The sequence below is a fragment of the Myxocyprinus asiaticus genome, chromosome 16, assembly GCF_019703515.2.
Source record: "Myxocyprinus asiaticus isolate MX2 ecotype Aquarium Trade chromosome 16, UBuf_Myxa_2, whole genome shotgun sequence".
Classification (NCBI taxonomy): Eukaryota; Metazoa; Chordata; class Actinopteri; order Cypriniformes; family Catostomidae; genus Myxocyprinus; species Myxocyprinus asiaticus.
In genome coordinates this window covers 10,717,226-10,789,314 of record NC_059359.1, presented here as the reverse complement: position 1 = coordinate 10,789,314, position 72,089 = coordinate 10,717,226, and the positions used below count along the sequence as shown (strand labels likewise).

At 39.9% G+C, this 72,089-nt stretch overlaps 2 protein-coding genes across 2 annotated transcripts; one reads left to right on the top strand and one right to left on the bottom strand.

Annotated features, from left to right (window-relative positions):
• The first annotated feature begins 29,333 nt into the window (after nt 1–29,333).
• LOC127453725 (GSK-3-binding protein-like) lies at nt 29,334–30,802 on the top strand. Its single transcript, XM_051720352.1, has one exon. It carries the CDS (start codon nt 29,439–29,441, stop codon nt 29,910–29,912), a length of 474 nt encoding a protein of 157 aa, XP_051576312.1. The 5' UTR covers nt 29,334–29,438; the 3' UTR covers nt 29,913–30,802.
• Nucleotides 30,803–50,323: 19,521 nt separating this feature from the next.
• LOC127453723 (potassium voltage-gated channel subfamily V member 1-like) lies at nt 50,324–71,248 on the bottom strand. The gene is made up of 2 exons (XM_051720348.1): nt 70,303–71,248; nt 50,324–51,692 (listed from the first exon to the last, which is right to left on the bottom strand). The coding sequence occupies exons 1-2, from the start codon at nt 71,246–71,248 to the stop codon at nt 51,181–51,183; spliced, it is 1,458 nt and encodes a 485-aa protein (XP_051576308.1). The 3' UTR covers nt 50,324–51,180.
• Between the last annotated feature and the right edge of the window lie 841 nt (nt 71,249–72,089).

Sequence of the window (72,089 nt, the reverse complement as noted above, 5' to 3'; positions counted from 1 at the left end):
TAAGTAATTTATTGATACTTTTGCAGTGTAGTACTTGCGAGGCAGAGTAAAAAGTTGGATTCAAATTAATGCTTGGCTTGCACTTGCATGTGAGTGTGGGTGGTGTCAGTAATGGCAGTGTCCATCAGGAGCATTTAGGCTGTGCCAGTCATCACACATCCCAAAGGAGAGCAGATAATGGATACGAGAAATCTCTTGTGATGTCAACTCAACAATTTAGGCCTGAGACAGTCTGTCGGAACCTGGGACACATCCCCCTGTCATACATCCACAAGAAGCTGATTTCAAACTTATGACAGATGAGTTTATTCTCTCAAGACATCCACTGAAACAGATTTTCCATGACAGTTCCCAGTCATTTGGCCAACAAAAGCCAAAGCAGTAAACACAGCTAAGCATCGTCTCATATTCTGTCATTTTCAAAGAAGCTGATGTGCACCTAAAGTGTTCCCACCATCTGGTCTAAAGAATATTAACTAAAATATGTGGTTCTAAATGTAAAGATCAGTTGCATCAACCCATTTCTGTTTTAAACAATGTGAAGTGTGCCATAAAGGAGTTCAACAATCTGTCTAAATGACCCAAATGCTACCTAATGGATCATCACTGTTTTTTAGATGACTTCGGTAATGAAACCTTTATGCAGAAAGGGATCTTTTGGCTTAATCTATTCAGTTTGATTCAATTGAGTTCAGTTCAGTATAGCTCAATTAATTTATGTTCATATTCTCAGAATGTTCTACACTTTTTTCAAGACTATAAACTATCAGAACTATTTGTCCAATGCTGAGTTCACTTTCAGAAAACTAGCTTTTGAACATTTTAAAACTTTTAAATATTTTAAATCTAACCCTCGTTACCTCGGATCGCATTTGCTGAGCTTCTTCGGAAAATGTCAATTGCATTATGATGCTAAAATACATTTTAGAGGACAATCAAAGTTCAGTTGGTCTTTAAAAGTTGCTGGACAAATATGCGGGACATTATGCAGTTGTGATGGCAATGCTTGTGATTAGATGATTGTTCAAAATAGCCTATTGAATATCAGGAATGTATCATATATGTAAACCCTGATATTACACCGCCTCAATTTTTCTTGTAATAGCTGTGCACATAGCATGGATGGTCCTCACACTGAGACCGAAAGTTTCCCCCACTACTTGGTGCAGGATGCCAGCTTGAACAGGGCTATGGTGATTCACTTTTGGGTCAGAACCGGTGGCAACCTGCGATAGGAACAACATCAGGACAAATATTACAGTCCTATCAGAAGGGCAACTGCTCCCTTCTGAATGCAATTCCTCCTCTTCTGACTGCATTTATTTGTGAAATTAAAATGACAGTAAGCTGGCTAATTTAAATTAATTGTCTCAATACTCTCCCTATTTTACGAAAATATTTTCGGGGGGGGGAAAATTAGGGACATCTGGGAGGCGAAAGGTACACAATTAGTAATATACACACATTTCTGTATGGAAACGGCTTAAGGGCAGATTTATTTAGCAATAAACCAAAACTTATGTGACGAAGTGTTTTTTAAACATGACGTCATCACGCACACCACTTTTATCGAAAAAAAAATTTGAATGGAAACAGGCAGAAGACGGCAAATTTTGCAAAAATGTTTTACCCATTTTCACTTTGTCGATAACAAAACAGTGCAAAAAGTGGATGGAAACTAGGTTATTCACAGTGCATCATGGGATCACACGGTTGCTCCGAGGCATGTTTCGTGGGTTTCCTTGGCTGCAGTTCTCTGATTGGTGAAGCGTTCTCTGTTGGACCATGGGTAATATACCATCGAGGTTGTTCATCATATACCATCGATGAACAACCTCATAGCTCATGGTAGATCTGTCTTTAAAGTTTTATAAGTTATCACTGAAAATCAATTAGTCTATGGGATAAATTAATGGGATTTTTACTTCCGGAACCAGACTGTTGCGCTCTATTTAAAGGATACATATTTCAAAGCTGTGTGTTTTTATTACTGCAGGAAAGTGAGTAGACAGTATATTTAAAAGATAAACGTATCATATTTTTTGTAATTTGTGAAGTGTTATTTACTAAAACGAGAAGCTCTCCCGCATGACATCATATCCTGGACCATCGTGCTGTCCGAAAAAAAATCCCGTGCTCAAAGCCTAGTGTGACCGCACCTTTAAGCAGAATGTTAGGGACTGTATGAAAAAAAGAGCAGCATCAACATTCTTCAAAATTTTCATTATTCAAAATGTTTCACAGAAAAAAACACAGTCATACAAGTTTAGAATGACATGAGGGTGATAATGAGGGAATAATCAATATGTTGTTATCACCATTGAATAAGCCTGAGTCAATCGATGGAAACTTTCACATGCTTGAGTGTATTGTGTGTCTCTGCATGTTTAGATGTTTGTTTGTGTGTGTGTAAAACTGTGCTAATGTGCTGATAGGACATTAAAGAAACGCTTTGATGGCAAGGGTCTGCCCCCGAGGACCCATTATTCTAGAGCAGGCATTTTAATGGGCAAAAAAAGTACTTCACTCATTATGGGAGTGTAAATTATTTCACTATTTTTTTTTCTACCCAAACACATTGCAACTGAAAATGTGAAAACCATCTTTTTTTACTGAAATGAGATAATATACCTATTTTATTTTTTGCAACATTTTATTTATTGCTAGTTTGGAACAATCAACAAAGGTACATCAAGACAAAACAGAATTTTAACATTAAATATGCCTACTGTTTTAATCATTTTGCAAAAGTAATGTTTTAGATGTGATTATGTTTGATTGTAAAAAGATATGGCTCCTGGGAAGGATTCTTACCTTATACACTTTAACACTATTCTTTTCTTGCCTTGCAGGCACTGGTATTTCCTTCAAGAAATGCAAATCCAGTTTTTGTATTTTGATTTACAAATTATAGTACCATAACACAGGACTGGAGTTCTGTGCATGTTGCAGACTCTGCCTTTGCTGAGCTTGCTTTAAAGGAGTTACTAAGGGATCTCCATGTTATTCTTGCATGAGGAGTCTTAAAAGACTGACTGCTCTCTTGCTCTGCACAGCTGCATTATCACTTCCATTGACCCAAATCTGCTTCAGGACCAGCTGGAAACCCTCCTCACCCCTAGCCCACAATCTCTCTCTCTCTCTTCGCTGCAGTACCTTTCTCCCTGCATCAGACCTCTGCAAAGTCAAAAGAACCACTTGGTGTGTGTGTGTATGCATGCGTGCGTGCGTGTGTGTGTGTGTGTGTGTGAGAGAGAGAGAGAGAGAGAGTGTATGTGATTATGTGTTGGCCAAGTAATTAGCGCATACTGGCATGTTTACATTGGTGTGATGTGTAGGATTAAAGAGCAGATTAAAAGAGGCAGGGAGGAATGCTAATGTTAATATGCGTGTAGCAAAGCACCACTTGCTGTGATGCGTTAAGAAGATGATCCAACCATTACTACATCCCAATAAGGCATGGAGACTTTAAGGAATATTTCACCCAATTTAATTCTGTCATAAATGAATCACCCTCATTGTCTCATGAGGGTACCCACACTGCCATTCCAAACACATATGATCATGACATGTCTTTCTGCCACAAAACACAAGAGGAGATGTTTTGTAAAATTGTCATGCTACTCTTTTTCATCTATGAAAAAGATGGGGTTGTTGAGCTCCAAAAATTAAAAAATTAAAAAGCACCTTAAATGTAGTCGATACAACTCGTGCACTAAATTTCAAGTCTTCTCAAACCATACAATAGCTTTGTGTGAACACAAATCTCATTTGTGCCCGTTGCTTCTGCATTTTCGCAACTTTAAGTTTGAATATGAATGAGATTTAAGAATGAAAAAGCATGGATGAAATTTAAGAGCTACGGATAACGACTTAAATTCCAGTGTTCCACAGAAAAGAAAAAAATCATATGTTATTGGAATGACATGAGGGTGAGTAAATGATGACAGAATTTTCATTTTTGATTGCCCAATTTCTTTAACAGTGCCTCTCAAAAACCATAGATTTGCCGTGGTAGGTTTGTTCATCTGTGTGTATTTTTGTTCTCTCTCTATCTTGGGTGAGGTGGATGATATAACCAGTGTAGGTCTGAAATTTGTAATTACTGGTAAAGAGATAAAGGGGGATTGAGAGATAAAAAGATTAAAAGGAGGATGGAGACAGCTGGTTGTAATTGCGACGCCTGACCACAATCAGAGTGGGCCTCTGTCTCCCTCCTGTGGTTAAGAACAGTACTGCCCCTTACAAAAAAGTATCGTGGCGGTATCCGATGGAAACACCATAGTAATTTGATATATATAATGAACCTGAATAAATAACCTATTAATATATTATGCTATTTACAAGGCAGTCCAAGGTACATGTACCAAATAAACATGGTATTTTTTTTTTGTTAGTGACAGCTTACATGTATCTGACACTGTATCTTACTGCAGGTAATAAATAACGGTAAATCTCTAAGATGAAAAAGAAAGAGTAAAGAATGTTAATCTTTTTTTATCTACTTTGTATTTTAAACATTACACCAGAACAGTGAGTAAATGCATCTACCATGTCCTATCAGCAGCTTAAGGTAAAAGTTTAACCGTGTCCATATTTACTCAAACAACCTGTCTTATGAGCCATTAATGTGATTTTTGCACATTAATGTATGTTCCTAACAATATATAAGTGTGTTCCATGTGATGCTTGAGTCATTCATCTGAGCTGAGTTTGACCGTCACCACGCCTGACCTTCGCCTGGTGTAATCAGGAGCCAATGGCAGCAAGCAGTCACTTCGCCTTGGCAAACACTGTGAATCCTGACCTCTGCTGGATGGATAGCCTCCCATTCTGTTATACAAGCATAACTCACTGGGCATGTTTGGGTACAAGCCTGTCAGGAGCCACTGAAAATCAGTGTCGGATACTGCAGTACCGATATCTCTTCTGGAAGGCTGAATAGAGATAGACAGCAGCTTTGTGATTTGTTAATTCGGGTAGAACTCTAGACATTGCCCAGTCTACAAGGTTTATACTGTAATTAAGCTATAAGGTGAGTGGCTATTTTAAACTGTAAAAATAGTCAAGGCTTAGGGCATTGTTAAGCACAATGCACATTTAATTAATTCTTCAGTGAAATACAATGGTAAACAGTGCAAGTTCTCTAAAAAGCATGCATGCCACTGTGAACAAGTATCTCTCAAATTATTCATGAACGCGCAACAGACCTCAAACAGAAGATTTTCATTAAAATGTTACTTACATTTTGGGTTGTTTCTCACCAAAACCTATCATATGTCTTCAGAAGACTTGGAATATGATGCAAGAGTTGCATAGACTATTTTTATGACAGTTTCGTATTTAAATGCTGTATTGATCAATCAGCATCCAGGACCAGAATTATTAATTTAACAATAATTTGTAATGTGCAAATATCTCAGTAAATGGTTTGGATTGTTTTGACCAGGCCTGACCAGAGAATGTAGAATGTAAACTTGGGCATGGGAATAAACTTATAGGTACATGTACAGAAAGATGTAAAAGATGGTGGAGTAAATAAGAAAACTACTTTTGTAACACCAGCAAGGCTTTACCTTCTGGCACTGTAGCGTCAACTGAAGACAACGACATGAAATACACAGAGTGTGGTGGAGTATGTTTGATGAGTTACTTAAGAAACTTTTGCAAGAAACAGAGCAAGAATGAGGATAGTAGTCTAGAACAAATTTCAGTTTCTGATCTATGGAACATTCACTTGGTTATCAGCATCTTTATCTGACAGAACAAACCTAAATAATCTTAAAATAAATAACGTATTACAGATTCTTTTACTTAAACAGGCTGGAGCACATAATTAACAAGGCCTTAGAACTTCTAACACTGATTATCAGCAAAACAGTATATCTGCAAGTATACATATATAATACTCAAGACGTGTTTTCCAAATACGTATATATAAATCATATATTAAAATTGGTTTATGTACCAATATATCAAAACATATTAATTAAAAGTCAACCAATATTGGATTTTTGCTGATACAATAATTATGTGTTGAAAGAAATAACAGCAATAATAGATTAATCTGCCTATTACAAATTTCAGTGCTCAGTTTCTACCATGAGTGATCTATGCAAATGACAATAAAATGACTTAAGACTTATGACTATATTTTTTACAATCGATATATTGAATGTGTTAAAAAAAAAAAAAATTCTTTGTCTTTTCTTCCTGTGACAAAAGTCCAAATTTAATTAAATCCCAGAAGCAGATTATTGTGCAACCAAAATATACCAATAATAACCAGCAAAAAAAAAAAGAACAAAAAAAAAGATTTAGTGCATAATGCAGGACTTTAATCAATAAATAAGCCCAAATACACTGGGGACTCTTATTTTAAAATGTCTGTGCTTCACTGCTTCTAGCTCATTCAAACATATAAGGGAAATAAAATATGCACTTTTACGTTCATCTACAAAGTATTACAATACAAACATTTTAAAGTAAACATTGTCATAATTCATCAACAGTAGATCATCAGCAATCGCTTGTCATAAATGTCTGGTATTAATTGATGGCGAACTACTCTGAAGGTGCTGGAAACACTGAATCTCATGTTCCCTGCATGCTTTTCACTTTCAAGCCTACAGTGTATACAGATGATACATTTATTTAACTAAATTATAGCCTTTTAAAGTTGAATAATCACATTAGGGCCAAATCACGATTCTGGTCTTTACATTCCCAAATTTAAGACCTCTTTAAATAAAAGAGTTTTGTTATACCATTTAGGATATTTAAGATTTTTTTATGACCTTAAATTTTAGACAACAGAATTTAACAGCAGGAACCCTGTATTAGTGTAAAGTTATTCATAAAATATTAAAACTTAAGAGCCATATCAACGCTATGCCAGTAAACATTGGAAGCAATTTTATCGCAATTTTTGCTCTTTTTTTATTTTTTATTAACAAGTGAAGAGTTGAAAATATTTTCTGTGGTAATCAACACTGTGTTACAAATGCCATCATTTGAGATTAACTAGTATTAAGGTTCCTCTAAATTTCCATGACCGTGAGAAACCTTTTAAGTTCTCATTTACGCTTTTCACAATACATGTCAACAAAAGTGGTATAAAAAGTTTGCGGTAAGTCATGGCATCAGCACACGTTATTCCTACTTGCACTGCATGCCACATGTTTGTGATAGCTTCATCTGTCAGCATTGAGGGATTTACATGTGATAAATGTAAGGAATCTGTCAGGCTGACGGAGAAGATTAATGTGTTAGAGACAAGCATCCAAAAACTAGTGGAGGCCAGTGTGAAAAAGAAGCCTGTAGATATTGTTTCAGATGTGGGTTGTACAGCGGATGCTCATCGTGGTGACGAGGTTTATAGTAGATTAGTGTTGCTGAATGGCTGGATGTCTGAGTGGTGTCCGCAGAATAGCATAGGATTTATAGACAATTGGATGAGTTTTTGGGGTAAACTTGATCTGTTAAAGAGAGATGGACTCCATCCCTCCAGGGAAGGTGCCGCTCTCCTCTCTGGCTCATAGTCTTAATAGTGATAGCGTCTGACTAACTGGGGTCCAGGTCAGGAAGCAGACAAACTGGCTAATCCGAACATCTGAGACATCACTCAGGTCACATAAACTACAACACATAGGGACTGTATCAATTAGATATCATATAGAGACTGTGTCTGTTCCCCGAACTACAAAACACATAACCCTCGCTAAGTCATTTAGAAAAAAATTATTCCCCAAGTTATTGTTATAACCATGAGCCTCATCTGAAAGGTTGAGGAGGGGGTGTTGCTAAAATTTACAGTGATGTTTTGGTGTTACTCAGAGGTCAGGAAAGTTCCATTCTTTTGAACTGATAATGCTTGATGTAACATATATACATCATATATATAAATAAAAAATCTCTGTCATGTTTTGTTCTTGCTACAGTATATAGATCATCAGGACCATATTCTGATTTCCTTAGAGAATTTTCTGATTTTCTGTCAGATCTAGTAGTTACTGTGGATAGAGCTTTAATCGTTGGTGACTTCAACATTCACATAGATAAAGAAAATGATACACTGGGATTATCATTTACCGATATTCTCAACTCTGTTGGGGTCAGACAAAATGTGACAGGATCAACTCATCGCCATAATCATACGATAGATTTAATTCTGTCATATGGAATTTATGTTGATAATATAGCAATTCAGCCACAGAGCGATGGCATCTCAGATCATTACCTAGTCTCTTGTATGCTGCGCTTAGCAAAGGTCACTCAATCTACGCTGCATTATTGATCGGGTAGAACTATTCTTTGACCATTAAAGATAGCTTCACTAATAACCTTCCAGATTTGCCTCAAATACTCAGTAAACCAAAAAATTTAAAAGAACTTGATGTAATCGCAGAAAATATAGATACAGTCTTCTCTCACACTCTTGGTAGTGTCGCCCCACTTCGATTAAAGAAAATTAAAGAGAAAAGCCCCATACCGTGGTAAAATGATCACACTCATGCTCTCAAGAGAGCAGCTAAAAAAAATGGAGCACAAGTGGAAGAGTACAAAATTAGAGGTCTTTCTTGGTGCACGGAAAGATAGTGTCTCTAGCTACAGAAAGGCTCTAAAAGCTGCCAGGTCTGCATATTTTAGCAAACTCATAGAAAATAACCACAATAATCCTAGGTGTTTATTCAGTACTGTGTATAAATTAGTAAGGAATAAACCTTTGGCTGAACCAGATATTCCATCACAGCACAGTAGTAATGACTTTATGAATTTCTTTACTGATAAAATTGAAATCATCAGAAACAAAATTGGAATTATGCAACCATCTGCAATAGTACCTCTGAAGACAGTGTCTCATATTATTCCCCATGAGCAACTTCAATCCTTTGCTGTCATAGGACAGGAAGAGCTAAACAAACTTATCAAAACATCAAAATCAACAACATGTATGTTAGATTCAATACTGACCAAGCTATTCTCAGAACCTCTTCTTAATATTATTAATTCCTCATTATCCTTAAGGCATGTCCCAAGAAAATTTAAGATAGCAGTTATTAAACCACTTATCAAAAAAAAACACAGATTGATCCTGGGGAGTTGGCTAATTACAGACCAATCTCAAATCTCCCATTTATGTAGAAAATACTAGACAAGGTATTGTTCTCCCAACTATGTTCATTTTTACCAAAAATGGTATTATGAAGAATTTCAGTCAGGATTTAGGCCCCATCATAGTACAGAGACTACACTTATCAGTTACAAATTACTTGCTCTTATCATCTGATCGTGGCTGCATTTCTCTTCTAGTGCTTTTAGATCTTAGTGCTACCTTTGACACCACAGATCATGAAATTCTCTTGAATAGGCTTGAGAATTATATTGGTATTTGTGGACAGGCATTAGCTTGGTTTAGGTCCTATTTATTCAACCACTACCTGCCTCCTCCTTGCCCATCTTAAGAACCTCGTTACACTGGTGCTGAAACCTGGGAAGGAGGAGGGATGTGCTGTCGTGGAGTCCTCGCTGCTGCCGTCCACCATGTGATGGAGGAGTCGTTACCGTCTGCCAGGAGCCAGAGGAACTGCTGCCGTCTGCCAGGAAGTGGAGGAGCCGTTGCCATCCACCAGGGGACCGAGGACTCGCTGCCGTTTGCCAGGGGAGGAGCTTCTGTTGTCTGCCAGGGGGTGGAATAGTGGCTGAGGACCAGGCGACAGCATATCTGGGGACCGGCGAGCCACTATTTCTATCTCTCTCTCGTTCTGTCTCTCCCACTCTTTCTCTATTTCATCGTCCTCCCCTCATCTCTCTCAGTTTCCCAGGAGGTTGGGAATGCCGGCCAGAGGAAGAACAGCCGAAAGTGCAACACCTCCCTCCAGGAAGGGAGAGGGGGAGTGAGTCAAGCCGGAGGTCTCCCTGGCCTGAATCTGGTGGTAGAGGAGTGTGACGAGGAGGGGGCGTGACTGGGCCATGATGACGCACGCCTGACGCTGAGTTGACTAACCAGCGGGAGCGAGATAAGGGGGCTGGAGACACCAGTTCGAGAGAGAGTGACGCACGAAGCTGTGTGTGTGCGTCTTTGTTTGTTTTGCAGTTTATGTTATGATTTTCAGTTTGTTATTAAAGTTTTACGTTGACTGTTCAGCTGGTTCCCACCTCCTCCTTACCCATCTTAAGAACCTTGTTACAAAGATGCTTAAATATAATTTGACTCTCGATGGATGTACTGTCACGTCGTCTTCTACAGCTAAGAATTTAGGTGTTATATTTGATAGCAATCTGTCCATTGAAAACCACAATGTTTTAATGTTTGTAGAACAGCATTCTTCCATCTCAGAAATACTGCTAATATATGACACATGCTCTTTGTTTCTAATGCCAAAAAACTAATTCAAGTGTTCATGACTCAAGACTAGATTATTGTAATGCATTACTGGGAAGATGTCCTGCAGGTCCATAAATAAACTTGCAAAATGCAGCAGCTAGAGTGCTGACTAGAACCAAGGTATATGACCATATCAGCCCAATCTTAGCATCGCTACATTGGCTAACTTAAATTTTATATTCATTTTAAAATACTTATATCTACTTACAAAGCTTTGAATGGTCTTGCTCCACAGTACTTATGTGACCTTCTATCACACTATATTCCATCACGTTCACTAAGATCGCAAAATTCTGGTCTGTTAATAATACCTAGAATATCAAAATCCACAAAAGGATGTAGATCCTTATCCTATTTGGCTCCTAAACTATGGAATAGTCATCTGAAGATGGTTCGGGACACAGACACTCTCTCTCCGTTTAAGTCTAGACTAAAGACTCATCTTTCAGCCAGGCATATACCTAATTTATCTATTAACTCATAGTTATGCTGCATTTGTTAGGTCTGCCGGAACCGTAAACGCTTCTCATATTCTATAATCCTTTATTAAAGTGAATGGCATCTACGCTAATATTATTCTATCTGTTTCCCTGTCTTAACCTCTTGATACATTTCCTGAGGTTACCAGACCCTGCCAGATCCGGTCCTACCTGATGTCCTTCTCCGGTCCTGCCTGATGTCCGACTCCCACTACTACGTGTTACTCAGTGAGGATGACTAACTGCAGCCTGTGCCAGCCAGATATCACTTCAGTCTACTACGATGGACTTCACAGAGGATAAACTGATGCCAGCACCAACCGTCTGACATGGGATACTTCACTGGACACTGCCTGAAACTTGGACTTAAGATGGACTCCACCGGAAATTAATCTGCCACAAACTTACAGTCAAACTGCAGTGCACCTTACTGACCTCTGCCTGTATCACCTTGGTCAAAGGATGAACTACACCTTTAAAAGGGAATGCACAGATAATAAATTAATTGCAGCCTTCATCAGCCAAATAACAAAATACAGTGCATCTGTTTGCACTTCTGCAGTTAATTAAGAATGTGAATTCTAAGATTTTAGTCATTAATCTTACAGTTAATACAAAAGCTTTTTGTTTAAACATTGGCCCCTTACACTTACTTAGTTTACTCATTTTAAATATTGACTTGTAATACACATAAATAACTAATATTGACATTATATTCATGCAGTATAGCCAGAGGGGAACTGGCCCCCACAGTGAGCCTGGTTTCCCCCAAGGTGATTTTTCTCCATTATTAACCAAAATCTAATGGAGTTTTGTTTTCCTTGCTACAGTCGCCTTAAGCATGCTCATGGGGGGTCTAAATTTAAATATAATTATTATTTATTTTAAGGCGCAATTTACAATCATGTTGTTTATTAAACTGCACTATTATGACTCAAAGACATTACTATATTACAGCTTTTTCTGTTAAAGAATAATTTTCTGTAAAGCTGCTTTGAAATTATGTGTGTTGTGAAAAGCGCTATACAAATAAAAATGAATTGACTTGAATAACATTTAAACCTGGGTTAACATCTTTTTTAGCCCTGGGTCATATTTATCTGGGTTAAGCATGGTTTCACACTAGTAATTTTGAAAGGTGCTTGACAATGACCTGGGTGTAAAAATCCCACAAGACTGTACACAGTAATGGTCTGACATAAAAGATATAGCGCTCTCCAAATACATTAAGACAAGGATGTCAAGATATGTACAAAATACAAAGTTTTGTATTGTTTTTCATGAATGTGTAGGTGACAAAGCAGAAAGCATAAAAAACATCACAATTATGCAGTTTGGTCCTCCCAAGTCAGATAAGAGTCATTTGTTGCTAAATGTCTTAAGAAAATTCCCTGCCAACAAAGACAAAACTCTAGTCGTATTGTCTTGAGGTGTCTGGATGCCAGCCTCTGTTATTAGTAAAGGCTTAAGACTAGAGGCATACAAAAGAATAACGTAATTTTAGTGGAGGTGGGAGGGGAAGGTCTTTGTGGAGTATAATAAGTGTTCTGCCTCCCATTGTGTGAAGCATCTGCGCCACCTAAAAATAGCGTGCTGTTTCACAGGCACGTTTGTGCCAGCGCCGCAGCACCTCCGGGTCATTGGCTATCCGTCTGAGACATACTGGGTAATGGAGAAGCACTAATTACAGCTCACTATGATGTCGTCCATGCGCTTGACTACGGAAAGAAGGACAGATGCAAGAAAAGTAGGATGAGATTAGAATACATACAGTGAATTATCATGAGTTCATGGGATGCTTTTGAAGTCAGACAAATTATTAAAAAGCTTTCTCTGTGTGAAACGAGGTGAGTCAAAAGTTAAAGAAAAATTTTACCCTAAAATTATAATTATATCATTATTTTCTCACCCTCAAGTAGTTCCAAATTTGTTTAGTTTTCTGTCTTCAGTGGAACTTAAAAGGAGAAACTTTGAAGAATGTCCTGGTCACTCATTTCCATTCAGTTGCAAAAAATGGGGACTGGAGATTTCAAGCTTCAGAAAGGACACAAAGCACCATAAAAGTGGTCCATGAAAGTATTATTTCAAGTCTTATAAAGTAATACCATAGGTTGGGTGAGAAACAGGTGTAATTTAAGTTGCTATTCACTCATGAGAGAGGAAGTGATGTCCAATTCAAGAACAAATTGTTCACACCTGATTTGTGAACTGGATCCACCGATTTATTGAAAAGATCCATCTCAAAACAATTATTAATTCACTAAATGAACATTGCTACTTCTCTCATTAACTCTTATTAACACAAAGTTATCATATGACTTCAGGAGACTTGGAATAGAGCGCACAAGTCATATGGACCACTTTTATGATACGTACATAGTGCTTTTGCATCTTTTTTTAAACTCGAAAGCTTCAGTTCCCATTCAGTGTAATTGCATGGAAAAGAGCAACCATTACATTATTCAAAAAGTTTCACATTGCAAAATATGTACTCCATTAAAGGGATAGTTCACCCAAAAATGAAAATGTTCTCATCATTTACTTACCCTCATGCCATCCCAGATGTGTATAACTTTCTTCCTTCTGCTGAACACAGTGATTTTTAGAGTCCATATATTGCAAGTGAATGGTGACCAGAACTTTGAATGTCCAAAAACGCATATAAAGGCATCTTAAAAGTAATCCATACGACTCCAGTGGTTAATTCCAAGTCTTCAAAAGCGATGTGATAGGTGTGGGTGACAGATCAAAATGTAAGTCCTTTTTTATTATAAATTCTCCTCCCTGCCCAGTCTGTGGCTATATGCACAAAGAATGTGAATTGCAAAAAAACACAATAAAAAGAATCTGGAAGTGAAAGTGGAGACTGATAGTAAAAATGACTTAAATGTTTATCTGTTTCTAACCCAAGTGTCTTATGGATTACTTTTATGCTGCCATTATGTGCTTTTTGGACCTTCAAAGTTCTGGCCACATTTCACTTGCATTATATGAACCTACAGAGCTGAAATATTCTCCTAAAAAGTTGTTAAAAAAACTAAAAGTTTGTTTTCAGCAGAAGGAAGAAAGTCATACACATCTAGGATGGCATGAGGGTGAGTAAATGATGAGAGAATTTTCATTTTTGGGTGAACTATCCCTTTAACTGAACAAATCGGTGCCTTTTGCTGATCTGTTAAGATAAGTGATAGTGCTGATTAGGACTGCTTGTTTGTGATGGTGCCAGAAACGAGGCATGTTATTTATGTTTATATGAGGCAGCCCTGAGAATTCACTCTCCAGGGACATCACTGTAAACAACACCAGTCAAATACAAGGCCCTGCAATTTACAGTTTCTGCACTTACAGACAGTCAAGCAAGACTTCAAACAAGCCATACATCACTGCAGAATTAGCATACACCCTTCAAACCTCAAATTCCAAACAAGACAAATGTTCAGACAATGTGGGCACATTCCAGAACTGTCGACTAGTTGAGAAAGCATACATTTAGTCAGGGCCGTGACCTTCTTCACTGCCCTGGGATACTAGGAATATTTGTCAGTAATGCATTTAAAAGCTATGCATCATAATTGGTCCCATAGTCAAACATATCCAATTCCAATACAGATTGCCGAACAGTGCCACTTAAAATGTGGTAACATCGACAAAGATGGCGTTCCACAGGAGAAAATATATTACGTACTGTATATGTACTTTAGTGACCTCATCTCAATGAAATACCAAAGAGCAATGCACACTGGCATCTAACAGCTCAGAGGACATAAATAACTTTGTGCAACATTTTAATAGCTATAGTGAGATACAGATTTAATACTATAGATGCTGTTGAGCGTGTTTGCCTATATTCAAGTATCATTCCATAGAGCCTCCAAATAAAAACACATGGCCAGCCAGCCATGGTCACACAAATTTTTTCTTCCAGTTATGATATATCACAATATTTTTTACAAAGAGTTTCCATTTTAATCCAGCCATTTGCTTTTGTAATAAAATAGGCATATCAGAGACTGTTTTAACAAATAAGAAAATGCAAAAAGACAGGAATGATGATGGTATATGGATAAATATTGCCATCTAGTGGCCACAAAGTTTTTGTTGCATATTTTACTGCAGTATTTAGAGGCCCCAAGCATCATATACTGTAAGCCTGTGCTTCTAAACTCATCCCAGATTTTACATTGGACATCTAGTGGGACCCAAACAAAGAATTAAAAAGTAAACAAAATATGTAATTAAAATACTACATTGAAACTAATAGCATGTAGCACAGACTAAAATGTCTGAAATAAATTTTGTAAATGCATAAACAACAACAGTCGTGTGATTTACCAGTCTAACACATGGAACAAACACTAGGCCAAATACTGCATTAGAATTAGGCCATATATTATATATCCTATTTATGCACAATAATATGCATTTTATTATTTGCATTTACTAGCATTGTATTTGCCCTGCTGTCCATGACCCTATCCAGAAAGACCTGCAACCACCACTTGAGAACTAATCTAAGGCAGGTATTAAATATTTAAAGGACTTTTTGCCTTTATTTATTTATAAATATAATGTATTCATAATTTATCAAATAAATGTAGAACTAAATAAAATATACTGTATTTATTTACAGAATTTGTCTGTTTGCTTTTATTTATGGTGTGAGGAACACACTATAACAGGAAGAATAAGCATTATTATTATTATTATTATTATTATTATTATTATTATTATTACCCCCTGAAGTTTTCTTCAACAAGTATGGGGAGTGTTAAATGAATAAATCGCAATGACTCACATTTTCAGAGAGCCCTCCTTTTGTTTGTTTTAATTTGTTGCTATAAACAGAAATCGTCCGATCACAGGCGTGGAGATGAGAGCAGCTATTTAAAGTGCTACACCCAGTTGTATAATTAAGGTGAATGGAACAGTGCTTTTGTTGAGAGAATGTGTAGTTTTATCAAAGCTCCACAGGGTGGCGCTATTGAAAGCAGCTCACACTCACTGCATAGCGTGTAAACAGAAACTGACTAATTAGGGCATGATGGCAATGTCATACATTTGCTTATTTAATAAGTTCAGAGTCTTATTTCTTATTCTTTCTTATTCACTTTATTTCATTACATTTGTTTTATTATATATATATATATATAAATTTGGAAATATAACTTTTTGTTTGCTTTCAGGTTTACATTATATTTTGAACCTCAGATTTTCAATGTGGACTTTTGAGCACCCTGTAAATTACATAACACTAGTAAATATCTTTAGATGTTGCTCTTTTGCATTACTACCCAAAAAATTTTAAGGCAATACTTGCACACACACAAACACACACATGCTTGCACATGCATTTAAGGAACATGTTTTCTGTATGTGAGATATGTGTATGATCTCATTCATATGCTCCTTTAGTGTGCATGATTTGGATACTCTGCACTACAGAGAGTCAGTGAGAGGTTATTAGAGAATGCCTTCATCTAAAGACTGAACATGTTACTGTCCTGCACTGCTAAGACCTCCTTTATGACATCACAAGCCAGAGGGATTTAGTGTCCCAAAGTTGGTCATAAATAACATAATAACACTATTATGTACAATAAGTGTTAAGTCACTCACAGTGTGTTTCTTTTCCTTTTAAATTCATGTCAAATCAAGTCAAGGTACTTACTGTATGTGATGAATCATTGATTAAGTTCATTAAACTCCTGCATTGACTTGCATTGACTGCATTGATGTGCCATCCCATTTGATGACTTATTCTTGGGATTTCACATAATCTCAGGATTGAGTAGTGACTGTTGGATAGTCAAATTCTTCTGCACTGAAAGCATTTAAGCAATATTCTAGTTAAGCTCAGTCAGCAGCATTTGTGGCATAATGTTGATTACAAAAAAAAAAAAAAATATATATATATATATATATATATATATATATATATATATATATATATATATATATATATATATATATATATTTTGACTTGTCCCTCCTTTTCTTAAAAAAAGAAAGAGCAAACATTGAGATTACAGTGAGGCACTTGCAGTGGAAGTTAATGAGGCCAATTTTTGGAGTGTTTAAACACAGAAATGTGAAGCTTATAATTTTATAACAGTATTTACATTAATTCTTCTGTTAAAACATGTGTATCATCATTTTTGCGGTCGTTTAAGGGTTTACGGCATTTTTTCATCATGGCAACGAAGTTGTAATATGGGATATAACTTTACAGAGTTAAGGTTAGTAAGTGATTTTATCACACAAAATCATATTAACAATCATGTTGTAATGTTTGCCTCTTGTGGCTATTCTTTTAAAACTGTATTTTTACGCTTATGGATTAGCCTCATTAACTTCCATTGTAAACGCCTTGCTGTAACCGTGATTTTTGCTTTATTTTCTCCCCAATTTGGAATGCCCAATTCCCAGTGCGCTCTAAGTCCTCATGGTGGTGTAGTGACTCGCCTCAATCTGGGTGGGAGAGGACGAATCTCAGTTGCCTCCACGTCTGCGACCATCAAACCGCGCATCTTATCACGTGGCTTGTTGAGCGCGTTACTGCGGAGACGTAGCGCATGTGGAGGCCTCACACTATTCTCCGCAGCATCCACACACAACTCACCATGCGCCCCACCGTGAGCGAGAACCACACATTATAGCAACCACAAGGAGGTTAACCCATGTGACTCTACCCACGCTAGCAATCGGGCCAACTGGTTGCTTTTTCTGGCTGGAGTCACTCAGCATGCCTTGGATTCGAACTCACGACTCCAGGGGTGGTAGTCAGCGTCAATACTCGCTGAGCTACCCAGGCCACTCATTTTTTTCTTTTTTAAATAAACAAGGGCTGAGTCAAAATTATTTTTTTCATAATAAACATTATGCCACAAATGCTGTCGATTGAGCTTAACTTGTATTAAACCCGGAATAATCCTTTAACTCTCAAACTTCCAGTGCCCCATTTCATAACTAAGATCTCTACAACAACTATTCCTATACCACAATTGTTTCCAAGAATAGCCCAAATCCCCATTCTACCATATCAATAATTGTGCCATTCCATAGTCCACATCGGGCATTGCTTGGTGTTGTATTTGTTCTGGCATAAACCCAGCTGTGCAAGAAGGTGACTGCTAGGAGATGTGGGGCTCACTGTAGAAACACGCTAGGTTAGGAGAGAGAGCGTGTGTTGTCTGCTGACCGCAGCATTTCCCAAAGCAGCTGCGTTTTCAGCCATCAGTGGCGCATGGCCTTTGGACTGGATATCCAGAGGATGTGAAAATAGCAGAGGGAGGGTAGTGTGCTCTTGTAAACACAGCTATTAAAGCTCGTGTTTTGGCTGCGGCTCAGGAGTTGAGGGCACCCGGTGCAATCAAAACACGTGCTCTTACATTTCACAACACAAACATGGCCTTCTCTCAAGGGGGGAGGGGCATGATTCTAGGAAATCAATACTGAGCTTCACAATTGCAGCCTTCACTATAACTAACATGTGGCTCGCATGCTATTCTCCCTCATTCCTTTTACTGAGCTGATTCAACCTCTCTAGATGTCTAAAAATATCAACTACTGCTTTTTCAAGCGCTTGTTTTGAGCAATATGCAAGATCGTATATCACACCGCTCAACCTATCTAAACATCACCAGGCTGTCATATCTATTTCTAGACTATGATGATGTCAGGGTAAATACAAACACTTGTTATTAACAGGCATCTTCAGGCAATCTCTGTTGTTAAAGGGATAGTTCACCTATAAATGAAAACTCTGTCATCATTTACTTACCCTCATATTGTTCAAAACATGTATGACTTCATTTCTTTCATGGAACACAAAAGGATATGCTATGCACATTGACAGCCATAGTCACCTTTCATTTTCATTGCATCTTTTTCTATACAATGAAAGCACATGGTGACTGAGGCTAGAATTCTGCCTAACATCTCCTTTTGTGTTCCAGAGAAAAAAGAAAGTAATCTGGTTTTGCAACAATATGGGGGTGGGTAAATGACGACAGAATTTTCATTTTTGGGTGAACTAACCCTTTAAAAATTAAGTGAATTTCAAAAATAATGATTATTTTTAAACAGGTTTCCTAAACATTCCCTTTGGCTACAATTTGTTGGACAAAAAGATAGTCATGTGTAAACTCATGCCATTGGTTGAGTCAATAAATGTGTTTACATGCACATCAATATGCTGACAATTTCCAAAAATCAGCTTTTTCGAAAAATGCAAGAAAGCAGTGTTTACATGAGTTTTGAAATGATTTTTGATTTCAACACATAAAAAGGCATGCACACAAGTCTTGGATAATGCTGTATGTTGGATAAGCCAGTAAGAACGCCAGTTAAGGTGTTTACATGCAACGCGAAAATGGGGTAATGGGCAAAAATCGACCTGTAAAAATCTTCTTTTTTTTTTCCTTAAACTGTTTATATTCTTACCCTGATAAAGGAAAGCTGTTTATGTCATTTACATGACCTTACACATTATTGACTTTAAGCATACATAAGACATTAAGCATAATCAGTATAAGGTGCATGTAAACACTCTCAATATTGCTGTATCAGGCTGGTGAGGATGCTCAGACAAACAGATGTTTTGATAATGCAACAGAGCCACAGTGTTCATACTTTTCAGGGAAATCAACTTAGAAATGGCTTTCTTATCTTACAGATAAAATAAAAGAAACTATTTTAACATCGAAAAAAATTAACACACCTCAGCCTTAATCACTGCCCCACTATTTCCACAGTCACGCTTTGGTATTGCAAGTAAGAAACTGATATGATCAAAAACACTTGCCACAGATAAGCGCAAAAAAGGCATGCAACCAATATCACCAACTGACAGACTTCCAGTAACTGCCTCACATACACAGTACAGTACAACACAGTGTTCCTTTCCATAATCTCATGCTCTGATTAGGATGAGCCTCTCTAAAGTTAGACAGAATGAGCTTGACTATGCAAGAGAAAGTCTGTGTGCCTAATCCAATACATCCCAACCTCCCTCCAGATCTGGCCCAGACATTGGCTGTAACATAGAGCTGAGTAATAACAATTGCCTGAAGAGGTTGACACCAGACAGCTACAGTAACACTCTGATGAATGTAAAGGAGGAGCTTTCTGGAAATGATTCACATTGAATGCTTTGTCTGAAGTCAGAATTGCTTTGTGTGTGTTTACACAAACACCAATCAATAAGCCCTACAATTTACACAGGTGCACAACAGTGGCAAATGCCATATGAGAATTGATACCACTACTACTACTCATGCAATGATTCAGCATCCAGAGTAAGGGTACAAAGAATTTAAAGTCATAATAACACCAAAATAGAAATCAATATTGTGAGCAATTTGTCAGTTCACATTATTCCAAAGAAAATAATTTGTCTTTGTAATCTTTCAGCAAAACTTAAAGCTGAAGTATGTAATTTTTTCAGTGTTAAAATATTTTATTCTATCCCAGCTTAATATGCAGAGACAACTATAAGTAAGCCTCTCACAGGTTAATTTTCTCAAAAAATGTAAACAATGTGTCTTTGTGGCACTATAAAAATTAATGTTTGTTTTGAGCGACCCGCTTAGACCAGTCCCAAAAACATTACTCAACAATGGCGTGAGAGCGGGACTTTCTGACTGTTTGAACAATTGCAGAGGAGGGGCGTATTCAGAAAGCTGTTTTGAAAACATTGTTTATTTTTGCAATTCCGTTCGGTGGCATTAGTGTCGCATAAATTACATACTTCAGCTTTAATAACTTGCTCTGCCTCGACATTTCTTTTTGGCTGACATCACAAAGCCCTACTTTTTCAACTCCTCCCCTCTAACCACCTGGCTCCATTTTGGTATGAAACTCCCACTCCAATCCAGTTGATTACCGGTGCATGTAATCAGGTCCCACCCTACATTTTTTTCTGTTTGAATATCCTGTTTCATTTAGAAATACATAACAATGTATGTTGTTGCAACATGGGTTGCAAATGCTGTTTTACATTAAATACTTGCTTTGTCAGAAAGCTGAGTACCTTCATGTTTAAAGTAATAACAACATTAATATATACAGTAGCGTAAAGACTTGTGGTTCAGTAAATGAATCACTTTTAATTCAGTAACTGCCCTTACTGATTCAGTGAAGATTTCCTCAGATTAATTCAAACTGATAACTTGTCAGTTGAAGAGTCGTTTGGATTGATTCATTAAAAGAACCGGATCATAAGAGTATAGGCTGATTTATTTGCGAATTTACCTGCACTGTATGTTTCTGAGTGAACACAATGCAATGAAAGATGTTTTGGCATTATGTCATGGATTTTTATCTTCTCATAATAAAACTGAAGCTCACAACATGTGTAAAAAATCATTTATTTTGCCATGGAGCAGAAGATTGGGAGCGGAACATTAAAAAACAATATTTCTGCTCTGTGCTAAAGTAATTATCATAAAGCACATGCTCACTTTAAAAATAAATGTAACAAACTAATAACATCCATACTTTAATTGTAGTGTTGAGGCATATATTAGATTGTACCTTGCAGGGGAACAGGAAGAAATAAGCAATAAAGCCTCTCCCTTACAGCTAAATACAGGACAGGGCAGTAATTCAGCAGGGAGGGGCTCTCTGACTCTCTCTCCTATGTTTACCCAGTCACTTGCTTATGGATTATCTCCTTGGTTACTTTGCCCTCATTTGTTTTATGCCTGCACTTAAAAACAATGCCGGTACAAAACACTCTGAAATACCCAGAATCCATGGACCTTTCATTTGAAACTGGGGCTCTAGAACCCTTGAAACAGAGCAGTGTCCTCCTGCCTCACATCACGGCTCTAAGTTAAAGGAATATTCTGTGTTCAATACAAGTTAAGCTCAATCGACAGCATTTGTGGCATAATGTCGATTAACACGAAAAATAATTTCGACCTGTCCTTTCTTTTCTTAAAAAACAAAACAAAAAAAACACAAAAAACAAAAATACAAAAATTTGAGGTTACAGTGAGGCACTTACAATGGGAGTTAATGGGGCCCATTTTTGAGGGTTTAAAGGTAGAAATGTGACGCTTATAATTTTATAACAGCACTTACATGAATTCTGTTAAAAATAATGTATTATTTGAGATATAAAGTTGTTTAAATTGTCATTTTTACAGTCATTTTAGGGTTTGTTTACAAAATCGTCATGGCAACACAGTTGTAAAATTGGCTGTTTACACAGAAAAGGTTAGTAAGCAATTTTATCGCACTCAAATTATGTTAATATGCATGTTGCTTATGTATTGTTGCTACACTTTTGAAACATATTTTACCATTTATGGATTGGCCCCATTCATTTCCATTAGTTCCACAAAGAGGAGCAAGTCAAAATTAATTTTTTGTGGTAATCAATATTGAACCCGGAATATTTCTTTAAGTATTTTTTTTTTTTTTTTTTTCAGTTTATTTGCCTCTTCCATAACAATAACCCATGCTCCCAACCCAAATACACTTCAAGGACTTACTTGGCCAAAAAGAGACATGCCTGTTCTTCTCATATGACAAACTAATCTACTCTTTTTGTCATGTCAGATCATGTGACAATTGAAACAGGACAGGTTTTACAACACGTTTTTTAAAACACATTGCCTGCTGGATGTCTTTTTATGACAGTATTGCCTAATGTGTTGGAGATTACAGACTATTATCTGTTGTGCTCTTCATACCAAATAATTCATTAATAATGTACATATTTCTCCATGAAAGCAGATAAGTATCATGTATCCAACCCTGAACAATTCCTGGTACATAGAGATCTTTTTGTTCAACGTAGCTAGCCAATCTTTATCTTTCAAAGCTCTATGGCTATGAATAAATTAATTAAATGAATCGATCAATCAATATATGACTGAATTTTATGTTACATATTCTGTATACACTGTAAAACAGATCATCAGACATACCATGATAAACAAAAGTGGCTGTATAAAAAGGGACCTAAAACTCTTTTACACAAAGAGCACATGGCACAGTGGGTTCACAGTAAGCTGAATTCTGAGAAACCGACTCCCTGTAGGCATAGTGATGACTGAGACAGTGAGCAACAGCACACTAGAGGTCTGTTTCTGATACAACCACAAGGTCTCAGTCTGTGCTTAAAACTGCTCTCCCTGCTGTGAGGTAAACAAAACAAAAAAAAGCTGCTATGCATGTTCAGTTGCAATCTGTGCAAACAGACACAATCAACTGATTGATCACAGCATTGGCAGGCTGACATGCCTTTATTAACTTACCAGGAAACACTGGAACATTGCTTACAGTTTAATTTAGCAATTTCTTTTCAGTACATTATCTATTTCGTTTTTAGACACACCATTATTTTGTAGCTGCTCAATATTCTGAGTATAAAGCTAGAACTCATTTGAAATTAAATTAATCTGACCAATCAGATCAAGTCATGGTAATGTAACTCATCATTTGTACAATGTAGATGAATAGTGACTGTATAGACTATACAGTATATTGTGGCCAATAATCCACTCTTCCTACACCATTCACCCCCTAGGTTGCATGTTATGTAATATATGACAGACTGCAAAACTGATGTCATATACTTGGTGAACATGTAGTCTGAGTAACATGATATGCATGTACGTATGTTCTTTCATTTTCTACAAACTGTCAACATACATGATCAGATGAATCCTACTTGATGTCATAAATGCAAACCTCCTTCTGATGGTATTAGATAATTGTACTTGTGCAAGCCTTGATTCTTAAACTATATATTCTAAAAGCAGTGACCAGACAAAACGGTGCAAGTTGTTTTGGGATGAACAGCAAAAATTGCCCATACCAGGATTTTTATTATTATTAACCACTTGAAATTGTGCATGTTCTCATGCCATGAGTAACCAGACATCCAAAAGTAGTCAAGTTCTGTTAAAGGGATAGTTCACCCAAAAATCTAAATTCTCTCATCATTTACTCACCCTCATGCCATCCCAGATGTGTATGACTTTCTTTCTCCTGTAGGACACAAATTAAGGTTTTTAGAAGAATATATCAGCCCCGTAGGTCCATATAAAGCAAGTGAATGGTGACCAAAATGTTGAAGCTACAAAAAGAACATAAAGGCAGCATAAAAGTAATCCATATGACTCCAGTGGTTTAATCCTTCTGAGGAAATCTAATCGATTTTGGGTGAGAACAGACCAAAATATAATTATTTTCTCACTGCACATCTTGCCATTGCAGTCTCTGGGGACGATTATGATTTCAAACTTGATTACACTTCCTAGCATGTAATCGAGCTTGAAATCATGATTGCCAAGGAGACTGCAGATTTCAATATTTACTGTGAAAAAGGAGTAAGATTTTGGTCCGTTCTCACCCAAAACCAATTGGATTGCTTCAGAAGACATGGATTAAACCACTGGAGTCTTATGGGTGACTTTTATGCTGCCTTTATGTGGTTTTTGAAGCTTCAAAGTTTTGGTAACCATTCAATAGCAATGTGTAGAATTTTAATTTTTGGGGGAGCTATTCCCTAACTGTTTCTAAGAACTCAGAAACTTTTTCCCCTGAAAGAGGACGTGGTGAGAGTGGTTGAGCTTACTGTGAAGACTGAAAACTGAAAGACCCGGATGTACCAGAGCAAAGAAACACAATTATTTATCATGGTTATGCCATGAGAATAATAACAATCAAACAAACATGTTGAAATGAATTGCTAAATTGCAAGTCTGAATACAACCATTAACATAAATAATTGAAATGGTACACATCTTTAATCCTGGCATAACTGCAAATATTCAGTGTTTGGTGTATCCGATGACAAAGTAATTAGTTACTGTAATCTAATTACTTTTTAGTCAAAAAGTAGTGTAACACATTACATTTTAAGTTATTGCAATCAGGTTACAGTTACTTACTTTCAGTTAAAATAATTACTTTTAAGTACATTACTTGCACAAAAGGAATATGCATCATATATTTCAAATATCAGAATCAGCTGCTTACACATACAAGGAATTTGTCTTGGTGACAGGAGCTTCCAGTGTACAACAATACAAAAACAATACAAAAACAGCAGCAAGACATAGATAATAATAAAAAATACAAAATAGTTATAAACATATGTACATACACACAGACACACACATACATACATACACACATACACATACGTAGTTCAATCTAATACAAATCTGTTATCTGTTATGTACAGTGCAAATACAAATCTGTTATGTACAGTGCAAATATTTTTTATTTTTTATTTTTTTCTCAGAGGAATGAAATGGCAGAAGAGGTTGGATGTGTTTGATAAATATAAAAAAGACTAAACTGTGTATTGCACGTAGTTATTGCTCAATGGGTCAATTTAACTGTTCATGAGATGGATAGCCTGAGGGAAAAAACGGTTCCTGTGCCTGACGGTTCTGATGCTCAGAGCTCTGAAGTGTCGGCCAGAAGGCTACAGTTCAAAAAGGTTGTGGGCAGGGTGAGTGGGGTCCAGTGTGATTTTTCCAGCCTTTTTCCTCACTCTGGAAGTGTATAGTTCTTGAAGGGGGAGCAGGGGGCAACCAATAATCCTCTCAGCAGTCCGAATTGTCCTTTGTAGTCTTCTGATGTCTGATTTTGTAGATGAACCAAACCAGACAGTTATTGAAGTGCAGAGGACAGACTCAATGACTGCTGAGTAAAACTGTATCAGCAGCGCCTGTGGCAGGTTGAACTTCCTCAGCTGGTGAAGGAAGTACAACCTCTGCTGGGCCTTTTTCACAATGGAGTCAATGTGTGTCTCCCACTTCAGGTCCTGTGAGATGGTAGTACCCAGGACCTGAATGACTCCACTGCTGCCACAGTGCTGTTTAGAATGGTGAGGGGGATCAGTGTTGGGGTGTTCCTCCTAAAGTCCACAATCATCTCCACCGTTTCGAGCATATTCAGCTCAAGGTTATTTTGACTGCACCAGACAGCCAGCTGTTCAACCTCCCTTCTGTATGCAGACTCATCGTCATCTTGGATGAGGCTGATGACAGTGGTGTCGACTGCAAACTTCAGGAGCTTGACAGAGGGGTCCTTGGCGATGCAGTCATTGGTGTAGAGGGAGAAGAGTAGTGGGGAGAGCACACATCCTTGGGGGGCACCAGTGCTGATTGTACAGGTGCTGGAAGTGAGTTTAACCTGTCTCACAAGCTGCTGCCTGTCCATCAGAAAGCTGGTAATCCACTGACAGATAGACATGGGAACAGAGAGTTGGTGTAATTTATTCTGGAGTATAGCTGGGATGATGGTGTTGAAAGCTGAACTGAAGTTCACAAAAAGGATTCTTGCATATATTCCTGGTCTGTCCAGATGTTGCAGGATATGATGCAATCCCATGTTGACTGCATCATCCACAGACCTGTTTACTCGATAAGCAAATTGAAGGGGATCTAGAAAGGGTCCAGTGATGTCCTTCAGGTGGGCCAACACCAGTCTCTCAAATGATTTCATGACCACAGACGTCAGGGCGTCAGGTCTGTAGTCATTAAGTCCTGTGATTTTTGGTTTCTTTGGGACAGGAATAATGATTGAGTGTTTGAAGCAGCATGGGACTTCACACTACTCCAGTGATTTATTGAAGATCTGTGTGAAGATGGGGGCCAGCTGGTTAGCACAGGATCGAAGACACGCTGGTGAGATGCCATCTGGGCCTGAAGCTTTCCTAGTCTTTTGTTTCCGAAAGACGCAGCTCACATCATCTTCAAAGATCTTAAGTGCAGGTTGAGTAGCAGGAGGGGTAGGAGGGGGGTTGCAGGAGGTGTTGGTGTTTGTGTGAAGTGAAGGTCAGAGTGGGTGTGGGGTGTGAGACTGGGCCTTTCAAATCTGCAGTAGAACACATTCAGGTTGTTGGTCCACCACAGGGTTGGGGTAGGAGTCCTGTAATTTGTGAGTTGTTTCATGCCACTCCACACTCATGCAGGGTCGTTAGCTGAAAACTTGTTTTTCAGCTTCTCAGAGTATCTTATTTTAGCCACTCTGATTTCCTTATTCAGTGTGTTCCTGGCCTGATTGTGCAAGACTTTATCCCCACCCCTGTAAGCATCCTCTTTGGCCTGATGAAGCTGCCTGAGCTCTGCTGTAAACCACTGTTTGTTGTTGTTGAACTTTAAATAAGTCCTAGTAGGAATGCACATATCCTCACAGAAACTGATATATGATGTAACAGTATCTGTGAGCTCGTCCAGGTCTCTGGCTGCAGCCTCAAAAACGCTCCAATCCGTGCAATCGAAGCAGGCCTGTAGTTCCCGCTCTGCTTCATTGGTCCATCTCTTTACAGTCCTTACTACTGGCTTGGTTGATTTTAATTTCTGTCTGTAGGTTGAAAGAAGATGAACCAGACAGTGATCAGAGAGTCCCAAAACTGCTCTAGGGACAGAGCGATATGCATCTTTTATTGTTGTGTAGCAATGATCCAGTATGTTCCTGTCTCTGGTGGGGCATGTAATGTGCTGTTTGTATTTGGGCAGTTCACATGTGAGATTTGCTTTGTTAAAATCCCCAAGAATAATAGTAACTGAGTCCGGGTATTGTTGTTCCGTGTCTGTGATATGATCAGCCAGCTGTTGCAGCAACGCATTCAAACACGCATTTGGCGCGATATACACACTCACCAGAATAAACGAGGAAAACTCCCGCGGCGAGTAGAAAGGCTTACAGTTAATAAAGACGCTTCCAAATTACGACAGCACATCCTCTTTAATGTCGTTACATCTGTACACCAACTTTCATTGATGTAAAAGCATGTTCCACCGCCTCTCGTTTTCCCCGTTAACTCCACAATGCGATCCACTCTGAACAACTGGAAGCCCAGCAGATGTAACGCGCTGTCCGGAATGGCTTCACTCAGCCAGGTTTCTGTGAAGCACAAGGCAGAAGAGGTTGAAAAGTCCTTGTTTGTGCGGGTGAGGAGATGTAGTTCATCAGTTTTGTTAGGAAGAGAGCGGAGATTCGCAAGATGAATGCTCGGCAGCGTTGTTCGAAAGCCCCGCCTACGGAGTTTGACCAGCGCACCGGCTCGTCTTCCTCGCCTGCGTCTCCTGAACAACAAAGCCGCGCCTCCAACTAAAATGTCTAGCAAAACGTCTGAATATTCAAAAACCGGGAAAAGACTGTCTGGTATAAGCTGTCGAACATTCAACAGTTCGTCTCTGGTAAAACTGACTGGAAAAAGATTACTAAACACAGGACAAACAAACAAAAACAACAAAACAGTAGGAGCGCTCCACACCGAGGTGGCCATCCGTGGCGCCATCATGATGTATATATGAATTCATATCTGCTATTCATATCACACAGATAAAGGGCGTCCAACAATGAATGAGAAGGAAATATAGACATTTTTATTTGAATGGTAAACCAAAAACTTTTCTAGGAAAAGTGTTTAAGAGACAAACTTAAAAGTAAAATAATTAGTGGGTGATTACTTTTTAGACTAAGTAATCATTAAAGTAATCTGATTCAATTTTTTAGAGAAGTACTTCTCTAAAGCAATCCACTACAAGTACTTCTTGTAGTGGATTGCTTATTTTAAGTAATTTACCCAACACTGCCAAAATTCTTGTGTAGCAGCCATGTTACATCGTAAAGAACTGTCCTTACCAAACATTTTGCGTCCATCTGCGCTGTTTTTCAATTGTTTTTATATGTAGACATACGCTAGATGGACGTCTTTGACCATTGCACTTGTCAGTTTTGTCAGCATTTTTCGCAAGAGTGCCGCACTGATAAAATATGCGATTAGCTTTTTAGCGCAAGATCGAAATGCTCTGAACGCTCCCTAAAGGACGGGGTACCATGGAACGTTCTCCCGGGCACTGTGTGTACTACTTATCTTTTATGTTTATATTAATGCGTTTGATTTGATTTTACTCAAATAGCCTCCACGTTCTTATAATTATTTCCATTATGTTTTACTTTGTTAAATATGGCCTCGCAGAGATGATGAGGCCCGAATTCCTAATATGGAAAAGAGGTTAGAAATAACTATTTTGATTTGAAAGAAAAGCGGGCAATACAAAACCTCTTGAGAAATGCTGTACATAGGTTATACCTCTATTAATGCTACATTCAGTTGCACCATCGAAAGGAAATAGGGTGCATAGGGTTCACACGTGTGGCTGTCTTGTAGTACATCGCTTTACACACCCTCGGTGACTGTTATGTAACGTTGATTGATGATCCGGAGATCTCTCGATAAATATGGGAGTTCCAAAATAAATATAACCGCTAAGAATAATAAAGCAAGCACAACTTTTGGCAAGTGTAGTTAATTTTTAAGTTTAAACGGAAAACTGTCTCCAACTTCCTGTTTACAAAATTATATATTATAGTTTACATTTAAAAACATATTCTAACATACGCCCCTCTCCCTCCAAAAAAAAAAAATGGTACGTTCCGGATTCTGCGTCATCCATTGTTTACAAATCAACCCTCGAGCTGTGTCTGTTGGGCAGCGTGGAGAACGGTCACACCGGCAAAACGGTCCTGTCGATTTCATTAAAAACACGAATTGCAGCCGGATTTTTTGATATATACATATATATTCAAACATGCCTTGTCGAAAGGAGAACTATATCTTTTTGGAACAGTCGGTAACGATGGATTCTAAGGAAGTAGACGCGCTGGTGTCGAAGATCGGCGAGGCGCTGCAGCTTCACAACAATAGCTCGAGCCATAAGGGGATGTCACGTCTACACGGTCTCGCCAGCGGCGTCAAACCGAGCAACACAAACGGCAGCCACAGCAGTAGCAGCTCGGCGGGCGGTCAGCGGCTCAATGGATGCTACATGCGTCTCCGCAGCCGGAGTTTACGCACCAGCCGGTCCAGTCCATACAATCCGTATGGGGACCATTTCAAATCGTGGAACCGAAAGAAGATCGACGTTACGACGGGCGACGATGACGATCCGCATCAGCTCCTCCAGGAACTCATATTGTCGGGTAATCTGATCAAGGAAGCGGTCAGACGACTTCAGTTTTCCTCGGAACCACCGGAGCAAGACATTTCCAAACCCATAGATTGACTTGTTTTCAGACCAGCAGACGCATGAACGTCCTCGCGTTTAATGGGGTTGCCCGCTCATTGCCATACAGTGATTTTGCTGATGGTTTTACAGACTTTGATATCAAACCCGTATAATTTTTCTATTGTATATTCATGGGATGGAAATGTTATGTATTTTCGACTGTTTTGCAATGTGACCCCCCCCCCTCCCCCTCCCTTTGTGACTTTTTTATTACGATTTCAGCGTCCAGATGAATGCAATGTAATGCAAATTCCTGTGATTTATAGCAATGCATCTGATAATAGTATTAACTGGCCTCTGTTTGTCTTTGAATGGATGGTGCATTTTGTTTTGGTTTGCTGGAAGTCAGCAGCGTGTGTCAGTAGCAACAAGAACTGCTCAACTGGTTTGTTTACAATGTAGATGTGGTCGGGCTGTTGGTTAGATCTGGCAACGGGTCACACTTTTTGTTTACTCACTCTGAACGTTTAGTTACTTTTGTTAGATACTGGGATATCACTTTTTTTTTTTTTCTTTTTTTTTCTCAAGATGTCCCCGTGTGCACATCACATCGGCCCACGATCACAGACCCCTTAATTTTTCTAGCAAGGAGCCAGGCCAACACCCCTCAAAGAGAAACCAAGATCAAACTCGCCGATGTGTGGATAAACTTGTTAAACTTGGGGGGATGTGATGATCACAACACTGACACACTGGTGCTTTTTTGATTCCAATGTGGAGTTCTCATGTTCTTTTTTTTTTTGTTTGTTTTTTTTGTTTTTTTTCACTCTATGTAAACTCAGTGTATGCTTCGCAACGAAGTGTTTTTAATACCTCTGATTGTTCAGAGAGATTGGTGTCTAATAAATGTGGTGTTTTTGCATAAGGTTTTTTCAGATGTCTTTGTCTGCCCCTAATATTCCTGGTTTGTATGCACTTTAGAGTTGATTGACCAGCCAAATGTGGATTATCACTCATTTTGCTCTGTTTTCTCTGCATCTGAGAGACCAAATTTTAGTCTCGATTTCAACTTAATTTTGACAAAATTACTATGTTTTGTCTTTGCATGCAGCATTGTGCATTTATATCAAATGGTTACATGTTTCCTTTCAGTGATTTTTGGAGCTAGAAAGGTCGGATCACCATTCACTTGCATTGTAAGGACCTACAGAGCTGAGATATTCTTCTAAAAATCTTGTGTTCTGCTGAAGAAAGTCATACACATCTGGGATGGCATGAGTGTGAGTAAATGATGAGATAATTTTCACTTTTGGGTGAACTATCCCTTTAAACCTCAGTGTTCCCATTAAGCAAATAATATAGTTAATGATCCTAAAAAACACACATGCACACAAAATACCATCAGGGTAACACGTGACACCAAATTAGTGCAATAAACATTAACTAAACCACATAAAATATAACATAGAACACCTTAAGGTACATAACTGATATAAACGAGAAGAAACAGGCCTAACTATTTCCATAAAATATAATGAAATGTGTTGGGTCACGCAGAGACTTCTGTGTATGCCTGAATATTGTTTTTCACCTTAATTTTAACAAAAGTTTACCATCAAAGTGCATGTATTCTCTTGTTAAACATAATAGAAATTGTTATGGTTATTTATATGGTAAAATCATACTTTGTGTAAAAAAAAAATTAATACCACATTTAACTGTAAAATTACATGCAGACTTATATATATATATATATATATATATATATATATATATATATATATATTGTCTTGTTATAATATATTTTATACCGTACATGTTAAGCTACTACCTGTTAACCAATTAACGTTTTTTTTTTACTGTAACATTTTTACAATCTTTTCCTGTCAATATTAAAGCCTTTTTTACAGTAGTATTTATACACATTTACATTTATAACTTTTAGCAAATGCTTTTTATTTGTGTGTGCGTGTAATTAAATACTGCATCTATAAGGAAATAATTACATTTATGAGGAAATAATGAAATGCCATATAATTATAAGGATTTATCTAGATAAGTTGTTCAAAAATGTGACCACGTGTGGTTGTAATCGACGAAAGAACAAGCTAACGCTTCACTATAGTTATGATATCTGCAGCAATAAACGTAGCTGTACTCTCTGAACATGTTTTGTAATTGATAGTTAATTAATGACTAGTTATTTATTAACTTACCGGAACTTCAGCAATACTGTTCCTTGCTGAGGCATTTTGGTTAACCATCCAGCAGAGGACAGTAGACTGCAAGCCATAACACCAGCATAGACCCTAACAAGAAACATCTGTAATCTGTCTCTGAATATCAGACAGAGGGTTTAGATTTTTATAATTATTTTTTACGTGAACATATACCGATTTTTTTCTTTAAGACTTGTGACACATTCTCAAAGATTGAAAATGTGTTTAAGGAGTTCCCCATTCAAAATACCCCCATCAATGTGCATGCATTGATTCAATAACAAAATCAGCACCTGTAGGTGTTTGTCATGTTGGTTTGAATTATTTGATCAAATGAATCATATAGGAACATTTTCTTTTGCAGTAGCATTTTGTAACGCATGTAAAATTCAATGAAGAGGATCTTTATTTCTTTTTAACTCCCTTTGTCTGCTGAATTAAACCGTCCGCCTCAAGTCACATGGGAGCGGCTGAGTTCTCACCTCAGATCCCAAGCCACCAGAGGCTTCTGCTTTTCCTTGAAATGCCACAAACACCCAAGGCTCAAAAATGTATACATAAGCCTTACATAAGTACCTTTTTTCATGTCCTGTCCTACATTCTGACCTACATTACAAATTGACTATAATGAAATAGGGGATCCAAGCCAAAGGACTGTTACTGATTTTGTTGCTATGAAGCGGAGGTTGACTCACACCGGCAGATATTTTGTTTCTGAGATCATGCGCCATGTCTCCTTCTCATGATGTTTTGCGGTTGGTCATTTTACCTCAGTTGAAGCTGGCCAAATGCTAGTATTCACTGAGCAAGGACTTATGTCACTAAGGACATGCTATGTTTAAAATACACAATTTGAGGTATTAAAGATTTAATAGATTTTTGTCTATGCAAAATGAGCCCCCACAATGCTAGGGTGCTGTGGGTGGTTGCCAGTGAGTTGCTATGCAAATGCTAAGATCCTGAGTTGTTTTTTAAAGGGTTAGTTCACCCAAAACTGAAAATTCTCTCATTATTTACTCACCCTCATGCCATATAAGATGTTTTTTGCTTCTGCAGAACACAAATGAAGATTTTTAAAAGAACCTCAGCTCTGTAGGTCCATACAATGCAAGTAAATGGTGATCAGGCTTTGGAAGTTCCAAAAAGCGGATAAAGGCAGCATAAATATAATCCATCAGATTCCAGTGGTTTAATCAATGTCTACCTAAGTGATCCACTTTGTTTTAACTCCTTTTTCACTGTACATCTTGACAGCAGTCTCTTTGGCTATCATGTTTTCAAGCTTGATTACACTTCCAATTCACTTTATGCATAACAGAAAATAGCACACAGCCATCTTGAAAATTGTGTCTTTGATCTTCCAGTCTAGCATATTCCATATAGATTTCTATGGTGTTGATGTCAAAGTGTAATCAGCTAGCAAAGTGTATTTACAGGTTATAGAGTTGACAAAACTTATCATGAGTATTTTAAAGTGTTCAGGGGATGTCATAACAATGAAAAGCAGAGCAGGGAGATTTTAAAACAAGTTTCAATTATAAATTCACAAGATTACCTTCACACTATGTATGTACTGATATGCCTCTGTGCTCATGAAACTCCAAGTGACAACACAAATTCTTTAAAAATATCTCTGTATGACACCTCAGGCCATCTTCTCATGTCATTCACCCATCGCAATATAGTTCAGGTGAGCAGATTTAATGAGTTTTAAACCAGAATGGGGGAAGGGGTGCTATTATATTTACACACACACACACACATATATATATATATATATATATATATATAAACATGTATGTTTTATTTTATATTGTGTTTACAACTATTTTTATCACATTTAAGCTTCTTGTGGGTTGAAAAATGCATTAACATGTTGAAACCCTAAAAAATTAAGCAGAATTACATGTATAACAATGAAACACTTGTATCATGAAAAAGGGCAGTGCATCATAGCTGCCTGAATTTGATCAGCCAGGTCCAATTTACCACCGTGTATGTAGGAAAACAAACTTGTACAGTGACAGAAAAACACCTCACTAGCATTTTCACGTAGTAAATGGGTGCTGTAGACTCACATCATCAACACTTGGTGAAAAATACTTTCTGTGCTCCCACACATAATCCATTTTGATTAACTCTTCTCGGTAACTTTAATACAAATAGGAAGTTAGATGACAAAATTCGGAAGAGCTGAGCACTGAAAAGTGACGGGGCTGAATAAGCCTCTGAATAGCATCTAACACTCTGCGCATGCGTCAAGCACTAGAAAGTGTAATCGAGCTTGAATCATGATCGTGCCTAGAGACTGCAATGGCAAAATGTATAGTGAAAAAGGAGTTATAGTTTGGTCTGTTCTCACCCAAAGCCAACTGGATCACTTCAGAAGACATTGATTAAACCACTGGAGTCATATGGATTACTTTTATGCTGATTTAATCTCCTTTTTGGAGCTTCAAAGGACTGATCACCATTCACTTGTATTGTATGGACCAGGTGCATTTTTCTGTCACTGTAAATGTTCATTTTTACCACACCCGCGGAGGTAAATTGGACCTGGCAGATCACATTCAGGCAGCTATGACACACTGCACTTTTTCATAATAAAAGCGTTGTTATAAGTGCAATTCTGCTTAATTCTTTAGGTAACTTGTTAATTTTTGTTAGTGTCTTAGTTGACATGAAATTTCAAACAGGATAGCTTGTATTATTTTACATGCAAGTTCATGACATTAAAGGAAATAATTTGTACTTTTTAAAATTGATTTTTCACACCACACTTTGTGTGTGTGTGTGTGTAAATATAGCAGCACCCAAGATGGTCAGAGGTGTCCAACAGAGATATTTTTAATGACTTTGTGTTGTCTCTTGGAGTTTAATGAGCACAGAGGCACATTAGTATGTCAACAGCCTGAAGGTGTATTTATGAATGAAGTATTCTTGTTTTTAAAATCTTCCCACTCTGCTTCCAGTTATGACATCCCCTGAACACTTTAAAATACTCTTCAACCTGTAAATCCACTTCGCTAGCTAATAAACCTTTTTCACATTTCGGGTTTTGGAACGCTGTCACTTACACAGCAGCTGTAATAGAACCACTCTCGCAGCTGTGGTAATTAGTTTTTTTTTTAAACTAATTCCAGGTTAATATAACACAAATCATAATGTTATAAATGTTAACTTAATGTTTATAAAATGTATCATATAAAAAAGTTTGCAAGATTTACACTGCTAAATAAGATGGAAATGTGTCATCATAGTCTGTGAAAAAGGTCTATTACACTTAGACATTAACACCACAGATATCTATATAGAAATGCTAGACCGGAAGATCAAAGACCACATTTTCAAGATGGCTGCATACTAGGTTCTCTGGCGCATAAGGTGAATAGAATTTTAAATAAACACAATGAACACTGTGTGTGAATGATGCATATTGCTCTAGTCTAGTGAGACTTTAGGAAACCAGCGAGTTACCTTCTCGGCTTCTCAACATGACCCAATGTTAGGGTGTTCTGGGTGGTTGCTAGGTGGTTGCTTACTAGCCTAAAAGAAAAGAGCCCACACCTAAATCTTCATGAAATTCTCAGTGTTGGGGAAGCTACTTAGAAACTGTAGTTTGACAAGCTACAAGCTACTCATAATTTTAAGTAGTTAAGCTATAGTCAAGCTACTCTTTTGAAAAAGTAGTTAGCTACACTACAAGTTACTATCAAAAAGTAGCTAGCTACATTGAAGCTACTTAATGAGGCAATATTTTTTTTTAATGTTACTATCAAACCTATAATATTAATAACAAAATGTACTATGTATTAATTAAATACATTTAATGTGTTTAATTAAATATATTAAATTTATTATAGTATAACATTAATACAGTTAATAGTGACAGTATAAAATAAAAACAAAAATGAACAGATGTCATCAAAAAATCATTTTTATACTATACTTCACACTTTTCAGTCCTGCTGTGGACAGGTGTAGCCTACTTACTAAAGATCAAATTTTTATGACAAACTTTCCTTGGGCTGGCTATTTTTGTTCTTGTCACATAATATTTAGTGTGGATAATATGTGAATAAAACTCAGGGCTTGTTTTTCCCCTCACCTGCGTTCATGCTCATTGTATTTTTTTGCCACTGACATGCAAGTGCCAGCTTTACAGGTCACATACAGAGGTTGCTCTACAAATATTTTTTCCCTTTGTTCAGGTCCAAAAAAGTGGATGGGGGGGCCTGGGTAGCTCAGTGGCAAAAGACGCTGGCTACCACCTCTGGAGTTGGCTAGTTTGAATCCCAGGGCATGCTGAGTGACTCCAGCCAAGTCTCCTAAGCAACCAAATTGGCCCGGTTGCTAGGGAGGGTAGAGTCACATGGGGTAACTTCCTCGTAGTCGCTATAATGTGGTTTGTTCTTAGTGGGGCGCAAGGTGAGTTCAGCGTGGATGCCGCGGCGGATGGCGTGAAGCCTCCACATGCGCTGTGTCTCCGTGGCAATGCGCTCAACAAGCCACATGATAAGATGCGCAGGTTGACGGTCTCAGATGTGGAGGCAATTGAGTTTCGTCCTCCGCCACCCGGATTGAGGTGAATCACTACGTGACCACGAGGACTTAAAAGCGCATTGGGAACTGCCACCCCCCCCCAAGAAAAAGTGGAAGTATATTCATCCTAGATTGTTGCATAATAGTACATTCCATTAATAATTTCTTTTACCAATCATTTTATTTATTTTACACGATAATAATAGTTAATTAAATGCTAAGAAATGGAGAAATCAAATAGTTCTGCATGATAGTAATTATTATAATAATATATACTGTATATTTATAAATATAAAAATAATAATTCACTCGCTGCTCCCAATAACGCACAGATGATGAGAAGTGAAATAAACATACACTATATTGCCAAAAGTATTCGCTCATCTGCCTTTAGACGCATATGAACTTAAGTGACATCCCATTCTTAATCCATAGGGTTTAATATGACGTTGGCCCACCCTTTGCAGCTATAACAGCTTCAACTCTTCTGGGAAGGCTTTCCACAAGGTTTATGAGTGTGTTTATGGGAATTTTTGACCATTCTTCCAGAAGCGCATTTGTGAGGTCAGACACTGATGTTGGACGAGAAGGCCTGGCTCGCAGTCTTCGCTCTAATTCATCCCAAAGGTGCTCTATCGGGTTGAGGTCAGGACTCTGTGCAGGCCAGTCAAGTTCTTCCACACCAAACTCGCTCATCCATGTCTTTATGGACCTTGCTTTGTGCACTGGTGCGCTGTCATGTTGGAACAGGAAGGGGCCATCCCCAAACTGTTCCCACAAAGTTGGGAGCATGGAATTGTCCAAAATCTCTTGGTATGCTGAAGCATTCAGAGTTCCTTTCACTGGAACTAAGGGGCCAAGCCCAGCTCCTGAAAAACAACCCCACACCATAATCCCCCCTCCACCAAACTTCACAGTTGGCACAATGCAGTCAGACAAGTACCGTTCTCCTGGCAACCGCCAAACCCAGACTCGTCCATCATATTGCCAGATGGAGAAGCGTGATTCGTTACTCCAGAGAACACGTCTCCACTGCTCTAGAGTCCAGTGGCGGCGTGCTTTACACCACTGCATCCGACGCTTTGCATTGCACTTGGTGATGTATGGCTTGGATGCAGCTGCTCGGCCATGGAAACCCATTCCATGAAGCTCTCTACGCACTGTTCTTGAGCTAATCTGAAGGCCACATGAACTTTGGAGGTCTGTAGCGATTGACTCTGCAGAAAGTTGGCGACCTCTGCGCACTATGCGCCTCAGCATCCGCTGACTCCGCTCTGTCATTTTACGTGGCCTACCACTTCGTGGCTGAGTTGCTGTCATTCCCAATCGCTTCCACTTTGTTATAATACCACTGACAGTTGACTGTGGAATATTTAGTAGTGAGGAAATTTCACGACTGGACTTGTTGCACAGGTGGCATCCTATCACAATACCACGCTGGAATTCACTGAGCTCCTGAGAGCGGCCCATTCTTTCACAAATGTTTGTAGAAGCAGTCTGCATGCCTAGGTGCTTCATTTTATACACCTGTGGCCATGGAAGTGATTGGAACACCTGAATTCAATTATTTGGATGGGTGAGCGAATACTTTTGGCAATATAGTCTATTTAGAACAGAAACAAAATCCCTCAAAAGGCAATAATAACTTTTTGAATTATGTTATTTAAAATAGTAAAGGTAAATATGCTGTTGTGTGATCTATTAAGAACAAAGTGTCTGAAACATTCTTTGTTACACAGAAGAATAAAATGGTGTTCTTTTATCATTTTCAGATTTACCTGCCCCTGTACCTCTTGTAAAGGTAAACAAAATGTGGTTGCTCGCTTTACGTAACCATCAGACAATCTCTTCTTATCCTACTGAGCTGTAATAAGCTCTCAGTAGATGGCGGTAATTCACAATTTTTATTTGTGATCTGCCATAATAAAAGAAGAAGAGGACGCTACCTGATTCTGATCAGCAGACAGAAATATGCTGCCAGATGGTGGATGTTTTGGCTGCTACGCAATAAGGAAGGCTATTAGTTATAATCTGACCAACATGATGTAGCGTTTGGTCACGCTACACAGCTACTTGCTGGAAAAAGTAGTTCGCTACTGGAAAAGCTACTCTGTTTTAAAAGCAGCTGAGCTACTGTCAAGCTACTGAAAAATGTAGTTAAGTTAGTAGCGTCGCTACATGTAGTTAGTTACTCCCCAACACTGGAAATTCTGGACATGGCCTGGGTTCCTCTTTCTTTGTAAATCTGTGTAAGTCTTATCACTTTGAAAATAAATGGCATACCTCTCCTCAACAAGCCATGCGATTTGAGGTATCATGTCTGTAGCACAAACAGTGCGGGACGAGTTACATGCAGAAGTTTAGTAATTGGCATTTGTTTAAATGTCTACCCCTTAATATGAGCCATAGTAATAGTGATGTTTGCCTTAGGCTTAGACACAAAAATGCACATCTGATGATTTCTGTCTGAATTACTGCTGCACCGACCAGACAACAAAGATATTGGATGCAAAGTGGAAGATGCTAATTTCAAAGAGAACTGCATTCACACCCAGACACACACTGTCTGCTTGTTTCCAATTAGTGCCCATTGTGTGGCACCACTGGCTCTGATCAGATACCCGTTGGACCACAGGGCCACTTCAGGGCACACCTGTGAGCCGTTGGAATTTGAACAAGCAGCACAACAGTCTAATATGTAGCTAAAAGCTGAGATAATTAACCTCATCATCAGGGTCCACCTGGGAAAACAGAATGACCCAGAGTGGCCAGCAACCACAAAAAGCAACTGTGAATGAATGCAACTAAAGGGCTGCATTAATATTTAATTGAAATTGTTGTCATCTCTGGGCCATGATCCAGACACAGAGGCGGCACTTCAGCTTTAGAAAACACTTTAGAGATTTATTAATTATTTTGCCTGTTCTTTCTCAATGCCCTGTTTACTGGGGCACTTTAATGGCAGTACAAAGAAAGTCAGTCCACTTGGCGTCCATCTTGGTAACGCTCCCAAGCAACTATTTTCTGTGGATTCAAGTGGCATGAAAGTACAGCTACTATCTACTTGAATGAGGAAAGACCATAATCCCTAAAACAGTTGGTCAAGATTACAATCAAAGAACATATTTCAAATCAGCGGTAAAATCTGACAACATGATATTATAAATGTTGCTTCTTTACCTCAGATCACGCTAGAAAAAATAAAATCCCAGCTGGTCTAGCTAATGTGCATGCAAGTTTTGGAGTTGTTTGACAGGCATTGTCTGTATCTATAAGGTGATTGTCTCTTTTACCTATGAGGCAGGACTTCCGTTTCTAAATCTGCCATATTGGTTGTTCCAATTTTTCCCATTCATTTTAATACAAGTGTTCTGTCTCGGGCTGAATAGTCTCTGCTAACATTTTTTGAAACATCACTTTTAAAAGAAAGGTTTTTTCTTTTGGACATATACCATTTACAGTACATTTATGCTTTTGTTAGTCACTTTTTTCCAGAGTGACTCACAGTGCATTTAAGCTATATATTTTATTACTATGTGTTTTCCCTGGGAATTATGTGGAAAATGTGACTTTGGCGTAACTGGCACAATGAGTTACAAGAACAACTAGCTCACATGTACCAAGATAATACCATGGTATTCTTTGAAGTACCATGTAAACACAATGGCACATGAGTATGATAATTATTCAGTACTGTGGTATACAGTGAAAGGAATTGTTCACATTAACCTCATGTCATTCCAAAATACAAATGACTTTCTTCTTTGGAAGAACAAAATTAGTTATTTATAGTTGAATGTTTAAGCTGCTCTTTAAACTGTTACTCACACAAAGCTATTGTATGGCTTCAGAAGACTTGGAATATAGGGCACAAATCATTTAACGCTTTTATGGTGTTTTTGTGTCCTTTTTGAAGCTTTAAAGCCCCCATCCATTATTAAAACACACCGTTACATACAGTCTACATATGGTTTTTGAACAATATGAGGATGAGTAAATTATTTTTATGTTTGGTAATGAATTAAAAATAAATGGATTTTAATTTTTGTGGAAATGGATTGGGTGTAACTGACCCATTTTTAACTGGCTTTTCCAAGATCATTTAATGGAATTTGGTTGATTTTACTCCACCAAAGGGTAAAACTAAGGATAATCCTTAGGGAGAGACCACACTATGCTGAGTTTATTGCCCCTGTCATGAAACAGGGGCAAGACTTAGCATCAACAGATTGACTTCAGATGCATAAAGCCTCCTCCTACTCATCCTACAGGCAACAGTCCAATTTGAGCTGTCTGTCTGAATGTAAAAAAAAAAAAAAAAAAAAAAAAAAAGAATATATATATATATATTATATATAATATATATATAATTATTATTATTATTTTACAATTTCATGCACTGGAATGTGTCCCTGAGCAAGCATGCCTCAGTATCCAAGTCAAAGGCTTAAACCATCTGTGTCCAAAAGTAAGATTTCCTTAAGGACTATGACCGTTTAAAAGCAGATGTTTGAAATCTAAGATGAAAGACTTGTGCTCTGGCGATGCAGAAAGTCATCATTATTTCACCAAAGGAACAATTTTTATAACTGTATAGTTGAAAAAGATAGCTACTTCTGGTAAGTTATACAGCTCTCAGTAACACTGTCCTTAGGCTAAAGGACTTACCTAAAAGTCACTGACTGGGAGTAGTTCTAAGAAGTACCAGTGTGAACTTTTCATTTGCATATTTTAAGTTCATGGCACAATTACGTACTCTCAGCAGCAGACTGAAATACTTACATGTTCAAAAATCTAAATGTAACATACAGCTATAATAAGAATCTCCTTGGTTTCTAATAGCCTTGTCCTACTTATGTATCCCAGCTGTATTTTGTTTGCAGCATCTGTCTTGGGTTTTCTCACCTTCAGCATGTTCCCTCCTTTTTGTTGCTTTAAGGGTGTCACCTGGCCTCCATTTTGACTTTACTGCTGTCCTGGTATAAAACAGTTTTTAAGGATTATGAAGGTGTTGGAAAGCATAACTGAACATACAGGCATGGATGGATGGACAGATTGATGGATATTTATATTGTCTGATGGCAGTAGGCAAAAAAAGATCCCCAGTAACAATTTTTTTTCCCAATTTGGAATGTCCAATTCCAAATGCGCTCTAAGTCCTCGTGTTGCCTCCGCGTCTAAGGCCGTCAATCCGCGCATCTTAACATGTGGCTTGATGAGCGCATTACCACAGAGACATAGCACATGTGGAGGCTTCACGCTATTCTCCGTGGTATCCACGCACAACACACCACGTGCCCCACCGAGAGCGAGAACCACATTATAGCGACCACGAGGAGGTTACCCCATGTGACTCTACCCTCCCTAGCAACCGGGCCAATTTGGTTGCTTGGAAGACCTGGTTGGAGTCACTCAACATGCCCTGGATTCAAACTCATGACTCCGGGGGTGGTAGTCAGCATCTTGATACTTACTCACTGAGCATGTCGGCAATGTTGACGAAGGTCAGTGCTGACTTGGAGGATCTTACTGTGATATGTCGATCGATCACTGCCATGGAGGTGAAATTTACTGATGTGGTCACAAGAATGGGGGATGTCGAGAAACAGATCGATTATCTGGAGAGGGAATTATCTGCTAATCCGCTAGCGACCAAGGTGGATTGAAGCGTGTGTGGGAGAAGTTGGAGGACATGGAAAACCGTAGCTGGTAGAATAATGTCCATAGGGAGGGAGTGAAGGGACAGAATATGGTGGAATACCTGGATGGGCTCTTTCCGAGTCTGCTCGACATAGCAGGCCATAAGCTGGAAATCGAGCGAGCTCTCAGGGTTCCAGCTCGGCGATCCGCTGAGGGAGACAGGCCCCAATCAATTCTGGCCAAATTTCTGAGATCATCCGATAAAGATCTTGTGTTACGTGAGGCGAGGAGTAAAGGAAAGCTTTCTTGGAAGAACCACAGCATTTTTTTGTTCCCAGACTTTGCGAACTCGATAAGAGAGAAACGTGATCGAATCAAGGAATGCAAGAAACATTTACATCAACGGAAGGTCGCTTTTGCACTGATATTCACAGCCAATCGCGGCTCCGCCTTCCACAGCTTCGCCCCTCGAGCCTCTCACGGCTCCACCATCAACTGCTTCGCCCCTCGAGCCTCTCATGGCTCCACCTTCCATGGCTCCACTTCCCATAATGCACTGCCCTCATCACTGCCATCTGTTCCCAATCCTCCTCACCTGTTCTCCGTTCCCTCATCAGCACCTTTGTGTATAAATACCCTCCAGTTTTATTAATTCCTTGTCAGTTCTTGAAGTGTTTCATTGTATTGATATGTTGTGATGTTTAGCATTATAGTTTGTTCCACTCCAGCGAGTTTCCTTGATTATTCCTTGTATTTGTTCCACTCCAGTGACTACTATTGAAAAGTACTCCTGCGTCTCGTCTCTTCCACTCCTTGAACCAACGTTACAGAAAGATATTGGGTGGGCAATTTTTTATAGTGCTGGCTTGAGTAAGAGGAGGGGAGTCATTACACTGATAAGTAAACATCTACAATTCATTTACATTTATGTATTTGGCAGACGCTTTTATACAAAGCGACTTACAGTGCACTTATTACAGGGACAATCCCCCTGGAGCAACCTGGAGTTAAGTGCCTTGCTCATGAACACAATGGTGATGGATGTGGGAATTGAACCAGCAACCTTCTGATTACCAGTTATGTGCTTTAGCCCACTACACCACCACCAATCCACAATAATTCAAATGTCTTAAACAGAATAAAGATAAATTAGGAAGAGTCTGTGGTGCGCTGGTGGAAATCATTCGCTTTTCAGCCGAGTGCCTTCCAGTGGCCCAAACAGGGCATTAAGTATTTGGGTATTTTATTCCCAGAAAATTTGTGTGATTTAGTTAGAGTTAATTTTGACCCTTTAATAAAAATGTTTTTGAGCGATGTGGGCAGGTGGTCTTCAATACATTTAACTATGACTGGGAAGGTTAATGTCATTAATTAATCTAGATTGTATAGGCTTGGTCTTAAAGACACCTGCTGGTGATGCCAATTAGAAGATGGGGACACAACCCATGTTTTTTGGTGGTGTGATAAGATCCAAGAATTTTGGTTGAGGGTTCAGAGTTTTATGTGTGACATATTGGGAACTCAAATTTCATTTTGCCCCAGACTCTGTATTTTAGGTGATGGGGCGGTCATTAATATAGGGGATAAATACATAAAATTTAGGTCCTAGCCAGTATTATGACTGGAGGTCGGCTGGAGCGCCCTCGTTTCGAGAGTGGCACACAGAGATGGGCAGGGTGGCGGCATTTGAGGGAATGTCATATAGAAGGCTAGGTAGCATGGATGTGTTTGGTAAAAAGTGGGGCAGCTATTTGGCCTTTTTGGAGGGTTCTCGGGGAGGAGCAGTGGAGGGAGATTTGTAGTTTTAAATGTATGATTCTTTTTTTTTTTTTTATCTATTCTTAATTGTTTCCTCTTGTCTGTTTTAAAACTGTTTTTGGGGGGTGGGGGGGGGGGGGGTGATATAATTTGTTATAATTTGATTCTGTGTGTGTATGTTCTGTTTCTTCAGTCCTGTTTTGTGAATCAATAAAATGTTAATATAAAAAAATTCTTAAACCATAAATGTAAGTGAACCAAAGGGTAATTTGTTTGGTGAGTGCAATATGTAGTGAAAAATCAGGTATTCAGTCTGTCTTTTATAGTTTGCTCTAAGCTTGTGCTTGTCTGTCTCTTAGGAACTGCCTTTACCCCTCCCCAGGTGCTCTGACCTATTTGTGAGATAACTTCTGGAATCACGGATCACTTCAGTGCTCATTTTTCATCACCACACTCAGCTCACTGGGGAAGAGAACAGCTTGACCAGTGTCCTTGGCTTAAAAGAGAAAGGATATTGCTTATTCTGGATAATTTGGTAATTCTGTGCTCATTAGCTGAGTGTGAAGTAGTTATGGAAAATTGATACATTAGTTATACTTTATGTTATCATGTTCATGCTGTGTATTTACACAAGTAATTACGTATAGTAATTCTAATGAACTACATTCATTTACTGTTTATATTTCTACTATTTATATTGTAGAGCTGCTTTTAAAATCCACATTGTTATTAGTGGTGCTTGCAAAGGCAAGCGTAAATACAGCATAATTTCATAAGTAATTTCAGCGCAATTTCAGTAATTTCAGTGCTATTTGTGCTACGGATATTTTTCTCCACATCATGTGGTTTGTTGAGGTGTACTTTTCTTTCTAACTAACAAATTTACAACTTACACCTGGCACACAATAAACTAAGACAAGAAATCCCATAAATTTACATTGAAGAAGGGACCCATGTCATATCTTGGGACTAGAATATCACAGAGACTTGTGGGGTGAGCTCTTTTGACTTAAAGGACCAGTAAGCATCCACCAAACAGCCATTCAGAACACCCTAGCTACCACCTAGCAACATCCTAGTGTCACCGGTCCTACTCGTCCGGAGCAGGATTTGAACCAGTGATCCTCAGCATGATTGCTGAACATGCTAACAAGGAGGCTATAAAGCCATGGTCTCTAGCCTCTGTCGCTACTGCGTCTCTAAATGCCAGGAGAGTGGGGTTTACACACTGCACAGCTTTCACGTACCAGCTGGCTACTGTTACACTAGCAACCACCTAGAAAACCCTTGGGCGAAACCTGCTTCAACAAACCCCCAGAGTTGTTGACCGGGGGGGCGGGGTGTCTGTGTGGGTGCCTCGTGCCCCCCCCCCACAAGATGCCACCCTGGTCAACTGCCCATGTCGCCCATGCCTAAATCCGCCACTGCTTCAAGGAGCCAGCAGATGTCAAGTTTTATAGTTAAAAAGGAGTTATATTTTGGTCTGTTCTCAACCAAAATTATTTTATCATCTCAGAAGGCGGATTAAACCTCTGGAGTCTTATGGATTACTTTTATGCTGCCTTTATGTGCACTTTGGAGCTTTAAAATTTTGCATTATATGGACCTACATAGCTGAGATATTCTTTTAAAAATCTTCATTTGTGTTCTGCAAAAGAAAGAAAGTCACACATCTGGGATGGCATGAGCGTGAGTATATGATGAGAGAATTTTAAGTTTTGAGTGAGATATTCCTTTAAGACTAGAATTTTCAGTTTAATATGGGGATTTGGTTAGTGTTTCCTACACAATGTGATTTTAAATATGGTAGACTCTGCTGTTCCAGACATTACTCTCTGCTCAGTCAAAATAGTTGCCTGCCTCAGGAAGTGCTTTCTTGATTAAAAGACGTCTGCTTTTGTGCTTTCCATGGTGAGCATTTGAGCATAAAAGGACCATAAAGGAGTTTTTCTGGTGTTCTTCACTCAATTTGCGGAGAGCAGCATTTGGATTACACTGTTAACACTAACTTTCTCATCACTGATTAGTGGCTCTCATGTCAAAATATTTTTTCTTTGAAGTGAAAAGTAGTGCATGAAGAGCTGGTCTGTTTAATGTACTGTAGCTCAGGGTAAACAGAACTGTAAATCACTGCCTGGTGGTCCAGATTAATGCTGCCAGTGACAAAGAACATTCTGAATGAGAGTCCTAGGGTTGTGCGCCATTCAAAATTTAATTATGAATGCAGAATTGTCATTTTAAATGAAAACAGAATTAAATTAAAAGAACATTACATAACTGCATAAACTTTGTTAATACATTTAATAAACACAACATATGGAGTATTTTCAGAAGCACATTACTGTAGGCTAATAACCATTTTTTGAAATGCAACCTTTAAAAATTTTATTTTGTTTACATATAAATGTAATAAGACCATGGTGGAAAAACTTCATTTTGAATGCTCTAATTTACTCAACATATTGGATAATTAATAATGTCAAATTTGTATGTCAATATTTATTTTTTTAAAGTTATCTGAAAAAGACTTTTTGTGGTGCTGTATTTTACAATTAAAATCTATTTTGGTGTTGTTTTGACAGTAATTAATGTAGTTTAGAGAGATATGTCGAATCAGTTGATAAAAATGTATTCTACATATCAGGAAATAAATAGGCATAATTATTAAAAATGTATTAAAATGTAATTATTTATACAAAACTTGCATTTGTTTAATTAAATGTTGAATTTCTCTGAAATGCAATTTAGAAAATTATTTTTCTTGTCCTTCCAAATCATCATCCTATGGGCAGTGCTGGGTAGATTACTTCTGAAATGTAATCGGGTACAAATTACAAATAAAAATAAATAAATAAATAAACATTTAATTGTAATCCACTGTGTAATCTGTTAGATTACACTTTTAGGCAATGATTACTTTTGGATTACCCATTGCATATTTTGACAAAAAATCTAATCATTAATTTTACATGTATAACATTCCAAATAACGCTTCTTTTATTAAACATTAGAAAATAAAAATCAAATAGAAATGTGTCAGTTGCTGAGTAAATAAAAGTGCTTATAGGGTCATATAAATGAATGTTACTCAAGAAAAAAGGCAATGAGAACATGCTTGTATTTCATTTATATAATTTTTGTAAATCACCAAATGTGGAATGGGACTGCACTGTCTTCATGTATTTAGTTCTACTTGGTTAGGCCTGTTGCACATATTTCAGGCTCTGGTTCAGTATCGTTTTTCAAATGCTGCATTCGAGTAAAAGTGTTTCAATATCATGACATAGCAGTGTGTGAGTATTATAGCGAAAAATAAGTGTAAATGATGTCATAATCAGCAGATATACTCCTGATTTGTGTGCAAGAGAATAAAACACACCGTTGTTATAGCGCCTCAAATGTTAATTCCACCAGGAAACAGCGGCGAAGCGCAGAACATGGCATGTAAAACTCTGTTTGCAAAAATTTAGTTATAGTAACGCTCATTCTATGAGTCTAGGTTGCCAAAATTAGTAAATTATGCACTAATTATTGCCGTTGGCTGATTGGCGGTGTAATCAAGAATGTAATAATGTAATCCATAAAAATTTATTGTAATCTGATTACACACTTTATAAAATGTCATTTAATCCACCTATAAGTGGTTTATTTTTGTAATCTGATTATGTAATCCATATTACATGTAATCCATTACTTCCCAGCACTGCCTGTGGACATGGCCAATTCAATAAAAATTCCAATTCAACATCCTGTGGGGCGTGGCTTATTCAGTTCAAATTCCAATTCAACATCCAGTTGGCCCTGGCCAATTCAATTAAAATTTTCATTCAGCATCCCATGGGGCATGACCAAATCAGTTCAAAATCATAAACAGAAAGGTAGCCTATTCTTAAAATCTGAATTTTACCCAACCTTGCAGAGCTAGCTATTGTAACACTCTTTAACCAATGACTCCCCAGGTCTAATTCAGATCTCGTCTTGTTGCCTTGTTCCTTTTCTTTCTGCTCACACATGCATGCATGCACACAGACATGTACACACACTCACAAATGCAGCTAGACAGACAGTGCATTGTAATTACATCAGGGCCCTTGTACTCACATCTGAATTTCTGGTGTCAGGAAGACAGTTTGGGGAGGTGTCAGTCACCTGGGAATAGACACAGCCCTCATCTCTATAGATCAAACACATTCAAATGTACCCTATATATAGATCATGGAGGGCATGCCGAGTGTTGTTTTCTTCTGACGGAGTCTCATATGAATCAAATCAACTTGAATTTTATGAATGTAGTTAAGCCACTGGAAGCTAAATAAATAATGAAAATCTCTATGCAATTCAACCTCAAAACAAACCCTTTAAAAACACTGAAAAATATTCTGCTTGTTTATTGTTGCAAGTTCAAGCAACTGCTTTATCATACTTCATAAATTTCATATCATACTGTGTTACATATATTTTGGGGCTTTTTTGCTTTTATCACAGGACATTACAAAGGAGATGATGATAGGAAACAGAGAGGGGGTATCAATTTTACTTGCATTTAATTAAAATCTAGGACAACATCCAAAAAGAGAGAGTTTTTCAACAAGTCCAACAGTTTTCCAGTTGAAAACTATCCACTAAGGACAGAAATGGGACAATGTAACACATACTTTAGATGCAGAGACTTTGTTTCACTACACAAACAGTAATGGTTGTCATAATTTTTTCCACTATTAGAATGAATGGTTTGATTTTTCATGTGCTTTTAAGTGGCAACAGCAATGCCCCAGATTTTTTACTTTCTTAAAGGGATAGTTTTTTTCAAAATGAAAACAGTCAACATTCACGCACCCTCATGCTGTTCAAAACCAGTATGACTTTCTTTTATCTGTGGAACACAACAGGAGATGTTAAGCAGATTGACAGTCTCAGTCACACTTCACTCTCATCCCTGCTAAAAAGACCAGCTTAACCAGCATGCAATTTTCATGCCTGTCTAGGCTGGTTTATGCTGGCTAAGTGCTGGTTTGGTGCTGGCCTAACTGGTGGACAAGCATTCTTGATCATTTAGAATAAGGCACAAAAGATGGAAATCGCAGAATATCAAGCATGAGTCTGAGAATTGCAACATATCGTCAGGCACTGTATTTTGCATTCAGCTTGGATTTAGTGTATTTATTAAGTTCATGTTTTTCTGCTGCTGCAGTAATGGAGGCTTTTTGTTGACTGATTCATTTCAAAGGGAACCAATTTTTTAAAAACATTTTCTCAAGAAAATATTAGTGGTGCTTGTCCGATAAAAAAACCTCAGAACACTTTAGCAACCATGTAGTAACACCTTAGTGTTGTGTGTGGTTGCCAGGGTGTTACGGTGTGGTTGTTCAAGTGTTCTGAGTGTTTTTATCACATTATGATGTGGTTGCTGGAGTGTTCTTGGTGGTTGCTAAGTGGTTGCTTACTGTCAAAAGAGCCCAAGAGTACCTAGATATGGTTTGGGTCACTCCTTTAATGTAAATCTATATGATTCGCTTTATGATCAGCTAGACAAAAAATTTGATTGCTTACAAAAATCATAGCACACCTCAACATATAACATGACTAACACTCCCCCAACATCTTCTTTTGTGTTCCACATAAGGAAGAAAGAAGGTCATGGGTATGGAAAAACGAGAGAGAGTAAATGATGGCAGAACTTTCATTTTTGGGTGATCCATCCCTTTAAGTCACTTCCTTGCAATCAAATGTGTCCTTAGTCCCAGGAGAACTCCTGACATGTGAGATTAAAATGGAGAAAAGATGTCTACTGTTCATCATGTCAACATAACACCCAGTCCCAATGCTAAATGAAAGCTAATTCCATCTGGAAATGCATGACATGTGCTTTAGAAACAATTGCATATTCTCTTCACAATGGATTTCACTGAAACACATGTCCATATCTTGTCAAAAAATTACTTGTTCCTGCAGTGCAAATCATTGTTACTGTCTAGCTGTGCCCATTGGACCGATTGATTTCCTCTAAGCTTTTAAGCTCGTAATGTCTGGCTGTAACCGTTTCAGAGCAATATGTCAAATAAGCCATGCATCTTTGGGCAGGTCTATTGGCCTTCCTCCCTTACAAGGTCATTGGAATCTATGAGGCACTGGTGATATTTTAAAAAGATCATGGTGATGAAGTGTACGGATTAAGTATTGCTTTGCTGTAAATGCATCCCAGAAAAATCTATTCAAAAACAAGCAAATGACTGAGACAGATTTCATTACATATCTTTATATAGAATGGTAAAAACTACATACATTACAAATGAAGAGTAAATCAGTTGCACTATTTGTTGTACAAATACAACAGTTATACAATGGTCCTAATCTGATTGGACAAGTGGCATTCAAAGAGTGCTGATATTTAGTTCTAGATAACTCTTGGTCATGTGATCAGGGCCATTTCTAGGTATAGGCAAACTAGGCGGTCACCTAGGACGCCATCAGCAGAGGGTGGGTGGGTTTCAACACGTAAGCCACCCTCCCCAGGACCGACGAGATCACCAATGATCTTGTAGACAGGAGCGGCAATAACAATGTCACAACGATCTCGCCTAGGGCACCAAAATGTTCAGAAATGGCGCTGCATGCGATATTGCTTAATTCACAGCTTGCTGTGCAGAAACAGCTTTAAGGTAGCTATGTGTTTTGGATGATTTCACAAAAAAAGTGTAAAAACTGTGGCTCTGTGGTGCTTTCAACCTTTCTTTGTTTGTTTTAAGTGACCATACATAGCAACATTAGGTGTGTTCGACTTCAACTGAGTCTTGCTTTGCATACGTCATGGTGACGTGAGGGTGGCATGGCACCATCTCAATTCGGACAAAATATATAACTGACATACACTGCTTCAAATCCAGTGCAGATCATTCTGCGCAGCACTGAATAAAGTCGAACACACTATGGGACTACCTCTTTGAATCAACCAATGACCTACATTTTGGGCAGGACTATCTGTTTGTTGGACCAATGGAAGATGGGTGAAATATCTGGGAAACCTGTTTGAAAATAATTTAAAAAAAAATCCAATTCTGTTTTGTGCTGATAGTGGCACAGAAGTTACACACTTCACCTTTAAATGTTTTGTGGTCTTTCAAAAGACGCTCTCTTTTAGTATGTAGTATGTAACAGTAGGCCTACTGCTACCACCAGATATCTCCTGCACTACTGCGTGTGCTGGCTCTCTCTCGCCCCTGCAATCGCAGCATCTCCAGCACGCTTCTCGCATAGACGTCACGCAGGTTCACCCCTATCGTTGACACATCTGAGGTTGAGTTGCGCGTCAAACGCTTCAGTGCCTCTCCGTGCCGCAGTGCCGCTTCTTTCATTTTAAGTGTGAAGTAGCAGGCAGAGAAGCGATCGTTGATGATGGCGATAGGTAAAGCAAGGATGAGAATACCAGATAGGATGCAGATAAAAGCCATCACCTTTCCCAGGGCCGTTTCGGGACGGATGTCTCCGTACCCCACTGTGGTCATGGAGGTGGTGGCCCACCACCAGGCACTGGGCACGTTGATGAAGGTGGTCTCTGGTATGTCGTGTTCAATGGCGTATTCCACAGTGGCAAAGATGGAGATGCCCACAGATAGGAAAAGCAACAGGAGGCCAACTTCTTCATAGCACTGGGCTATCGTCAAGCCCAATGACTTGAGACCTAATGGGGAACATTCAAAGAAGACAAAGTACTTTAATCTACGATATTTACAATATATTTACAATATCTTAATTGTATTTTATTTTTAACATTATCACTGTAAGCCACAAGTGTTGAGAATTAAAGTCATTACACAAATTACATAACAACTTTTAACAAATTATTGACATTTAAAAGAATTGTTCTGGGTTTAATATAAGTTAACTTCTCTTGACAGCATCTATGACATGTTGTCAATGTCCACAGGCAATTATTTTGAACTTTTACAATAATGCACTTACAATGGAAGTCTATGGGGCAAGACATTCTGGATTATTTTAATGCAGACATACTGTATTTTAGTTAAAGCATTTACATTCCTTCTTCCATGCAAATATATGTGTTGTTTGAGCTGTAAAATTGTCTAAACTGTCCTTTTAGTGGTGAGACTACTTTTCTAGGCAGATGAACTTCTGATTATGAGTATGTTACAGTATTTTGCAGATAGCTACATTATGTCCCATTCTGGTTTTCTTGCATGTATCATGGATATACAGTAACTTTGCACATACAATGCTAGTAAGTGATTTTTTCACACTAGTCTCATGTGTACATGTATAATGAATTAGTCCTGTGGCTATTTTTTTAAATGCTTGCTCCAAAAACTTTCACTGTAAGCACAATATTTGTTTGTTTTTAATCAACAGCATTACACCAATGCTGTCAATAAAGCTTAAAGGAATAGTTCACCCCAAAATGAAAATTCTGTCCTAATTTACTCACTCTCGAGTTGTTCCAAACCCATATGACTTTCTTTCTTTCTTGGGACACAAGAATGTTAGGCACTGGCAGCCACCATCACCAATCACTTTTATTGCATCTTTTTTTTCATACAATGAAAAGGAATGGTGACCGAGACAGAACATTCTGTATAAGATCTTTTGTGTTCCGTGGAAGAAAGTACGTCATATTGGTTTGGAGAAACACAAGGGTGAATGACAATGGAATTTTCACTTTTGGGTGAACTATCCCTTTAACATGTTTAAACCTGAACATTTCTTTAATGACAAACTATTACATAGCCACTTGTCCACCTACTAACATATCAGATGATGTTGACAGAATTTGAATTAGCAGCCACATGATTTTATTTTTGGTCAAACGTTTTCCATAGGGATAAAACTTCTCTCGATGATGGACAAAAGTGCTTCAGACTGATTTTCCTATACACCTATGTTGAAACTTTAAAAGATGGCTACAGAATTATCCTCTGTTAGAGGTACTGTTTCAATGTATGAATTGAATATGAGCTGGCATTTTAAGCAGTGATAAGTAAAGCTTCAGCTTTTAGACAGCCTCTTCAATGCATGATATATGTTGGACAAGTTTATATATGTTAGATCCCACAGCAAAAATGTTCCTTTTTAGTAACAAAATAGAGTAAAATAAAAAAATCTAAATTTGCATCTGTCAATGTGTGACTCTTGGTACCAGGTTCAGTCAAGATGTGATATAACAGTAATAAAACCATCCGAGATATTACAGCCTGTAACGATGTTGGCTGCTGACAATGATGACAATGACGGCGATGACGTGAAGATGAAGAACCCAAGTGCAGTTTATTAATAAACGTGAAACCAATAACCCTGACTACAAAACAAAACATGGACTTTGACTTGACTTTGACTTTGACTTTGACTTTGACTTTGACTTTGACTTTGACTTTGACTTTGACTTTGACTACAGCGTATCCATCACATTCAATACTTCAAAGAGACAATGAAAACATGAGGGCTTAAATACAAGACATGGGAGAACATAAACCAATGAACAAACAGTACTCATAACAAGCTAATTAAACAATAAACCAATGAAAACATGACACATGAACATGGAGGGAAAACAGAAATCACATGACAAGGGAAACAGGAACACATGACATGAAACAGGAACTAGAATTTCAAAATAAAAGACATGAATCAACAAAATACACCTGACACAGCCTTTAAATATAGACACCTCAGAACAGCTGCAACACTTTCTCAGTTCAATATGGCACGTCTTCCTGAGAAATGCTTTATTATCCTTTTTCTTTTTTGCAGCCTCGCTGAATACATTTACACAAAGAACATCAAGCATCTAAAGTCAGCACCTAGCCTACTAAGTGTGCAGATCAAAGTGTCACATATTCCCTGTTTTTTGTATTGACTTATGTTGAAATTCTTGTTTAGTTCCTGTTTCCTGTTAGTTTGTAGTCCTTTTGTAGTTTCATTTTATGATTAGTTTTCCCCTGATTGTTTCCACAGGTGTTCCTTGTTCCCTTGTTTGCCCCTGTGAATTTAAGCCCTTGTTTTCCCTGTTTTCCTTGTCAGTCTTCACATGTATTGTCATGTTCTGTACCTGGTTCCCTGTGTTTTGTTTTCATTTTATTCTAAGTTACCGTGTTCATCTTTCGTTTACATTAAAAGCTGCGTTTAGATCCTCATTTCTTGTCTGCCTCGTTACAGAAAGACTGACCAAAGTATGGATCTACCGGCCGTCAGAATTTTGCTCCTTTAACAAGGGGACTGTCCAGTTGAGGATCACGTCCGTGAGTTTTTAGAGCTGGCAAATGTAGTGCACTATCCAGAACGCTCTCTGGTGGTTTTCTTCCGGGCCAGTCTGAATAGTGCACTGAGGGAACTGATGCCTCCGGCTGATCCTGACTGGACGAACGGCGAATATGTGGAGAAGGCTCTGGAACTTTGCGGTTCCCTTTATACAATGCCCACGCCTGCCATGGCCAACGTGTTGCCAGCCTCGTCCATCCCAGAGTCAGCGTTGCCAGACTCGTCTGTCCCAGAGCCAGTGTTGCCAACTTCGGCCATCCAGAGGAGGAGGAAGAGAAGAAAAGTTTCTGTTCCCAAGTCTCTTCCCGTGTACACAACCACGGAGGTCGTTTCCGAGTCTCTGCCCATGTTCACGACCACAGAGGTCATTCCTGAGTCTCTGTCCATGCCCACGACTACGGAGGTCATTCCCGAGTCTCCACTCATGCCCACGACCACAGAGGTTGTTCCCAAGTTTCTTCCCATGTACACGACCACGGAGGTCATTCCCAGGTCTCTGTACATGCCCACGACCACAGAGGTCGTTCCCAAGTCTCTTCCCATGTACACGACCACGGAGGTCGTTCCCGAGTCTCTGCCTATGCCCACGACTACAGAGGTCATTCCCGAGTCTCTTCCCATGTACACGACCACGGAGGTCATTTCCAAGTCTCTGCCCATGCCCACGACTACAGAGGTTGTTCCCAAGTCTCATCCCATGTTCATGACCATGGAGGTCATTTTCCAAGCCTCTGCCCATGTCCACGACCACAGAGGTTGTTCCTGAGTCTCTGCCCATGTTCACGACCATGGAGGTCATTCCCAAGTCTCCGCCCATGCCCACGACTACAGAGGTCGTTCCCGAGTCTCCGCTCATGCCCACGACCACGGAGGTCGTTCCCAAGTCTCCGCCCATGCCCACGACCACGGAGGTCGTTCCCAAGTCTCTTCCCATGTACACGACCACGGAGGTCGTTTCCGAGTCTCCGCCCATGCCCACGACCACAGAGGTCGTTCCCGAGTCTCTTCCCATGTTCGCGACCAAGGAGGTTGTTTCCCATTCATAAAGGACTCTTTGTCTCGAGCCTCCCACGGCTCTGCCTTCCACGGCTCCACCCCCAGAGTCTTTCATGGCTCCGCCCGCACACCCAGAGACTATTCCCCCAGCAGCTCCGCCCGCTCAACCAGAGTCTATTCCCCCAACGGCTCCGCCCGCTCCCCCAGAGTCTATTGCCCCAGAGGCTCCGCCCGCTCCCCCAGAGACTATTCCCCCAGCGGCTCCGCCCGCTCCCCCAGAGACTATTCCCCCAGTGGCTCCGCCTGCTCCCCCAGAGACTATTCCCCCAGCGGCTCTGCCCACTCCCCCAGAGACTCCTTCTACAGCGGCTCCGCCCACTCACCCAGAGACTCCTTCTACAGCTGCTCTGCTGCCTGACCCTGTTTCGGCCCTGCGGCCACCTCCCAGGACTCCTGACACTGTCCCCACCTTGAGGTCATCTCCTTGGTCTCCTGGCCATCCGCCTGATCTGGTCTAGTCTCCCTGGTCTCCTGGCCGTCCGCCTGATCTGCTCTGGTCTCCTTGGTCTCCTGGCCATCCGCCTGATTTGCTCTGGTCTCCCTGGTCTCCTGGCCATCTGTCTCATCTGCTCTGGTCTCCTTGGTCTCTTGGCTGTCCGCCTGATCTGCTCTTGTCTCCTTGGTCTCCTGGCTGTCCGCCTGATCTGCTCTGGTCTCTCTGGTCTCCTGGTCATCTGCCTGATCTGCTCTGGTCTCCCTGGTCTCCTGGCCGTCCGCCTGATCACTCAGCCCCGCTCCGACCGCTCACGTGGTGCTCACTCTCCGTTCCAAACAGAATGCGCAACATTTCTCATGCAGCCACATTAATGTGTTTGTGCTTCTACACTGACAAATATCTGGTGTTGGTGGCTGTATTAGGTACAAGATTTTAAACAGAGGATTATCAGAGATGAGGCAGTGTTTAAACTCAGTGTGATTCGCGAGCTAATGGTGACAGGGGCCGATTCCTACAGCAGACAAGTGAGGTGAGAGTGCAGAGGCAGTTCAAAACACAGATTAATTTCCCGGACATACTGCTGTAAAGTGAAATAATTTTATTAGACTACCGCGGACATCTGTAAGGTTTACCGTCGATTCGCATGGGATAAGCAATGTCTGTATAAATCACAGAGATGAGAGTGTCGACTACATTTACACACTGCTGTCACGCGTAACTGACCCATCAGAAAATGCATGCTATTTAGCTGTGCTGATTAATTTTGAAGTATTAAATATGTTCAAATGTACAGTATCTGGGATTAATAGAAGAAACTGACTTGAATATCTGGCAATATACAACAGAACTGGTTACATTAGCAAGCCAGTAATCCTACAGTACACTCTTGAATTAAAAATCTAAACAATCTTTTCACATAATGTAATTTTATTTGTCCCTCCGGAAAATATGTTGCAAAACACGGGGCTCAACACAGCTTTTTCCATTCACTCTGCTCAAATCACAAAATTAGCACTTGTGTCCTTTTCTAATTTTCCTTATCAAAATAAATCATGTTAGTTTGTTTCTCATGCATCAGTCCAAATGCAACAGCCAGCATTAGATGAAGTTTTGAAGTGCGTCTTACATTTTCTGGTGTCTTCTCAATGACCAACATTCACCTCAGACACTTCGTGAACTTTAGAAACAATGAGTTAAAGGGTTCACAGGCGGGAAAGTGCAGATTCACTGCCTTTTACCAACATGTCAATTTGCATGGGATAAGAATAACAGGGGTTTATTTTTACAGAGCATTTGATATGTAAAAGACGCTATTATCTGTACCAGCCCGGGAACATGTAGCCTGCAAAAAGTCCAGAAAAATTACTGACATGAACGATTAACATGGGATTAAAATAAATGAGTAAATCAATTACTGTGCTCCAAACAGCATACTTAATGCATTCACAGGGCACTTCGAATTTAATACAATAATGATGGCCACACAGTAGGATCATTACAAACAGAATTTTCAATAAAAATGACTTTAAAAGTGAGTTCAGCCTGTTATTACACATTTCAGCCCTACAAATCTCTCACAGTGGAAGGTAAACAGGGCATAGCAATCATCACTTCTGAATGAAACACACCCATATGTCATTAATATGTTACAGGACACGCAAAGCACTGCAAACCTCTTATAATAATACTGACACTGGCTTAACTTACCCAAAGAGATGCACTAAGGTGCAGTAACCCATACTGGTTGTGAGAAACCACAACACGATAAAAATATTGAATGTCACGCGAATAAGGGACGCATGAGCATTTTGAGCATTTCATCACAGGATACTGGTCCTTGTCTCACCGTCTGACCTATTTATGCTTTAATACGGTAGACAAAGCCTTCAACATGGGATGTTTTGCTCTTTGCTAAAATACAGGACCCCAAGATAAAAGGCGTCCCGTGTGAGGTGTCATAATTTCAGCCAAAATACAGGATGTTCCAGCTAAAATGGGCAGCAACAACACTTGCAGTAACAAACATTGCATATGGCACCTCTCCCATTTTAAAGCCGTTGTCTGTGAAGAATGTTCATATTTGGATACTGCCCTCATGAAAAGCATAATCAATGGTAAAACATCCATCACTAAAATCTCATACATGGTGAATATATGCAAGTTTGCTGCGTTACCATGACAACTAATGTGGTTGTGATAGCAAAAGCGACTGTAGTCTGAACAGAAAAAATCTGATCTGGACACATATAACTTGCAGTTTGATTTGAGGAAAAATCTGATATTTCCTGCAGTGTGAACAAAGCCATACAGACTGATTCTGCATGGTCAATCTGTTTTGCTGTTCATTACACCCTTTCTTTGCTTGCATATCGCTGATTGCAGATTTGCAATGTTTTTGGCCATGTTTAGGTGCAAAAACAGCGCGAAAAAAAGGAAGTCAGAAGAATACACACCAAATTTACTTTGTGTTAATACCAAATTCACAACACATGAATTACACTTATGCAAAGCATTAAAGTATTGCTAATATTTTTTTCTTACGCTTGCAACTTGATTTACACCTTTACAAAACGCTCTGTGCGCATGCAATTTATTTTTACGCTTGCAATTTGATTTACGCTTTCACAAATCTTACTCTGTGCATGCAAATCATTTAGGCACAATTTTACATTCATATAAGAGCGGAGAAATTACTTTTGAACTTGAGCGCTGGAGTCGAGTAATCGCACATGAGCGAATATTTGAGCGGAGCGACAACTCACTTCACTCCGCTCACATGCTCTGCTTCAAACACGTATGACTTTCTTTCTTCCGTGGAACAATAAAGGAGATTAGGCAGATTGTTAGCCTAAGTCACCATTCACTTTCATAGCATCTTTTTACAATGAAAATGAACAATGGAAGTGAACGGTGACTGAGGCTTACATTCTGCCTAATAAAGATGGCAGAATTTACATTTTTGGATTGACTATCCCTTTGATAAGTTGGCTTTCACTAATCCCTCCTTCCATTTACAAAGTGCTAGACTAGAGTCAACATGAGTGTATGTAAAAAACTGTTAGCCTATGCTTCTATTTAAAGAAAATGAAAACGCACTGGGCCTGGGGAACACTCAAAAGTTTTATTTTGAATAACTTTTCCACTATCTCCTCTTGACTGAAATGCCACCATTTATCAGAACAAAGTTTATTTACAGCTATAAAGCCTATCTGCCTGGTACATGAAGCTTTGCCTGATTTTTTTTAGTTGGGTTTGTGTTTTTCTGATCAGATTAAACACTACTAAGGGTTAACACCTTCAGAGAGGCAGGCAGAGAAGGCTGCAGACAAGAGAGACAACATTATTAAAATGTGACGGATATGAAAATAGGCTGGCTGCTCTCTGCCGTTCCCTCAGTGTATTATCTATCAGTGTTTACTCCCTGACTATTTATCCCCAGAACAGAGCTGACTTTGCTTTTTAAAGGGACAGTTCACCCAAAAATGAAATTTATGTCATCATTTTCTCACCCTGTATGACTTTCTTATGCGGAACACAAAAGGAGAATTTTTAATGAATACTGTGGTCAGTTTGAACCAAAATGTAAGTCATTTTTGCATGTTCATGAGTGCATAAAAGAAGGTTGTTTACAGTGGCAGGCATGTTCTTGAGAGAACTTGCATTGTTCAGCGCTTGTTTCTCACCAAATGCCTTCAGAAGACTTGGAATATAACACATGCCACATGGACTACTTTTATGACTACTTTTGGATGCTTTATAAGCTTTAAAAATCACTTTAAGAGTCACTACCAACTACCATTGTATTGAAAAGACATACCGCAATATGCATTACAAATTCTCGTTTTGTGTTCTGCTTAAGAAATAAAGTCTGGCAGGTATGGAATGACATGAGGGTGAGTAAACAATGACAGAATGTTCATTTTTGGGTGAACTATCCCTTTGAATCTAAGACAAGATGTTGTTGAGACCCTTAGAAAAAAGTTCAGTCTGTACAAGATGGCATGAACTGAATAATAAAATATGGCTCTATCTGCCAAAGACAAAACTTTTGGAACTCCAGTGCAACAGAATTAAGAAAGGCTGTTTTAATTAATTTTTTTTTCTTTCTTATTTCTACTTTCCACATGAAAATTGGCACGAGCTCCATTCCCACCTATAATTCCCCACCCGTACCCTCCTCTTTCGGCTCATGCACATAATTTGCTTTAATTATTCAAGACTTTGTGGCTGCAATTAGAGAAGGATTCTTTCCCTCCAAAAATACAAGATTAAAGCCATTATGTTCTCAGTAACTCTTCTGTGTCTATGGATCTGCTTCTTCCTCTTAGTCTTCACGAGACACTGTCCAAATATGAATGGATGAATTAATTTACACTCTCTCTCCCAAAAATAGTCTAACACAGAATTCTTGAATTATTTCATTTCCCAGGTTGAGAGTCTGTCAGGACAGTGTTAAAACACTTCAAATTTCGGGTTAAGTATAGAACAGTAACTGATGACTATCATCTGATGACTATCATTCCTGTGTTGATACAGTGTTGTCAATGCTTACGTATTTAGGGGTGGAACGGTTTGAATTTCTCATGGTTTGGTTTGTATCACGGTTTAAAGGTCACGGTTTTGGTACGGTTCTGTATTTGCTTTGTTCAACACAACAACAAAAATATTACTGCCAAATCCAAAGAATAATCTACTTGGTAAACACTTCAACAGGTTTGCCCTTAAATAACAATCATTGTTTTACAACAGTAACCATAGTTTAACCATGGCATTTGTAGTAAAATCATAGTAACCATAATATAAACATGGTTACTGTCATGGTTACAATATGTAGTAAAATCATGGTTACTATATATAAACCATAGTATTACTATTATAAAACCATGGTTAACTGTATCAAAACCATGATTTCTGCTCAGAAAACCATGGTGACAGCAGTCATGGTTATTACAATATTACTATAGTAAAACCATGGTTAATTTTTGTCAGGGTCCTTAACAACAAAAAAAAATCTCTAATGACTAAATCAGCATTTTAACTTAATACCTGCACTAATACGCTACATGCATCAACATAAAGTGCACTTCAAACTCATCTTAACATATTCAATATTTGGAAGCTGTACATCAATATAAAAGGAATAACCTTGCTATTAGAATGCATACGAGAAGGAATGTTGTGATAATGCTGCTAAATTATTTTAATCATACATGGAAATCCCCCATGAACACCCCAAGTGTTTTAATTATTGTTTCATGTCTGTCTGAATTAGCACTGAGTGCCTGCTTAAAAATGGAAGAGAGTGTGTGCAGTATCAGCTCACCTGCAGCTCTTTCCCTGGGTGATGTCGGCGTAAATGATTAATCATGTATCAGTGTATTACTATAATGGCATCTTAATGCCATTAATCAAAGTGCATTACTGACGCTCGTGATAGATTACAGCTGCGCAAGGAAACAGGAAGAACTTGCTTGCGCGTTTTAAATAAACCCTCACGCGCATTATTGACATATATTGTCAGTATACAGCACTTGTGTCGAGCGATGTCTGCAAACAGTGCCTGTTTTGTAAATGTCTTTTGACTAGGGATGCACCGATACCACTTTTTCTCTTCCGATCCGATTCCGATATCAGAAATCTCAGTATCGGCCGATACTGATCCCGATCTGATACCAGTGTTGTTTTTTTGCATAATAGAATATCTTTACATTATTATGTGGAACTAATTGGGAGTACTCTTTAATATGTAAAGAAACACAAAGCTCTAACTACACATTATTTCAATATAAATGTATAGCTTATTAAGAAAAACTTTGTTAACTAGTATACTGGATAATGTAGCAGCAAAATTAACAGTAATTCCAGTATGTCATCAGTAGAAAAGAAGCTGTTTTTCTGTTTTTTGCAAAACATTTTCAACTTGTACCTGGACTTTATAGGATTCAGATCTCTTTTGTTCAATTTAGTTGTAAGATATCAGCTCACTTTTCATTCACACAGTTATTTTTTGGAACCCATTCAACTTAAATATTATTATCATTTGTTATAATAATATATTATAATAGTAATATATAGTAATATATCTCAATCGTGCACCTTTTGTCACGGATCCACCGGTCTCTCGCTCTCTTTCTTCCTCACTGCCGTCAGCGCTCACTCTCCCCTGAGTTCTGATTACACGCACCTGCATATCATTAGTGGCTAATCAAGGACTGCATATATACCCCACTTTCACACACACTCTTTGTCTGTTCTCATCGATAGTATCTCTGAGACTCCAGACCTTTCTACTATGTCAAACATACCTGTGTTTTCACAATTGCCTGCAAGTATCATAAGTCTGTTGTAAGTTATCTGTTCCTCGTGTCTATACCCTGTCTGGATATTACTCACCTGCTGTTTGCCACTCTGCTCAACTGGATTTACTCACAATGTTTACATCACTGTTTCAATCATCTGTTCAATAAACCCTGCTACTGAGTTCATATATCTGCCTCCATGACACCTTTAACTATTAAACCCTCACACTTTTATTTTGACATTCTAAACTCTCCAGGAAGTCCAGTATGTGTCTGTTTTTTAGGAAAGTTCACAGTAGTTTAATTCACTTATTCAAATTCTGGTAAAAAAAAAATGCACCTCCGGTGCTGTTCTAAATGCATATAATAAGTGAACCAAACTATTGAGCATCTACATCTGAGATGTTGTTCGTGAGTAGCATTCAAATATTGCACACCGCGTGAAGGCTAAAAATAGCCACGAGTGTGTGTGCAAACAGAGCAGCGCCATTCAATAACGCGCTGGTGTTTTACATGCATATTATATATTTACTTATTAAACACAGCCTTTTGTGATTCACAGAGCTATTGCACGTCTTCAAGTGGCTTTGAATAAAATGCATGAGTCATATGAACTACTTTAATTGTGTTTTAATGGTTCTTTTATGTCATTTTTTGAGCTTGACAGTAACGAACATGACTAACACACAGTATTGGATTTGGATCGGGCTCGTCGGACCAATACCCGATCCATTTAATAACGCCCCCTGGGTTTGTCCTTTCCGTCTGTGTATAATTCCTGGTTGCGGTCACTATCTCTCCGCTTCTGATGTCCACGATCGCTGTCTCACATGCTTGGGCGCTGCCCACACGGAGACATCATTCGTGGATGAGTCATGTCCTCATTGCGAGAACATGACCATGGCAACGTTGCGGTCGTGGCTTTCCTTCTTCAGAGGGAAAGCCACCCCAGTGGCTCCCCGCCTCGGTCCTTCTACCTACGGGTATGAGGTCGTGGCGGTTAGCACTGGGGCGATTTGGGGATCTCAATGGGAGCTTCTCCAAAGGGAAACCCCCCACGGACCTCCCATTGCCCAGTATGCTCGTGTGCTCTGGTTGAGCTCTGGGATGAGACCGCCGGCTCGTCTCAGGGCGAGTTCGCGATCTCATTCAGGGCTCGCGAAGAGGATGAGCTCTCGATCGCAGCATCGGAGAGCGGGCTCATCCAGTCTGACACCGAGGACTCGACTGGGCTCCCACCCTCGGGTGCGGTCGCCCAGTTGCAGGCTGACGCGGAGCTGGCGGCCATGCTTGCCCGGGTGGCTGCGATTGTCGGGCTGGAGTGGAACCCTCCACTCCCCCCTGAACCCTCATGGCTCGATGATTGGTTCCTGGGCTCAGAGCGCTGCTCACGGCCGTGCCCCACGCCGGTTCCTTTCTTCCCGGAGGTGCATGATGAGCTCACGAGATCGTGGCGGGCACCTTTCACTGCCCGGCCCGATTTATGGGCTCCTCCGCTCTCACTAACCTCGATGGTGGGGCTGCCAGGGGGTACTTGGCGATTCCCCAGGTGGATAAAAACGCTGCCACCTGGCAGAACCGTCCGAAACCTCTGTCCAGGGCCAGTAGGCTTACGTCGTCACTGGTGACTAAGGCCTACGGTGCCGCTGGACAGGCCGCCTCCACCCTGCATGCCATGGCTCTCCTGTAAGTGCACCAAGCCAAGGCACTGAGAGAACTGCACAAGGGTAGTTCTTACCCAGGATTGATGCAGGAGCTGTGCTCGGTGACCGATCTCGCCCTTCGGGCAATGAAGGTCACAGTGCGGTCTCTCGGGCAGGCGATGTCCACAAATGTTTGTCCAGGAGTGCCACCTTTGGCTCAACCTGGTTGAGATGAAGGAGGCTGACAAGGTACGATTCCTTGATGCTCCCAGGTTGGCCTATTCAGCGACACCGTCGAGGACTTTCTCGAGCAGTTCTCGATGGTTAAAAAGCAGATGGAGGCTATCCATCACATCCTGCCATGGCGCGGATCAAGATCCCGCACCCCGTCTGCTCATCGCCAAGGGCATCCCCCTGCGGCAGCCGGGCACCGCACCTTTATGGCAGGCATGGCGCTCCGGAGGCGGGCCCCCCACCCCCGCGCTCCCAGCTGTGGCACAATTGCACCCATGCCAGGATGGTTGCAACAGGCCGCGAGGATGATTTTCCTCCTCCCCCGTCCCAGACCAGTCATATGGTGGGTATACAGAGCCAGGTAAGTGTTTTGATGTCCCCAGACTCAGCACGGCCACGAGTTCAGGGCTCGAGCCCCCCCCAACGTGGCACCTCAGGCTCCACCCCGCCGCGAGGCCCCACCCGCTGGTACGTCCAACGCAATTGTTCCCTTGGTCCCCCTCGCTCGGAGCTTGGGGGCGTGGCTTGCACTCCCCAACCCGTCGCGGTGGCTGACCAGGACCATCCGACTCAGCTACGCGATTCAGTTCGCCAGGCGCCCGCCAAGGTTCAACGGCATCCGCTTCACCTCGTTGATGGGTGAGAACATCGCTGCCTTGCGTGCAGAGATCACGTCCCTTCTACGGAAGGACGTGATAGAGCCTGTCCCTCCTGCCGAGATGAAGAAGGGGTTTTATAGCCCCTACTTCATCGTACCAAAGAAAGGCGGTGGGTTGCGGCCAATCTTGGACCCGTGAGTACTGAACTGGGCCTTGCACAGACTCCCGTTCAAGATACTGATGCAAAAACACATTTTAGCGAGCATCCGCATCAATATTGGTTCGCGACGGTAGACCTGAAGGACGCGTACTTCCACGTCTCGGTTTTACCTCGACACAGGCCCTTCCTGCAGTTTGCTTTCGAGGGCCGGGCATACCAGTACAAGGTCCTCCCCTTCGGTCTGTCCCTGTCACCTCGCGCCTTCACGAAAGTCGCAGAGGCAGCCCTTGCCCCACTAAGGAAACTGGGCATCCACATCCTCAACTATCTCGACGACTGGCTGATTCTAGCTCACTCTTGGGATTTGTTGTATGCACACAGGGACTTGGTGCTCAGCCACCTCAGCCGGCTGGGGCTTCAGGTCAACTGGGAAAAGAGCAAGCTCTCCCCGGTTCAGACCATCTCTTTTCTTGGCATGGAGTTAGACTCAGTCTCTATGATGGCACACCTCACGAGCGAGTGTGCGCAGTCGGTGCTGAACTGTCTGTGGAGGCTTCGGCCGTTGATCCAGGACAAGCACATGTTGGTCCGGACGGACAACACGGCGACGGTAGTGTACATCAACCACCAAGGTGGCGTGCGCTCTCGTCGCATGTCGCAACTCACCCGCCGTCTCCTCCTCTGGAGTCAGCAGCGGCTTAAGTCGTTGCAAGCCACTCACATCCCGGGCGACCTCAACAGCACGGCGGACGTACTGTCGCTGCAGGTCATGCTCAGGGGAGAGTGGAGACTCCACCCCCAGGTGGTCCAGCTGCTTTGGAGTCAATTCGTTCAAGCTTCCCGGGAATCCTCCCACTGCCCGCTCTGGTATGCCCTGACTGAGGGTCCCCTCGGCACAGATGCGCTGGCACACAGCTGGCACCGGGGGCTATGCAAGTATGCGTTCCCCCAGTGAGCCTACTTGCAAGGTCAGGGAGGACGAGGAGCAGGTCGTCCTAGTAGCACCTTACTGGCCCTTACGCTCCTCGTGACAGCCCCCCCCATCGAATTCCCCTGAGGAAGGACCTTCTTTCTCAGGGATGGGGCACCATTTGGCACCCACAACCAGACCTCTGGAATCTCCATGTCTGGCCTTTGGACGGGATGCGGAAGACCTAAATGGCCTACCGCCCGTGGTGGTAGACATGATTACTCAGGCTAGGGCTCCCTCTCTGAGGCACCTGTATGCCTTGAAGTGGCGTCTGTTCACTAAGTGGTGTTCTTCCCGACGCGAAGACCCCCCGAGATATACAGTCGGGTCAGTGCTTTCCTTCTTGCAGGAGAGGCTGGAGGGGCGGCTGTCCCCCTCCACCTTGAAAGCGTATGTGGCCGCTTCAACAGCGCACCATGATGCAGTTGACGATAAGTCTCTTGGGAAGCACGACCTGGTCATCAGGTTCTCTGTTGGCGACACGTGCCTGGATTTCGGTCCGGGATACTCTCACGTGGTACTGAGACCAAAGCAACCTTGTGCTATGTGCCCAAGGTTCCCACAACCCCGTTTCAGGATCAGATGGTGAACCTGCAAGTGCTGCCCCAGGAGGAGGCAGACCCAGCCATGTCATTGCTGTGTCCGGTGCGTGCTTTGCGCATATATTTGTATTGCACACAGAGCTTTAGACGCTCTGAGCGGCTCTTTGTATGCTTTGGAGGACAGCGGAAAGGGACCGCTGTCTACAAACAGAGGATCGCCCACTGGGTCATTGATGCCATCACTTTGGCATATCACACCCAGGATGTGCTGGCCCCCTTGGGGCTACGAGCACACTCTACTAGGAATGTGGCGGCCTCCTGGGCTCTGACCAATGGCGCCTCTTTAGCAGACATCTGCAGAGCAGCGGGCTGGGGAACGCCCAATACCTTCGCAAGGTTCTACAATCTCCGGGTTGAACCAGTCTCGTCCCGTGTGTTGTCAGGTATGAGCAGGTAAGTTGCAGGACAGCTGGCCATGTGTACCGCTTGTGTATAGCGCCTTTTCCCTCCCAGAGGGGAAGACGTGCGCTTTTAACCCCCAGTCGTGTTCACGAAGTCGTGGACCCTGGATGTGCTTCCTCCTTAGCCCTGTGGCAGGCGAGTTTGCAGAGAAACTCGTTGCCAGCCCAGTACGTGTGCTAACTTGGCCCTGTACTGGGGTAGGTGCTCCACATGCCCTGGTTGCCCACATGTAACCCTGTGTGATGTATATTCTGCGAGACAGTTCCCCCGTTGGTGAACCCGCGTCTTCCTTGGGCAGAGGCCCCTCTGCCCCCGGTCGCCGTGTTTGTAGAGTTCCTCCCCCCGGGTAGGACCTACCATGGGGACTTCTCCACATGAGACACTGCCGACAAGACTCTGTAAGACCATATGACATATTTCCACACAATTTTCTCCCCCTCAGACAGGGTGTGGTCTCCGCGGTGTCTTCCCCTTGGGAGTGACACCCCCGACGCGGACACTATATGGCCCCCAGCTGAACGATTTTTCCTTTTGGGGAGAAGAAAGAGAAGAAGCCGCGGCTGAGGCAGCCAGTCCCCATTTTTTGGGCAGTCGACTTGTCCCCGAGGTGTAGGGGACCGTACGATGCTTGTAAGAGTGTTGGGGGAGGTTACGTGACAGCCGGGTGCGCTAGCTACGAGGCACACAATGGTCGGCCCATCTCGCACCGCCAGTTCACGTAACACAGTTCAGCTAGTTGTGGCGTTTTGTATATGGACCCCTAGTGTCACTACATCGACACAACGTCGAGTGAGTGACAGATAGGGAAATTCCTGGTTACTTTTGTAACCTCTGTTCCCTGATGGAGGGAACAAGATGTTGTGTCCCTCCTGCCACAGCACTGAACTACTCGGTTCACTTGTGCTCCTCAGCACAAAACCTGAATGAGTGGTTGCAAGCCAGCTCCTTTTATACCGGTATGTCTGGGGGAGTGGCATGCAAATCTCACTCGCCAATTCCCATTGGCCTTTTCTGAAAGATCAGAGGTGTTGGGGGCTCCCAAGGGCAACCCCTAGTGTCACTACATCGACACAACATCTCATTCCCTCCATCAGGGAACGGAGGTTACGAAAGTAACCAGGACGGTGTCGGATTCGGTATCGGCGAGTACCAAAATAAAAAGTAACGGTACTCATACTCGGTCTCAAAAAATGGTATTGGGACATCCCTAATTTTAATTGTATGTTTAACTGAACATAAACCATTTGTTTTTAGAAATATTTGTAACCCAAGTAATACACTTAAAAGTAATTACTTTCATTGAAAGAATTTAAAATGTTATGCGTTACACTACTTTTTGTGCCTAAAAGTAATTAGATTACAGTAAATAATTACTTTGTAATCTAATTACACCCAACACTGGTCTTTGTACAGTTGTGGCCAAAAATATTGGTGCCCTTGGTAAATATGAGCAAAGAAGGCTGTGAAAAATATGTCTTTATTGTTTATCCTTTTGATCTTTCACTCAAAATATTTCACAAAAATCTAACCTTTAACTGAAGTAAACTAACTGAAAGGGGGGCGGAATCTCATAATTAAATAAATATTTTTCTCCAAAACATGTTTGCCACAATTATTGGCAGCCCTAGAAATTATTATGAGTAAAATATATCTGAAGTATATTCACATTAAAATTTTAATTTTTTTAGTAAAATGAAATTGTTTAGTCATGACTTCCTGTTTCACATGGGTATAAATATGAGGTAACACACACAGGCCAAATTCTCTTAGTCATCCAGCACAGTGGGTAAGACCAAAAAATAAAGTTATGATGAGCAGCAAAAGATTGTTGAGCTTCACAAAATGGGAAGTGGCTAGAAGAAAATAGCTAAAGCATTGAAAATACCCATTTCCACCATCATGGCAATAATTAAGAAGTGCCAATCAACTGGAGATGTTATAAATCGGCCTGAAAGAGGACATGTGTCTATATTGTCTACACACACGGTGAGGAGGATGGTTTGAGTGGCCAAAAATTCTCCAAGGATCACAGCTGGAGAATTGCAGGAATTAGTTGGGTCTTGGGGTCAGAAAGTCTCCAAAACTACAATCAGACATCTCCTACTTCACAGCAAGTTGTTTGGGAGGGTTTCAAGAAAAAAGCCTCTGCTCTCATCCAACAACAAACTCAAGCATCTTCAGTTTGCCAGACACTACTGGGACTTCAAATGGGACCAGGTTCTCTGGTCAGATGAAACAAAAATAGAGCTATTTGGCAGTAAACACCAGAGATGAGTTTGGCACACACAGAGAGGTAGCCATATGGAAAAGTACCTCATGCCCACGGTTAAATATGGTGGTGGATCTTTAATGTTGTGGGGCTGTTTTTATGCCAGAGGCCCTGGACATCTTGTTCGGATACATGGCATCATGGACTCTATCAAATACCAGAGATAAAAAATCAAAACCTGATTGCCTCTGCCAGAAAGCTTAAAATGGTCCCTGGTTGGATATTCCAGCAGGACAATGATCCAAAACACACATCAAAATCAACACAAAAATAATTCACTGACCACAAAATCAAGGTTCTGCCATGGCCATCCCAGTCCCCTGACCTGAACCCCATAGAAAACCTGTGTGGTGAACTGAAGAGGAGATTCCACCAGCGTGGATCTCTGAATTTGAAGGATCTGTAGAGATTCTGTATGGTGGAATGGTCTCAGATCACTTGCCATGTGTTCTCCAACCTCATTAGGCATTATAGGAGAAGAATCAGAGCTGTTATCTTGGCAAAGGGAAGTTGCACAAAGTATTGATTAAAAGGGTACCGATAATTATGCCACACATATATTTGACAAAAATATACATATATATTTTTTTATAAAACTTGTGTTGTGTTTGGAATTGTTTGATATCTATTTGAGGATAGATTTTTGTGAATATTTTGAATAAAAGATCAAAAGGTTAAACAATAAAGACTTATTTTTCACAGGCTTCTTATCTCATATTTACCAATATTTTTGGCCACCACTGTACATGAAAATATAAAAATGCCTTTATACTTCAAGAAGGGGGTCCTTTGCTAGGGGACCATCATATTTGGGGTTTGAAAACCCCTGATCTAGCCTATGTCAAGTCCTTTGATGCCATATGATAGCTTTGTATGAGAAACAGACTAAAATTTACATAATTATTCACTAAAAATCTTGCCTTGAAATAGGCACAGGAGTGAATGTCATCTGACAGCTACAGTGGAGGGCAAAAATGTTAGAGAATAACATCGTAAATACCAGTCTGTTCCTCATTATATGGCTTCAGAAGACTTCAAATATATCGCACAACTCATGGAATACTTTTATGTAACTTTTATGCAGTTTTTTGTCATTTTCGAGCTTAGTTACAGCCTCTGGTCACTATTTGCTCATGTTGTATGAAAGAGAGCACTATCGTGTTTAGTGTTTCACTGTAGATTAAAAGGTCATACAGGTTTGGAATGACATGAGGGTGAGTAAATCATGACAGAATTTTGAATTTTGGGTGAAGTATGCTGAGCTCAATATATTCTAAATTTGTGTGTATTGTTGTGTTTGTTTTCATTACAAAAGGCTATGATTTTATAGTAGGCCTCAATAGATATGTCACCTGTAGAGTGTCGTCCAAGTTTAAGCATCCTCAATGACCTCATCAATCGCAGGACCTGAACTACCCGCCCAACGTTCTCCAGCTCTGTAGATCCTCCATGTAGGCTCTCAACGACCAGAGTCACATAGAAGGGCAGAATAGCCATCAGGTCAATGATGTTCACCATGCTCCTGCTGAATTTACACTTATCTTTAACACACATGAACCTGAGCACCAGCTCACCAGTAAACCAAATAATGCAGATGTACTCAAGAGCATCCAAGATGAAGGGGGCTCCAAGTATATAAAAATCAAGGGAGATCAGAGCCATGTTCACAATGGAGACCACCACAAAGAACATGGACAGTGTGCCAAAAGTCTTGGCCGCCTTGGAGGAGTCCGGTTTCTCCATGACGTCCAATAAGCGTTGGCGCAAGTCCTGACACAGGACTCCTGTAAAGTCCTCTTCCTCAGTGTCCATTGTTTCAGCATCCTTACGAATATCCAATGACTCCTTCATCTCCTTTCTGCGGTAATACTTGTCTCTGCAACATCTGTCTATGCGGAGCTCGTCAATGCCCCAGTACTCAATCTCTTGCAAGAAGGAGATCACACAAAGCTCTTCTCGCACATGCAGGTGACCTGTCTTGTAAAAGTTCATGATATACTGGAATGTCTGTGAGTTGCGGTCAAAAAAAAACTCATTCTCGAGGAAATCTGCATCGTCGCACAGATCTAAAGCGGAATCTCGCGTTGAGAGGGCAAGCTTACCCAAGCGAGTCTCCGGATGAGAGGCCAACAATTCCTGAGAGAGGATGTAGCGACTACCTCCAACATTTATAATGAAGAAGTCCAGCGGATCATCGTTTGGCAGGGCGGACTCACTGAAAAATACACTGGAGTGTAAGGACAAAAGAGAAGAGTTGTCTTCGTACAACTCTGCTGGACTGGATGAATTAGTGATCATGTTGCTCTGGGTAACGTTGAGCCCTGAAAAACCCAGAGGGGAACATGTAAAGTTCATTAGTATGACAGATCAAAAAGAACAGTATCAGGATTAGCCTGTTGGTCTAAATTTAGAGTTAATGACATGTATAGTGAGTGTTTTATCAGCCATAATGATTACACAGTGTCTCCACTGATTGGCTCATCTCACACGTGAACATAATAGATACAGCAGGAGAGTGGAGAAAGACAGTCTTTGCATACAGTGGTTGTAATACAAACTTATTTAAAGCTCAGTGCATTGAATGAGCAAATTATCTTAATGAATATGCTTTATTTCCTTTTCCACCATCACTGGCTGCTCAGACATCAGACACGGTGGGCGGGAGAAGAAGCGTTTGGCAGTGTTATACTTCTTCAAAGCTGCTCGTTGAGGTTTAAATATTTTAGCTGGCCCGTCTTATTAATTTAACTAAAGGTACTATTCTTGTAATCATTAATATTCTTTAGTAACTCTTCTCTATAATATTGTTACGATGGCCATTTTAAAGCATGCATTTTTAAAAAGATCCCTTGAGATGACACAAAAGATGTTTCAGAGCAAAACTCACATGTTGGAAGACACATGGTGGATTTAATTTCAATTCCTGGACATTTAATTTTAATTCACAAATTGTAAAGCAAACCATTGCCAATATAGTCTGATCCATCCTACACTTTAAAAGTAAATACCTGACCTAAGTCCTTAAAAATTACTTTCATTGGTGTGACCCAAACAAATTCAATTTGATTTGGTCACATTAAATAATGTTTTTTACTAAAATACAAACCAATTAATTTAGTTGTTACCATATCAAGTACTC

Coding starts and splice junctions, on each gene's coding strand:
- LOC127453725 (XM_051720352.1), top strand. CDS start 29,439: ATGCCTTGTCGAAAGGAGAACTATATCTTTTTGGAACAGTCGGTAACG.
- LOC127453723 (XM_051720348.1), bottom strand. CDS start 71,248: ATGATCACTAATTCATCCAGTCCAGCAGAGTTGTACGAAGACAACTCT. Junction 51,693..70,302: donor ACTTGGACGACACTCTACAG/GTGACATATCTA, acceptor GTTCCCCATTAG/GTCTCAAGTCATTGGGCTTG.